This window comes from Monodelphis domestica, chromosome 3 (genome assembly GCF_027887165.1).
Source record: "Monodelphis domestica isolate mMonDom1 chromosome 3, mMonDom1.pri, whole genome shotgun sequence".
Classification (NCBI taxonomy): Eukaryota; Metazoa; Chordata; class Mammalia; order Didelphimorphia; family Didelphidae; genus Monodelphis; species Monodelphis domestica.
In genome coordinates this window covers 2,209,865-2,281,953 of record NC_077229.1, presented here as the reverse complement: position 1 = coordinate 2,281,953, position 72,089 = coordinate 2,209,865, and the positions used below count along the sequence as shown (strand labels likewise).

General features: G+C 42.4%; 2 protein-coding genes across 3 annotated transcripts in view; both read right to left on the bottom strand.

Annotated features, from left to right (window-relative positions):
• Window positions 1-17,546, bottom strand: part of VN2R514 (vomeronasal 2 receptor 514) — a 22,354-nt gene extending 4,808 nt beyond the window's left edge. The window contains exons 1-5 of one of the 2 annotated variants that reach the window (XM_007490070.3): window positions 17,108-17,546; window positions 11,384-11,675; window positions 3,398-4,201; window positions 1,985-2,212; window positions 11-134 (exon numbers count right to left, since the gene is read on the bottom strand). In XM_007490070.3, the coding sequence (XP_007490132.1) occupies window positions 11-134; window positions 1,985-2,212; window positions 3,398-4,201; window positions 11,384-11,675; window positions 17,108-17,508 (1,849 nt within the window). In that variant the 5' untranslated portion in view covers window positions 17,509-17,546. Of the gene's footprint in view, window positions 1-10; window positions 135-1,984; window positions 2,213-3,397; window positions 4,202-11,374; window positions 11,676-17,107 lie in introns of both variants that reach the window. The other variant, NM_001099545.1, reaches the window with a different exon arrangement.
• Window positions 17,547-38,780: 21,234 nt separating this feature from the next.
• Window positions 38,781-60,199, bottom strand: LOC130458153 (zinc finger protein 420-like). Its single transcript, XM_056821235.1, has 5 exons — window positions 60,116-60,199; window positions 59,341-59,461; window positions 48,521-48,647; window positions 44,031-44,126; window positions 38,781-43,131 (listed from the first exon to the last, which is right to left on the bottom strand). The coding sequence occupies exons 2-5, from the start codon at window positions 59,371-59,373 to the stop codon at window positions 41,120-41,122; spliced, it is 2,268 nt and encodes a 755-aa protein (XP_056677213.1). The 5' UTR covers window positions 59,374-59,461; window positions 60,116-60,199; the 3' UTR covers window positions 38,781-41,119.
• Between the last annotated feature and the right edge of the window lie 11,890 nt (window positions 60,200-72,089).

Genomic DNA, 72,089 nt, shown 5'->3' with positions numbered 1-72,089 from the left:
AGACACTTACCAGTTTGTTTGGATATCTCCCCCTCTGGGCACTGGGAACAGCTGAAGCAGCAGATCGGCTCTCCTTCTTTAGTTATCTTCCTGTATCCTGGGGCACAACTAGCACTGCACACAGAATGAGGGATCTAAGCCATTAATAGAAGAGTGGAAAGTACACCGTTACTTAGAGGGAGATTTCTGTTGGCTGGTGCAGGCCAAGAAAACCTGGCCTCTACCTCAGCTCTGGCCATTAGACCTGGTTCATGTGCCAATGGTCATCGTAATGGAATGTTCTGGGGATTCCATGTCTTGTCCTACCTCAGCCACCGAGCTGTAGGACTTCAAACCTGGCTACTTCTGGGGACTGAATTTTCTCATTTGTAACATGAGAGCTTTGGGCTGGACTGTCTGACTCTTACATTCTGAATTCCTCAACTTAACCAGGATCATTCTAATGGTCGTGACCCAAGTTGCTGAATGGAAGAGTGGTGACACTCCAAAATTAGATTTAATTTTTCTCTATTTATTATGCAAAGGCAGAAATTTGTACGGTGGGACAAAATTGGCTTTCAACAAATCAGCAAAACCCATTGCCCTGGAGGATAAGTACTGTCCTCTGCCTGTTGCCAGTGTGTGTGTTAAAGGATACTTGGTTCAGAAAGGGGTGATATGTAAGGAAAGGTCTTAATTCCCCATTACAGGCATCCCTTGACATTCTTACGGCTTACTGTCCTCTTCTTATGAGAAAAAGAGATGCTAATTGATTGGCTTCTGAACCAAAACTGAGAATGCCTTCAAAGGGCACTAAGTAGTCGAGGCTTTTTCAGATTTCTGTCTGAGTCAGGGGCATGCTGCAACCCTCTGGGTGGTTAAGTGCCACAGGCCCTCTCCATATCAGGTCAGTATGTGGTCAGTGCCAATAGGCCCTTGTCTCTGTATTTGTTCTGTCCTGTTTTGGGGTGGAATGGTCTTGGAAACTGAGCTTCACACGGTTAGGAAAGTAAGTCATCATAAGTCCAGAATTTGGAGTCAGGCATGGAGCCAGCATTGCCTTGTGCATCAAGACCCAAGTCCAGCAGTCGTCAAGGAAGTGATTTCTCCAGTAGTGATTCTGAATGTGGAAATCTACTTGGGGCCCCAAATGCTTTGGGGAATCATTTTAGGTTTGGAGTTCTTATCTCAGGTGGTACGAGGGAGTGTGTCCTCAAGAGCTGGATGGGAAGAAAGGTTTGTACTTTACGCTTCCTATATTTTCTCCTTTCTCAGTCTTTGGAAAAGTTCATTGATTTCAGTTGATCGTCAATATTGAGGCTCTGATCTCTTGCAATGTATATGAAGGAAAATATGCCCAGATCCTATCTTCAAGCAACTGTTGGTAGTGAAGACATTACTATGACCCCTCAAGGTTACTCCTGTAGTCCACAGGGGGAAATTGTAGCCTTGTACTAAAGACCCTGACATCAGTGTGAGAATGAGTTAGAATGAGAATCTTCAGAGATTTATGTGAGTTGGAGTTCTGTTGAGACACAATGTTGGCCATTTTGGGAAAATGTTGATCACATTAATTTCCCTTTCAATAGGGGGGAAACTTTGCCCAGGGGCTGAATGAAATTTTATTTTAACTCAATTGAACTGAGTGCAAGTTTCACCATTATAAATGAAGATGCATAGAAGTGGATAAGAACACTGGATTTTGGGTCAGTGAAAAGCTTTCTGGGCCTCAGTTTCCTTAACAGTCAACTAAAGAGTTAGAGAAGGTAATCTTTCAAGCTGCTTATTGTTCAGTTGTCTGTGATCTAAATATTACAGTGTTTTGAAATACCTACCCAATGCATTATTTCTCCACGTTTTCATCTAGTTGTTTCCTATAACAGCAAAAACCAGAAGGAACTAGGCAAGATTTTATCTTCATAAATAAGACATGTTTAGTGAGGTAAGTAGCATGAGACTTCCTCTCATGTGGGAGCATGAAAGTTGATATAAAATAATCTCTGACCTTTGTGTCTAACCATCCCCAGTTGATGTCTTCCTCATGCATGATGAAATCTTGACCAGGTTGAGTGTTGGGGAGAAATTGGCCCACTTTCACCAGGAATTCAGTATCATTAAGAGAGGTCACATAGTTCCTAATGTCATATTGAGCCTCAGACCTTCTTTTCTCATCCATGAACACCTGGTCACCAGCACTGTTGTGGAACTGAATGTCTTTCAGAAAGGAGTGCAGCTGAAAGGGAAGAGGAAGCTCTATAATTTTTTGATACACGAGGTCAAGATATTCCCAGAAGTCAGAACAATGGACAGTGCCAGAGATAGAGGCTGACACAGTGAACTGTGTGCCCCGATTTGGAGAAATGATACATGAGAGTTGGAATTCTGCCTTGCTCACTGATTAACTATGTATTTTTTTGTGGGTAAATCTGCATCCAGAGAAATAAGGTGCTTTTTGTCTTCCCATGCCCTTGGGCGTATCTGGCTCATGGCTAGCAAATGCCCTTGGGAAAATACTTTATTCAAAAGGAACAATGTACAGCATCTTTAATGTTTCCAATTATACATAATGAACTTGAACTGTAAGTTGTGCTACATTCTGATATCTTTGCCTGGTCTTCAGTGTCCACAGTACTTGAGATTTTAAAGCTCTGAACAGCAACTAATATAGTTTCCCATCATGCACTTTGGAAAGTCTACCCTGTAATTAAAATATTTCTTACCTCCTTAAACTTACTTCTCTCTCATTCATTTCATCTTCTAACCTTCATTGAAAAAAGCGCATCCCTCCTAAAAGCCCTGATTCTTTTGCTACCCTTTCCAGTACTCCCACATCTGATCTATTGGTTTGGAGAGTCAGAATCCTCTTTGTTCACCATTAGCACTTCCAGATCCTCCATCAACTACCTTCTCTATGTAACTTCTACTCTTACCTTTATGATATTCCCATTTATTATCCAATCCAAATTTTCCTTCTCACCTCTTGACCTAGGGAAAATCCTTCTTTCTTCCTAAGGAAGGGATTCAGTGCTGATAGACTTTCTCTCCTTTTCATCCCTTTTTTTCATAACAAGGGGATGTCAATATAGATATTAATAGCCACTTGAATCTTGTCATGTCCTTGTTCCTCAATCTAGTCAATTGCCATTGCCTCGTTCTCTGCTTTACCTTGGATATACATAGAGATGCATGATCATCAACTCCACCCTTCCTTTTCTAATTGTGTTGCACCCCTTTGGTTTTCATGAGTAATACGGTAATGTAATGATGATAATTAAGAATAATAGCTACCATTTTATAGCACATTTATAACTACAGTGTACTTTTATAGATGATTTTATGTTGCATTACTATCTCATTTACTCTGGTCAAAATATCAAGGATCAGCAATGGACAGTACCAATTCTTAAGAGAACCTTACTTGCCAAGGATGAGGCACCCCACTCTCTCCAGCTTCCTCAGGTGCTGTCTCTGATTTCCTCAGAAGCTCTTCATGAAGCGCCCAAGCCACAGCATACACAGCATTGTAGATGGTGTAACTCAGGCCAGACATGGTCGTGTCAAAAAGGTATATAGGCAAGGACTCCAAGGTTTCATTTGGAGTACATTGCTCTAGATCCAGATTTTTAGATTTACTCTGGCACTGGAAAGCTGAAAACCAGAAATCCCTAAGCACAGTGTCCTTTGGGTCTTTACTAGGGTGGACTGTCTTGAGAAAAGACTTAAAACCAGGAACTTCACTGGTCAGGTATGTAAATGTAAGAGCTCCATAGAAATTGTAATTATCAACATACTTGGGTCTCATGGTGATGTCCCAGTGAGATGTGGTGATCCATATCTTATACATTGGAATAAAGGGTATTTGTGAATGTCTCAGAACCATTAATGAATCTGTATCGCCATGAATCACAACTGCCCTGGCTGAAGACTCCATGATTCTGGGCATGAAATTCACCTTTGATTCTTCATGTATTCTCTCACTGACAGGGATCTTCTCTGTGAAGGCAGCACAGATGCCATACTTCTCCATCCTTCCTGTCATTTCACGGAGGAATTCCTCCCCCCTCAGATCATCTGTGGTCACCAGACCTACCCAAGTCCATTTAAAATATGCCAGTAATCTGGCCACACCTTGCTGCAAGGAGTAATCCTTAGGAGCCATCTGGTAGAGAGAAGGAAACTGGACTTTGTCAGTCAGGATGAGATCAAATGGGCCAAAGCTGAGCTGGATAACAGAGAAACATTGGAAAGTTACATTTAAGAGTGTGGTATTACTGATAACATTGTCGAAAATCCCAGCCTCTCATCAAGTAATCCTTTTTTGTGGGGCTAAATGCTTTGGATTTTAGAATAACCTCCATATTACAGGGGAAATTTAATCAACCCAAATCTCCATTTTTATCCTTCTTGTTTAGCCACTTGTTTGCCAAAGAAAATTCTCTCATTCTTCAGGGATCATTGTTTCATAGAGAAGGTCTTTTCCATCCTTCCCAAATACACCAGAGTCAGTTTGTTCTTAGCTCACAACTGGCTGTTTTACTAAAACTGTTATGTTTTGGTCACGGTAGTAGCAATATATTCATGAAAACACAAGCATTTGAATCTTTTGTGTGTGTCTGTATGTGGGTGTTAAACATGCTTATCAAGACCCCAGTGTGGCACCTATACATTTTGAAAAATATAAAATGTTTTGATAAAACCAATTATTCAAATAGTTTCCTCATTGACAATGGAATATGTCATTTTGCCTGTATGACGACACTTAGAAATAATAAATAGGTATTTTAAAGTTTTTGGTGTACAAAATGCTGTCATTTTTATGCTTCAAATATTATTTAATGGATTCCTATTCAGAATATGTATCTGTAAACATCAGACACTAAGCCAGCTGCTTGAGATATGTAGGACTTATGGTTCAATGATTTGACCATTTGCTACATGCTAGTGTTACTTTTATGGTTGGACTGAATATTTAATTGGTCACCAAGGATTTAATTTCTAAATCCCTAAAATGAATTACTAAAGTCAAATGGAATTTATGGTAGTTTATTTTACAATAGATGGAAGACATTAAGGAAGAGAGGAGAGAGAGAGAGAGAGAGAGAGAGAGAGAGAGAGAGAGAGAGAGAGAGAGAGAGAGAGAGAGAGAGAGAGAGAGGAGAGAGAGAGAGAGAGAGAGAGAGAGAGAGAGAGAGAGAGAGAGAGAGAGAGAGAGTTCAGGTTTCCTCTGAGGCAGCCAGGGGAAAGGAATCTCAAGACGATGGGCCTTTCCTGGAGGCTGACATCTCCAGAAGGCTAAGGAAGGGAAGCCATCCTTTACACTCATCAAGTGTCAGTTCAATCAGCAGATTCTGTATCAGCCTCAACTCCAGTAGAACTGCTTCTTACAGGAGTCTCCACTCCAATTGTGTCTCTTTCAGACTCCCAGAAGACCAACCACAACAACCAACCCCCAGAAGACCAACCTCGTTCAGGCCCTTGTCTTTTTCTTTTAAAGACCTTTTTTCTTGCATCACTTCCCCTAATTCCACATCTACCAATCACAGCTGATGCTCTGCTCTAGGACTGCCCAGAAGACAGTAAATTCTAATTTGCTACTCACTATCACACATGTGGATCATAGACCTCCCACTTCATGATTAAGTGGGATATTTATACCTTGGGTGATTAGATCTAACATGGGCAGATCTTCCCACTCAACTTTAAGTACTGTGCTTACAATTTTGGGGATTAAATCAACAAATAGTCAGGGGATTACAATTCAATCTTCCCAATAAAGGAAGAGCTAAGTACCTTCATTGTTACAGTCAGGGGAGAGCCAAATCCAATCTTCACACTAGCAAGATATATGCCAAATACTTTGTATCATAGAGAGCATGAGAAATGAAGTTATCACCATGGGAATATTGGTCATGCCAACCATTTTTCTGAACTGCCACTTACTACATTTTGACTATGGTGAATGATAAAAGGAGCAAGATCGAAATGTCATGTAACTAGGAGACCACATTTTGAATCATATATACATAGTATCCCCTCTGGGGCTGCTTCCCCAACTACCACTCACCTGTCAAATTGGTTCTCCAAAGAGTGGCTGCCACTACTCTTTCTCATCTCCTAAGAAGGATGGGCAGGGGATTAGGTGAGTTTGTAATACTTTGAGTTATAAACCCCAAATGGTGGGTTCCTCCTTGATTATCAGCTGGAATTAATTCATTTCCACTAAGGCATTTCCTAACCAGGTATAGCAAGGGCATTTGCCACAAAACCACTCCCCCTTAGCATGGGCATACTCCTTACTTACATAGTAAGGTCCCTGAGGAGCATTGACTCAAAGTTAGAGAAGCCATGGGGTCAAAAGGCAGACACATCTCCTTGTCCTGGAAGTCATTTTCTCCCTTTGTGGATTTTTCATAGAAGTGTGTAATAAATGGATACTGGTGTTGTCTGTTGATCACTACTAGAGATGGCTAATAGATACTTGGAGATAGAGATACTAAAGGGGATACTCTGGGGTTTCAGTTGATCACTACTAGAGATGACTAATTGATTAATATTTTTCTTATCCTCCTCCTACCTCAATCCCTCCCTTCACTTCCCACTTCTGAAGCCTTTAGCTTCACCCTTCCCCCCTTCTTCCAAGAGTGGACTATGAGGTTTAGAGAAATACTCTTTACTCTTCTTTTCTAAATCAAGGGGGTTTATTTGGGAAGACAGGACAAGGATGGAAGATGAGGTGAGAGGGATGGGGATTTCCCTAGTCTATAATGAGGATTAGGAGGATTTTGAGAAATGTCAGTCTTGTCACAGCTGTGACAAAAAAGTCTGTCAGGGAGATAGGAGTACAACTATTTAATCTTCTTTCTTCTTCCTTCAAACTCAATTCTCAGAGACACCAATATCTGCTTCACCACACTCAGCCACCAGCCAAAAGTTAGTTCACAAATTTCTTCCTCAGCTCCCAAAGCCACACTGGTCCCTCAGCCTAGGACAGAAGCTAACAGGGGTCCTGTTCAGAGTTTCTTCCCTGTTCAGCCTGGCTCAAAAGCAACTCTCCCCAACTTAGGACAGAAGCTAAGAGGGGTCCAGTCAGAAACCTCTCTGCCTAGCTCAGAAGCCACCAGGGTCTCTCAGTTTAGCTGCTGGTTTTTCTCCAACTGCCTCTCCTGGGAACATTTCAATGGAGTGTTACGTTTGATTGACAGCTCTTCTTTTCTCAGCTTTGTGTTGCATGCTTGACTCGCAAATTCTCTCTTATACAAGTGCCATATGACTTTTGGACTGAGTTCCAAGCATTAGTGCCTTTTTAGAGACTTCAAACTTCCTTTTTGTGTCTTTTATGTCGTTAGAGTGTTTTTTACATCTCTTTACAGAAGTTCAGTGACTGCAACTACTCAACAGAGACATTGCTTTTGTCGCCAATGGACAGTGCTTCACTAGGGATCATGGGAACTCCAGTTCTTTTGAACTTTTTAAGTGTATAAAGTCATTACATTAAAATGTAAGGGCAATTACATCTCCAGAGTTCTTTATGCCTGAATTCAAATACTACTTAACTCTCCTGTTGCTGGAATGCTCAATTCTGCATTGGCTTGTTATGTCACATGTTAACCTATAGATTTGTCATATTTTTAAAAGTCAAACACAATGTATTTTCTGAGCTGTCATCTAATGTTTCAAAGCCCTCATGGTCTTTCCCAATTGATTAATGTCTTATTTATATCTGCTTTACTATTGATTGACTTATACATCTAGCTATCTTTGGTGACTACATGTCTACTGAGTAGATAATCATTTGAACTGGCAGACAGTTTGAGAACATCACAAAATTAATATAATCAGGATATAAGATGGCTCAATAAAAATGCCTTGTCAATATAACCCTTGTACCAGACTACCACATAATGGTAAAACTGTTCTCATTATTTACTCATATTTGAGCATATCATTTGACAACATCTCACTGTGTATTCTCATAGACACAGAGCTGAGGGATCAGAGAGGACACAGTCCAATTGCCTTTTTAGATATGATGAAAAATAGAGTTCACAGAGACTGTGATTTGCCCAAATTCATACAAGTAGCAAGTGAAAGAGGTGAGATTTGAACCCAGTCCTCTGAATGAAGAGCAATGTTTTCCCCACTGCACTAAACTACTTCATACTATTCTTGTGGGGAAAATGGGAAAATGTAGGCTAGTCAATAGTACAATTAAGTCAATTTGGAAATGACTGAATGGCCAGACACAGAGCAAAGTCTTTAATAGGACAATGTCACTTTGGAAGGAAGTCTCCAGTAGAATGCTCCACGAAGCTGTTTTTGTCCTAGGTGTTTTAGCTCCATTATCAATAGTTTAGGGAAAATCAAATGATAGTGCACTTATTAAATTTGCTAATAATGGAAATTGGGAATGCTTGCTCAAAAATGGATGTGAGAGTGAGTAAAGCTCAAAAAAACCTTAATTAGCTTGAGCCTTGCATTAAGTATAATATATAAAATGTAACAGACAAATAGAAATTCTTACATGGGTTTCAAAAAAAATAGCTTCCTAAGTATACCAAGCATAGGAATGAGTCTAAGAGGAATCATTTATATCGAAAACAATATGGGAATTTTAGTGGAATATAAACTAAGTGTGCATCATCAGCGCATTAGAGCAGCTACAAATGTTGCTGAAATCTCAATCTTTAAGGAGAAGCAGTGTATGCAGGATTAGAGAAAACTATTACTGCATGTACTAGACCAACAACATTTGGAGTGGCATGTTCAGTACTGAAAAGGGCAATGACTATCCTAAGGAAGAAACTGATGATCTCAATATTTTCATTCCCAGGACATCTACTCCACTTTGGTTACTCTCTCCTCTGCTCTATTGCATTTCCATGGCAAATGATTCATTTGTACAGTTTCCTCTATGCTCCATCTCCCATGCTCTATGTCCCATCAAAGGTTTTTCCTCAAAAAATCCTCATCTTTGATTACTCCTTCCATTCCCCACTTTTGTTTCTATTTGCAGGCTCTAGAATATAGTTGGGGAAACTGGGAAATTGTGCTGATGGGGATCACTATAGGCTCTTCTTAAACAGTTTAAGGGGGGCCCTCATTCCAGTAAGACAATTCTTTTTGACTTCTAATTGATTCCCTATCCCACTTAGTATAGAAACTATTCCCAAAATTGTCATCTAATGGCCACTACATAACACATTGAATAGAGCACTGATCCAGAAGTCCAAATATCTGAAAGGAAATCCTGGTAAGTCACTCATTCTTTGTATGCCTTGGTTTCCTCATCTTGAAACCCATCCAGATGTGTTGTAAGGATCAAAAGAAGTAACATGTGCAATAAAAAGACCTGCCAGCCCTCATATTGCACTCAATCTGTGCCTGGCACTTTGTACCTTTATAGCACAACAGAAACCTTAAACGGCTATCTAAACACTAGTCACTATATTAGATGGGTTATAAAGAAAGTGGCCCAGAAGAAGCACTATATGTGTTACTTAATCTTTTTTATTGCATCTCAAAACTATTTTTAACATTCATTTTAAAAAAATTTTGAGTTCCAAGTTTTTCTCTTTGTCTCCCTTCTTTGAGAAGGCAAACAATTTGATACATTACATATGTGCAATCATTAACACATAGTTCTGGGGAGGTCAGCTGAGTGGCGTAGTGGATGGAGAGCCAGGCCTAGAAACAGGAGCTCCTGGGTTCAAATCTGGCCTCAGACACTTCTCAGCTGTGTGATGCTGGAAAAGTCACTTTACCACCACTGCTTTGCCCTTCCCACTCTTCTGCCTTGGAATACGCAGTATTAATTCTAAGATGGAAGGAGAGGGTTATACACACACACACACACACACATCTATATATGTATGTATGTATGTATGTATAGTTCCATACCATCCATGTTTTTTTCCATTTCTTGTAAACCCTCTGCAATATGGCACCCAAATTCCTTTTTTTTAACCTGAGAAAATTTCACACTAGCCTGTCAAGACAACTTCGGGTTTGAAGTCTTGGTTCTGCACCTCCGAACCATATTGCTCTGAGGTAATGGGTGCAGTCCTCCTTCCAGCCTTGGGAGATTCCATACTGGGGCTGTGCAGCTCTTCTAAGGACTGCTTGGTGACTCCTGACTTCTGCAAGGTTTCCTTATGATCTGGACTGAGCTTGGAGTCCACCAAATTAGAGGAGCTCAAAAAATGCCATCTCAAGGAACATAAAGTTGGACTGGGGATAGGAAGTGGGTCTCTTTTGCCTCCGACCCATAGAGAGAGGAGGTGGCTAGGCAAGTGCTGTGTCTATGCAGCTAGACTAGGGAGAGGTGGCTAGGAGAGTGTCAGCTTTGCTGAGGGATCCTCAATGTGCACCCACAGTTAGGCTCAAGGCTGCCTTGTTGTACCTGAGGTCTGCCTGGGAAGCTGGCACAGTGAGCTGGGAGAAGCTTGAGAAGGGAACAACTGGCCATATGTGGCTGGTACCTTTTCTTTCTCTGGCCCACTTTTTATTACTCAATAAATTATTATAAATTAAGATATATTCGCCAGAGAATTTTAATCTTAACAAACGCTTCCCTTCTGTCATAGAATCACTACGGCTCTAAGGCAGAAGAGCACTGAGGGCTAGGCAACAGGGGTTAAGTGACTAGGAAGTGTCTGAGGTCAGATTTGAACCCAGGACCTCTCATCTCTAGTCTGGCTCTCTATCCACTGAGTCACCCAGATGTCTCCATTACCTAAAGTCTCCCATTGAAATTCCTCACTCTAACATCACTGATAATCTCAGAACTGTCCAATTGAATGGCCTTTTCTACACCCTCTTCCTCATCGACTTCTCTGAAGCTTTTCATATTGTTGATCCTGCTCTTCTCTTCTCCTCCCTATCTTGTCTTCTCTCCACTTTTGTGAGGTTATTTTCATCTGGTTCTCTTGCTACCTGCACCTGCACAACTGATTCTTCTTATCTACATTTGCTGCCTATGAAGCAGGGATACTTGCTAGCTGTTGCTGTATTCCAAGAGTCTGTCCTGGGTCCTCATTGGGAGGATGCATGCAGTGAATAGAGCATCGAGTCTGGAATTAGGATGATGTGAGTTCAAATTTGTCCTTAGAAGTTTAGTGGGTATGTGACCATGGGCAAGTCAGTGGGAAATAACAGCACTCATCTCCAAAGGTGGTGGTGAACATCAAGTGAGATGATATCTGTAAGAGCGCTTAGCCCGGAGCCTGGAACACAGTAGGCACTTTCTAAATGCTTATTCCTCCCCCACCTCAGCTCTCCGCGGGGTTAGGTGACTGTAGTTTGGGGAGTACCATCTAGTTAATGCCCAATAGGAAGTTCATTCACTCTCTCCCAAGCTGGAGTGGACTGATAAAGGTTTACACGTACCAGGCTCAACGTCACCCACCTGTGGGAAGTTGTAGAGCTCCAGTAGGGTCCCCATCTGGACAGACAGAGCCGATGTGGCTCCTCCAATGATAGCTACAATCTTGTCCTGCTCTCTGCAGCTGTAGTTAGGGACTGGCTGACTCTCTCCTGTCAACCACTGCAGGGAGCTCTCCAAGGTCCTCTCATCACTGTGGTAGGCGTTGTAGACCTGGAATCCCAGGGAAACGTTGGGCAACAGAACGGGGTCTCTGTTGATCTCCTCCACAGCAAACCTTATGGTCATGGCCTGCTGGAAGTTTTTGTGGAGCCACCTGAGGGAGAAGAAATCCGAAACCATTAACTAAGCCTATAAAGTGAATCCATCTCAGAAGGAAGGATTTCTGTTACATGAGGGTGGAATCTGAGGACTCGGGCTCATTTTGTGTTAGTAACAACAATGACAATAGCATCAACAATAAGAACTCACATTTATTTAGCATCAGACACTCTTCTCAGCTTTTCCCATTATTTTCTCATTTAATTCTCACAACAACGTGTTATTATTATCCCCATTTCAGAAATGGAAAACTGAGGGAAACAGAGTTTTAGTGATTGGTGCAGGGTCACATGGCCAGTTAGTGTCTGAGGTAGGACTTGAACACGACTCTTCCTAAATTGGGGCCTGGCCTTCAATCCACACAAACACCTTGCTGTTCCAACAGGATGATTAACAATAGGCATCCTCATTCCTGTACTGCTTCCCTTATGGAATTCCTTCAATATTTGGAATTCTTCACTCACTTTGAGTTTCTAATCTAACTGTGCTTTCCAGCCTCAGCCATCTATTCAACTAATAACGATTGAGCAAACATGATGTGCTAGATACTGTTGTGATCCATGTGGTGCTTGCTCCCAGAGGGTCCTGGGAAGCCCTGTACAGGAGGGAAGAAGTGCCTCCATGCCTTTAATACAAGGAAGTGGATGGATATGTGCATCGGCATGGTGCAGAAAGATGTAGGAAGGATGGCTAGGTGGGAGCTCACTTCCAAATGAAGCCATCAGAAAGGGCCTCCTGGATTTTGTTCTATCTCTTCAAGGATGGTCATTATTGAATCAACAAGCATTTGCTAAACAACTAGCATTTACCAAAGATGGTGCCATGCCCTTGGAAGGCACAGTAAGGCCTGAAACAGATTGTGGCAACCATCTGAATGGATAGATGACTAGGCTTAGACTGCTGAGTTCAAATCCAGACAGACCATGACCATCTATGGTATGCTTCAGTTTACAAATCAAAAAATGGGGATAATAATTGCATCTTGATCCCAGGATTATTGTAGGAATAGAATAAGTTAATATTTGGAAGTTGTAGAACCTACAGTGTAGGGGTGGTGAGGTGGTACAATGAGTAGAGTGCCAGCCCTGGAGTCAGAAGTACCTGAATTTAATTCTGGTCCCAGATACTAACTCTATGGCCCTGGGAAAGTCACTTGACTTTTTTGCCTTAGTTTCCTATAGTGTAAAATGAATTAGGGATTGAAATGGCAAACTATTCCATTATCTTTGCCAAGAAAGCCCTCAAAGGGGTCACAAAGTTGAAGAAGAGTCATTCAACAAACAACAACATAGTTCAGAGCCTGGTACACAGTATACATACATAAATTCTTGTTTTCTTCTCTCCTGACTTCAAAGAACTCATGGAGATTGGTAGATAGGAATAGGCAGATTTGTAGAACAAGGGACACAGTTACAGGCTGGGAGTCAGGCAGACCTGAGTTCAAATCCAGCCTCAAACTATTACTAGCTGTTTGACAATGGGTAGATCAATTAACTTCTGTTTTGGTTTGCTTGTCTGTAAGATGGAGACAATAAAAACACTTCTCTTGAAGGATTATTGTGAGGTTCAGATGAGATAGTATTTTAAAATTACTTATTGGAGCACCTGTCACAAAGTATTAATATCATTATTGCCATCTTTTCTGGCCAGAGCGAATTGCATGTCTAAGAATCAGAGGCCTGCCAAATGTTATACATACAGCATTTGCAAATTCAGAGCAACTTCCTTTCAAGACCATGGTCTTATCTAGGCTTCTGTTTGAGTCTACAAATTTATTTCTGTTCTGTGTTCAGGATGGAGATGAGTAGAAAGCCGGAGCCACCTAAAAACCTGCTATTTATAAGCAAGACTTGAGCCAGGTAGGGTGTGTGAATTATTCAGGGAAGACTAGGACCTCTGGTCTGAGGGATTGCCATGCCATTTTCAGGGCCACTCACCCTCCTTTACTGTCCACTTGCCACCCCGCTCTCACTTGTGGCTCCAAGAAGCTGTAGCATGCCCAGCAACCACCCTGGCAAACCATCTTAGCAGGCAGGCTAAGCCAGGTGGAAAGGAGTCATTGAGCCTGAGTTAGGGGGTGGATCCCCCAGGATGTGAAGACTTCCCCTGGTGGAAGGGGTGAATGAGAACCATTTATTCCCATGACCATGAAGATGGGAAGCAAATTCTATGGAGCACTCAGAGCTTGGTCAGATATTGAAGATGCCAAGGTCTTCCCCTCCCTCCTGAGTCATCACCAGTCATCCTGACTTTTGTCTTGCCATTGGACTTGGATGACTCTGGAAGGGAGAGTGAAGCCAACAATTAGCTTTGCCTCACTTCAGTTCAATTCAGTCACAGCTCAAGCCATCACCACCCCATGCTGTAATTTGTCCTCTTTGAAAATCAAGGATGAACAGCAGAGAACTCATGTCAAAGAGCTCTCCAAAGAACTCTTATTCCTGCCCATATTCTCTAACAGGGTTAGGATCTGGGAATTTTTCTCTGATAGCTCTCCCTTTTAAAGAAATCCAGAGAAGTTTTCTCAGAGGCAGTTGCTGAGGACAAGAATCCCTCAGTCTGCCCCTGCCCTCTTGTTCACATCCAAATGGGCTTGTGGGGAGCAACTCTCTTTTCCTGCCAGAGAACTTGTCTGAGAGATCTTTGGGAATCTGAAGGCATGTTTTTTCATCAACATTCTCCATGACAAAAGCCCTCCCCCTCACAAAACCTTTGCTGGTCCTCTCAGCTGCTGGTGCCTACATCCCATAAACACCAGGAATTCAACTAGGCTAGATTCTGTTCCTATTTATACGGGCTCATATTCCTTCCTGCATCTGAATGTCAGGTCCTTGAGTGCAGGAGTTATCACATTTTTATCCTCATTTCAGCAGTGTGTAACACAGGACCTTAACTATAGCAGGTGCTTAAAGTTTGTGTATTTGCTATAGAGGATTGCACAGGCAAAATCTGTATAGATGGCTTACCATCTCAACACTGATGGGGGAAGGGAGGAAGAGAAAGAATGTGTGACTCAATATTCTTGGAAAAATATCAGAAACTTTTATTACATGTATTTGGGGAAAATAGTATTTAACTTAATTGAAGCTTGTTGAAGTGACTGATTTCTTCCTAAGTCACTCGTGTTCTCAGCAGTTAGAATAAGGCCCTGTGGAATGAGGTCTTTTGTCTCCATTGGGGATCACTGTTCTCAAAGAAAGTCACTCGGAGGACAAAGAGACCAAAAGGATATTTGGTTCACAGAAGCACCTTTGGTTGAAGGCACAGATAGGTCTAAATCTCCTCTAAACCCATCACCATCCCTGTCAGGTGGAGAATAGTGAAGGGGGGAGAAAAGGATAGCGAATACCTCAAAGCATTTGAGAAATAGAACTAATTAAGAATCTAATAGCAGACATTCCCATAGTGCTTTAGGTCTGCAAAGTGCTTTCCATGTAAAATCTCATTTGATCTTCACCACAACCTGAAAAGGGGGTGGTTTTATTATCCACATTTTACAAATGAAGAAACGGAGCCAGAGAGAAGCTGAGTGCTTTTCTAAGGGCCACAAAGGGGTTTGAAATGAGGGCTTTCTGGCTCAAAGTAAGAGAATTTGTCTCCTTATTTTGGACAACTAATAGAGACCTAAGTAGGGAAAAGGGGATGGAGGGACACAAAGTGAAATGGGGAAATGCAGAGGGACCTCAATAGTGAAAGAAAGATAGTAAGATGGAAGAGACATGCAGACAGAAAAGAAGAGAGAGACATAGGAAGATGCCACATCTTCCTTATCACATGCCAGTGTGATAAGGACTGGCTTCCTTTTGCATAAACCATTCCCTCCCCCAACACCTGGCCAAATCTTTAATTCATCAGACTCCTTAGATTGAAGTTCCTTGTAAAGGAAGACTCCAAAGATGAGAAGGTGGGGGGAAGGAGGGAGGGGAAGAAAGAGAGAGAGAGAGAGAGAGAGAGAGAGAGACAGAGAGAGAGAGACAGACAGAGAGAGAGAGAGAGAGAGACAGAGAGAGAGACACAGAGAGAGAGAGAGAGAGACAGAGAGAGAGACACAGAGAGAGAGAGAAACAGAGAGAGAGAGAGGGAGAGAGAGAGAGAGAGAATAAGTTGGAAACACTCCTTGATTCTTTCCCTCCATCACTGTCTTAAATGTAGTCTCACACAGTCTTGCATTTGAGGCTGTATTGCTACACAAAGGGTTCCTGCTGTATTTACTCTTTAGTATGTATGCAACAAGAGCAGAACCCATAAAAGTGATATAAGCCTGGCCATGAGCCCCTTGCCCTTATAGTGGAATAAAATTTTGGTGGAAAAGTCAAAGTCTAATTCTCTCTGCTGCTTTGAGCTCAGCAGAAGCTTCCTTGAGAAATAAGCACCAAACCCTTGCACATCACTCAAGGGGAAAACAGAGCTCTTCATATATCTCTAAGAATAACAGGAATTTATTTCATCATCAGTTTTTGTATGTCCTTAGAGATTCATGTTTACTCTAGTTCATGCCTCAACATATTTCTGTGCTCCTAAGAAATCCCCCATTTCCTGGCCATAGACCAGCCAACCCAGATAGCCAGATAGACTTCTCTAATCTGGAATGAAAAGGCTTGAATGCTTTGTGTCAGTGTGGACACTGACTTTTAGGACATGGGAGGTAGAGAAATAAATGACAGAGAATTCTAGTAACTCTCATCTCTGGACATTCTCAGGGGAATGGCCCCTGGAGAAGGAAAGAGATGTGAAGGAGAGAAGGAAAGAGAGATGGAGATAGAGAGACAAAGATAAAGAGAGAAGAGATACCAACATAGAGTCAGAGACAGAAACAGATACAGAGAGTGATACAGACAGAGAGAAAAAAGAAAGATAAAAATAGAGACAGGCTCAGAAAGAGAGAGAGAGAGAGAGAGAGAGAGAGAGAGAGAGAGAGAGAGAGAGAGAGAGAGAGAGAGAGAGAGGATATGGAGGTAGAGACAGAGACAAAAGACAGAAACAGAGTCAAAGAGAGTGATACAGAGAGAGAGAAAAGGAGAGAGAAAGATAAAAATAGAGACAGGTTTGGAGAGACAGATGGAGAAGGAATTCAGAGATAGAGAAGAAATGGAGAGGTAGAGACAAGGAGAGCCAGAAACAAATATACAGTGATACAGACCACGAGCCAGAAAATGACAGAGACAATGATAGACAAAGATAGGGATAAAGAGCCAGAGAGAAGAGATAGAAAAAGATATCGACTAAGACAGAAATGGAAAGATGAAAACAGAAAAAGTGAACTAGGAAGATCCAGAGAGTCAGAGCCTGCTAGAGACAGAGAGACAGAGCCAGAGCCAGAAGAGAGGAAGCTGACTTTCAGGAACAGGGGTTGGAGGGACCCTAAAAAGAGGATGCTTTAGAAAATCAGTTCAATGAACATGAGCGCTAATGCAGAGAGGCACTTACTGGTAACTCCTACAGTCCTCGTTAGGACGCCTCATAAAGTCTGCTGCTCTTGTGACCTTGTTCACTCTCAGCGCATAGAGAGGGAGGAAGCCCCCAATCACCAGGTCCCCGTCTCTGGAGAGGCTGGGGCTCATTCTGGACAGGCAGGGGGCTTTCTTGGTCCTGCACACAGAAACAGGAAGCTGCAGGAGCAGCGTCAGGAGCAAGGTGGAAAGAAGCCCAAAGGTCTCTCTTGGAGCGTGAAGCAGCATCTCCCGGAACAGCAGCCAAAGCCCCAAGCCTGGGAGGAGCCAAAGAGCTGCAGGAACCACGCTCGGGCAGGGAGCTGTCCAGCAGCTGAACTGTTGTGGATTTTCAGGCTCGAGTCCTCCATCTATGTCTGAGGAAGCACAAAGAAGCATGCATGAGTCAGGCCCTTGTGTAGGACAAGGACAAAGATGTCAGCTCGAGGGCTGAATTTATGAGGTCTCTCTGGTTGTTTGGCCCCTCTTTGTCTCTCGGCACCCTGCCATTAGACGCAGAGAGAGGCGTCTCCCCCGCGCCCTTCCCTCCAAAAAGACATCTGTGTCCCCCAACGCCTCTGGGGACTGGCCTGGCCTGGGGCCTCCCCAGCTGCGGCTCTAACCAAAGTGCAATAACATGTTTTGGTTCCTCCCCACCTATTTCCAGCAGAGCTCACAGGATGGGGGAAACGGGCGCCTTGGCGCTCCCCTCTCTTCTGCGGATACTTGTGTGCTCCTGGCTCAGAAGAAGATCCAATTAAGCAAAGGGAGCAGCTATGGAGGCCAAGTAAGGCCACCAGACTTTACCATTGTTGTCTACTTGCAAGGCTAGAAAATTATCAGAATTCCTTCCACAGACCAAGGCATTTGTTTTGTCAAATTCAGTCAAAACATTTTTACTCTCTATTGAATTTCCAGAAGAACAGTTTCAAGAGATTTGCACCATTCTTTTAGCAGCTGAGTCTAAGCCAAGAAAATGCATATTTTAAAAAAATTGGTCACTTTATGAATATTTCTAATAAGATCATTATTAAATTAGTGTTGGACTCTCTCATCATTCACATAATGGATCAATAATCTGAGGTCACGTGTTTGAACAAATTTTAATTATGTTAAATAAACAATTTTTAGTTATTATTGATTTTATTTTGAAATTTATTAATTTAATAAATAACAACAAATTTTCCCAATGCATACATTTTCCTGATACTTAGTCTTTTTTTTTCTTTTTATAAAAATCCTCACCTTCCATCTTGGAATCAATCCTGTGTATTGGCTCCAAGGCAGAAGAGTGGTAAGGGCTGGGCAATGGGAATCAAGTAATTTGCCCAGGGTCACACAGCTGGAAAGTGTCTGAGGTCAGATTTGAACCCAGGACTTCCTGTCTCTAGGCCTGGCTCTCACTGAGCTACCCAGCTGTCCCCCCCTCCCTGACACTTAGTCTTAATGCCAAGAAGTAGAATAAATTCTGGCTTATTATAAGAATCTTATTAGGAGAGACACTGTTCACTTAACTGGGACCAGAATAAATTCAATTCACCTGGGATCTATTTTTCAAGTGATATCACACAGAATCTCAATTTATAACTTTGATTACTTAGTATTATACTTTTCCCAAGGACCTTTTATTCTAAACATTTCATATTACAGGGTCCACTCTTTCCAAATGAAGCTGAATTTTTTTATTACTGTAATTCCCAATAAAATAAACAAATGAAGCTACACACAACCTTCCTACTTAAATAAAGCCCAAAGTTCCCCCAAACTTTTCTTTCAACCTTTTATTCCCTTAAATCCCTCTGGTCATCCGAAAACCAACATCTTTCTTGTTGCCTTCATATTCTTCCCTTAAACTTTCTTTTATTTTTTCCCTCTCTAAGCTCTCCTTATTTCAGTACTCCCTCAGCCCAACTACCATTCCCTAATCTTTGCTTTATTGAGCTTTTTCTTTACAATTTCAATATATATTGCCAAAAAAAGCAATGATTTACTGATGGCTTTGTCAGTACTTTATTTATAATAATTAAACTCTGTTGAATTATCACCAATTCTGTCATTCCCTAAAACATAACAGCACTTAATTTTCCCTCCATTTTATGGAATGGGAGGTGTAAACCTTAAATTTTCTTAGACTTATGAATGTTGGAAATTTCCCCCATTGGGAAATTTCATACTTGAAAAAAAATTTCCTACTGATAGTAAGAACTCTATTGGAATATGAAACTCCTTGGCATGGGAGGATCCTTCTCCTCCCTACTTAAGACTACTTTAGGACAGAAACCTCTTGCTAAACAATGGAAAGGGCTTTGACCTATGCTTAAGCATAGAACAGGAAGTTCTTTGAGTCATGATTGATTTTAGAATTGATACAATAGAGATACTTGGAATGACAGAACCAGGTCTTGGAAACTACAATCTCCACCCTACTCAAGGTAACAGGATTTAGGAAGGGCTGCAGCAAAGATCAAGATTTAATTATTTGAGAATATGACCTTCAACAGACATGTGCAAAGGAAACAGACCTCTGGGTGGTCCTGGGTTAAGTGAGAGCCACCATTGGCACAGGGGAGACATCGACAGTGATTGGTAGATGTGAGAACTGAAGGGAGGGGACTTAGATTGTTTGCTTAAAGATAGCGGGGTCTGAGGACAGAGTGGAGGAGGCTTGCTCTGAAGGAGGAGGTGGCTCTGAAGGAGGACTGAGGAAGGTTTTGCTCTGGGAGGAGGTCTGGAGAGGAGAGAGGTCCTGAAGGGAGAGCTCCTGGAGAGGTCTTGAAGGAGGCTGTGGAAGGAGAACTCAGGAGGAGTCAGGAGGAGAATTCTCGGGAAACTTTTCTTGAAAGGAGGCTCTCTTGAAGGTGGAGCCTGAGGTTGGCATGAGAAGCCTTACCTAGAGAGATCCTGGGTGAGTGATAAAACCAACTGACTGATTTATTCATTCTTATTCCTTCCTTACTTTCTCTCTTTTTCTATTGATTAATCAGTGTATTATAAATTAAATTTCTCTATAAAACCCAGTTGACTTGGGCATATTCATAAATTGGGAATATATTCCCTGGCGACCATCTTATATTTATATAAAACCAAGACACAGTAGAAAACATATTTCAGCGGTCATAATTGTTATATATTTCCCTTGCTCCCAAACATTTTAATTATCACAGTTTATGGCTCCCACTCTCTTATCTACAACAATTTAAACCCCAAACTTATTTTAAATCTAACAGAGGAAGGTTAATAAAATGTTTCTCACAAGTCTAGCCCTAATTCTGAATGATGGTTTCAAAAATCCCTTTAGATGTTCTTCAGTACTTATAAAAATCTTCCAACAGCTTCAGAAACTTGATCTATTCAAATGATAATTCAGTTCTGGAATATTATTAATGGAAGAAACACAAAAGATTTATCCAAATATATTTCATGTATATTTCAAATTTCTTAAATCACCTTCTCTCACAAGAAGCAGAAGAGTTGGGGAGATTCACATGCATAATCTATTATAAAATTGAGTAGGAATCTTTTCATTTGCATCAAAATTTCTAAGTTCAAAATAAACATTGATTTAATTGTGCTCTGTATTCTCAGTTGTAGACACACAGGTTCTGAGAAATACCCAAATACAAGTATAGAAAAATACTCAAAGAATTCAACACCTGTGAGATAGTGAGCCCAATATTCATTCTTCTATTAGAGAAGTTTTCAGTTAGTAACTTTTTGTACAAACATCTTTCTATTCTTAGTTTGGTCCTTACTACACACTGAAGAAATTATTCCCCATTTTTGCCTTCCCCAAAAGTAAGCCAGGGACTCTTCTTTTTTTTTTTTTTTAAGCCCTTACCTTCCATCTTGGATTCAATACTGTATATTGGCTCCAAGGCAGAAGAGTGGTAAGGGCTAGGCAATGGGGGTCAAGTGACTTGCCCAGGGTCACACAGCTAGGAAGTGTCTGAGATCATATTTGAACCTAGGACCTCCCATCTCTAGGTCTGGCTTTCAATCCACTGGGCTACCCAGCTGCCCCCAAACAATGAATCTTCTTAAGGAAAGACAACCTTCTCCTGGAAATGACCCACTGGCTATCCTTGGAGTATGGAGATCCTCTAAGACTTTCAAACACAATCTAAGACCTTCCACTGGGTAAACCTGGGGGCTCTCCCTGTGGAACAAAGAAGTTCTTCAAGGAAGTACTTAAAGTAACTCATCACTAATTAGCAGTTTTCCGAGGTTACATATGTAAATCTTTAGTATTAAATCTGAGAGAATAGCCAAATTATGGGATAAAATTCCCCTTTGTGTGATCTAAATCAATCTTTCCCCTCTTTTCCTGAATGGGCCCTTTTTAAAAAAAAAAGGGAGAAGATTTATGGAACAGTCTGTCAAGATTAGAGAGCCAAAATAAATTACCTCTTTTCAGCGAAGGAACTTGAAGCATTTTTTGTAAATGGCCAATTAGAAAAACATAGAGATAAGACCTGCAACGTGGACACACATAGAGACGCACAAAACAAACATTAAACACAGACTGAAGGAAGCATGCTTATAAAAATTAAGGTGTTTACTCAAGATCTTGAGGAAGAGGAAAAAAGGAAGAAGAAATGAAAAAATCCATCTTGCCTTTTCCAAGGTGCTGTCTCTTTAGAAACTGTGAGCAGAGAAGAGAAACTTTTGCTTCAGGAGCCTTCAGCATAAATATTTGAAGAGGTGGGTGACCAAGGATTGAAAGGGGCTCCTCCCTGCTAGAACTGAGGATCTGGGTGTCGTGAAGGTGGAAAAGGAGGAGATTCTATTTCATTCCAGTCCATTTATTCCTCCCTCCCCTAAGTGGAGGGAAATTCTTAGGAGGAGGAGGAGGGGCTGTTGGTGGCTGCCTAACCCCCCCAACAGGAAAGCCCCAATGGGGATTGTTGTACCCAGCTGCCTTGCCTTCTAACACAGCCTCTTCTCCAGGAGGAAGTCTCTCCTCCTCAGGACACTGAAATCTTAAAGACTTCAGCCTTAGGATTTTGTTTGGACAACGAAGGTGTCATTTTTGTTGCAGACAGGCTAGAAACAGTCATCAGGAAACTATGGACTATACCAGGGGTCCCCAAACTATGACCTGTGGGCCACATGTGGCCCCCGGAGGCCATGTATCCGGCCCCCACCGCACTTCCGGAAGGGGCACCTCTTTCATTGGTGGTCAGTGAGAGGAGCACGGTATGTTGTGGTGCTGCAAAGAGCAGTGTCACTCACATACAGCACTACTTCCTGTTACAGCATCCTTTGCGTGGAGCCTTGTTCTGAGAGTAACTGAAGGAGAAGGAAGCACTGAGCAAAGGATTATGTGGCTGCACAGCAGAAGACATCAGCAGGGTGAGCGGCCATCTGCGGAAGGGGATTCCGCACTGTGTCTACTGCTGCCGGGTATAGTGGTGGCGGTGATGGACCTGCGAAAGGTGTGACTGGCCCATCCCAGCCAGTGCTGCAGCCTCTGCTATCCCAGACAGCAATATACAGTTTTTTTTTATAGTCCGGCCCTCCATCGGTCTGAGGGTCAGTGAACTGCCCCCCCCTGTGTAAAACGTTTGGGGACCCCTGGACTACAGATTTGAATAAGATCCAAGAAGTTAGCCAAATGTGGCTTGCCTGCTTTTCTTACTTTTGCTCCCCTTTTCTGAAGAGTGTGCTTAAATTTTCCAGTAAATAGCTTTCAATTCCTTGTCCAGGCGTCAGGATTTCACAAGCCAACCTGCAGATTGCAAAGCCCAGGGTTCCTCCTGACTGAGTGTGGCTACTTAGGTGAAATAATAACGAATAGGAGACAGCTTTTGTATTCAACCTGCAGCACAGGGTTTCACTGAGAAACTGCCCTGCCTTGGCTGAGGCTTGGCTTTATTTTATACCCTCATGATCACACATCTACTTGGCACACAGTTTCATTTTCAACATACATGTTTCCATAGCTTCTAACAACAGACACAAAGTCTAAGGAGATAGGCAACAGAAACACTGCTGCTCCCCTTGATTGCTCTCCCCAGCTTTGTGGGCAGGGAGTTAAGAGGATGGAAATTTGGCCCCAGGTGAAAGCCCTGAGGCATCTAATTGTTGAAAGTGGGTTTTATACTTCACCAGTTTCTTAAGAACCCTAGCTTCTGTGTTGTGAGAGAGAGAGAGGGAGGGAAGGAAGGAGGGAAAGGGAGAGAGAGTGCAGTTACAGGAACTTTTATACAACAGTATGGACATAATGTGGGGATGAAGGAAAAGGGATGCTGGGAAATGTAGTTCAAGGGCACAAAATTCTCGTTATACCCTATAGAAAATTAGTAATAGTTAGGTGCCTTTCATAATCTCTCCTTATGAAGAGTAGTGAAATCTCCCACCCAAAGAAGCTTTTTATATGTACATGATTATATAATCTTAATTCACTCTTTTCTAATGTAGCCAAGATCTCCCTTTCTCTCCCCCTTTTTATTGTTATTATTATGAATGAATAAAATCAATGGATTAATGAAAGCCTAGAGAACCTGCAGTCCACCAGTCTGGCTTATGGGATGCAAGACTTGTAGTTCAAGTCCAGATAGCCCCATTACTAGGATCTTACTGTAATAAACTTGTGGCCTGATGAGCAGAATCTTCTAGGGCCCAGGTGCATGGCTTTGGGTGTGAGGATACTGGGTGACCATATGGCTTTTATCTTTCCACCCTGCTCTCTATCTGGGGATTTATCAGCCTTGAGTTCTAGGCCCCAAGCACAACCTCATCTGTGGTGTGGTCTCAGGTCCATGATCAGAGTCAAGGTTTAGTGGATCACCTGGCTTTGGCCCAGAGCATGGCTGGAGATGAGGGAATCTTGGCTCCCTCCCAGCACGTCCTCCAGAATTGAGCATCTGTGGCCCTGTTTGGGGGCCAGAGGGTTGGGCGAAGCTCAGTCTAGTGTCAGTAGGATGATGGTAACCCAATGGTGGCTCCCTGGACTACAGATCATTAACCAGAGCACAGCTGACCAGGGCACATTCTTGGTTCTGTGAGAGGGCAATGGGCCACCTCAATCTGATGATCATGCCATAGTGATCCCACTGGGGAAATTCTTGGGACCTATCAGGCAAGCCAGCCAGAGGCTGAAGGATACTAGGCTAGGGGTTTGGGGGGCCCCCAAGGCTAGCTTGGCCTGTTTGCCAGTGTTCTGAGCAGGGCTGAGTCCTAGGACTTATTGATTTGTAACCTGAGCCTAGTTCCCTTACATTGGGGCATGTAGGGTCTGGGGGTTCACAGTAGGAGTTACAGGATCTGATGAGTCTCCAAATGCCATTCTGCTTATTGAGTTTGTGGTGCCCAGGGTAAGGTGACCCCAGATTCTTTCCTCTATTTTGGACTGGTTCACATAAACAGGTGTATCTTTTCCACCTTTAGAATGGACCCCGAGTGCATTCCATGCCAGTGACTAACATCACTTAATTCCACAGAGAAGCCTTCCACTCCATACAAGAAGGTTGGGGGACAGGTCAGCCCTGGCCTTGAGGTGGGCACATGGGAACACTTAAGTTATTCAAGAGGCCCCTGCAGCCAGTAGTGTTCTCTCATGGCAGCTGTACTACTGGGAATCAAAAGGAACCAAAGTTTTGACAGGTACTTGAGAGAGAGGGAACAGATAAAGAGTAACACCAATGCTCCCTCTTCCCAAGGCAGAGCTGTTTGAACAATGGAGTCAGATCTGACTAGAGCTGAAGAGTAAGAGGAAATCCCCTTCAGTATCTTTCTTCTTTAGTTGTTGTATTTGTAATTCCCCTTCTAGTACATTTAAGATGTCTGAGTCTTCAATAAAGTAAAAATAAGTATTTATTGGATAAGGGGTTAGGGTATAAATGAGGAAAGAGGAAACAGGAAGTCCCTATCTCCCTCCTATAGATGTTTTCAGGGAGTTTGAATCACAAGTCTGGGACTAAGTCTTTTTAATGTCTTTGTAGGTTCAAGATGATGGTATTTCTTGTCCCAAAGGATAGACTATTTCCTTCCCTGAAGGGAAAAAGTCTCTATTTCACCACTGTAACACAGATGAACGGCCTGGATCTTTTCCTGCTCAACAAGGGATTTGTAGCTAAGTAGGATCACTGAGGATTTTGCTCCTTCCCTCTTCAAATCAAAGAGAGAAAAGACCCAGCAGTCCCCAACTGCTCTTCCTTTTCTTAGCTGGAATGTTCCATTCCTATCCCCGTTGACAGTGTTCTATCTCATTTTTTCATGAGATAGCCTTGCAAAATCCAATCCTTGCATTCATTTTAGCATTTCTCTCTTCCCCACAGCCTAGCTGTGACACTAATCCAGGGAGCAATCATGGGATGGGGGCAGCTAAGTCCTTCATGCCTGACTTGGGCTCTCTCTTCACAGAATTGGGACTTGTACCTTTTCTGGGGCCCCAGGAACAGAGTCTGTGTAATAATTAAAGGGAATTATAGAGAATTGAAGAGGGACCGGGGATAAGGAAGGCTTTGTAACAGGAAATGGAGGAGTTAAAAGGAGAGAGGGAATATGGCTGCTGGTGAGATAAAAGGAGAGAGATGTCCCCTGTCAAGAGGCTATCTTTGAAAAATGGGGTTCCCTATGATAGCCTGAGGGGATACCTTCTCTATTGATTGATGTTGCAGATATCCCAGAGCAGGTAAGCATGGACCCTCCTGAGGGACAAGCCTCCCCCAGACCAAGGTCGCCCAGCAGGGGTCCGATAAGGACTGTTTATGGTTGAATGGCTGTCCTTGAGTTCAGCTCCCTCTATGTCCCTTGAAATGATAGTCCTCTTATCTGATTGCAGGTTACTTAAATAAAGATAAATTTAATAACAAGTTTGGATTGGGAGGTTTCAGGGAAGAGGGAATCGGGATTTCCCTAGATTGGGTTTGAGTCTCTCTCAGCTTTCGAGCTGAGGCCAGGCCTTGCAGCCTGGTGGAGGGTTTCTTTTATTCCTGTCTATGCTAATCTGTGCTAGTTTTGTTAAGTTCAAAGTCTTTAGCAGAAGACAGCAAGAGGAAGAAAAGGTTATGACTTTCAGAGCTGGTTGGACCTGTCTCTTCGGGCTGATGCCCCTAAAGACAGGCCTTACAGTTCAAGCCACTCCCCTTCAATACTTTTGTTTGATGATATGATCACAGGAATCCAGGTAGAGCACACAGTTGGGGAAATCCAGGAATAGAGGTACTTCTATCCAGAGACAGGGAGAGAGCTCTCCTTCCAGTCCCAGGGCCAGGAAAAAGAGTGCCCCACGACCAATTGTCACTCTCCAAGTTCCCCTCCCCCCAACAAATGTCATTCTTGTCAATATCTTCTCTCTAACATTCCAACTGCTGTTTGTTCCACCTAAGTGGCATAAAGTCCAAAACTTGCTTCAGTTTTCCTTTTCATACCTGGTGACAGTAGGTTGATGGTATTCTGGCTGAAGCCTTGCCCGTTGACCAGACCCTGCAGCATTCCTACTTATGTGTCATCTCCCCATCTAGAATGTGAGTTCCCTGAGAGCTGCACATATCCCCAATGCCTAGCACAGTGCCTGGCACACAGGGAAGCAGTTAATAAATGTTTGTTGACTGATTGAATGTTCTTCCAGACCCATGGTGGGATAGATACAGCCTTGCTGAATATGGGACCCGTGTTGGGCTGCCCGTGCATCTAGTGTGTTTGGATGGTGGACATGCCTCCAGCAGGCCTAGAGGGATCAGGGTACAACAAGGCTTGGAGGTTCCTGAGTGTTCTTAGGCTCATGTCCCAGACTGAGCAAGGACTGACCAAGGCATAGAAGCAGGGTGGAATGCCACAGCAGGCATGGGAGCTAAGCATAAGCTTCTGCCTTCTGGCCCCCAGGATCAGTGTCCAAATGGTAGTGAACAGGGTGAGGTGCTGGTGACACCCTGGTTCCATTTTGCTCCTGTGAGCCCTATTCAGAGAAGATCAAGCTGGTCATCACATCCTTGGCCTGAGAAAGCCTTGTTCCTTCCTCTGGTTTCCCAAGAAGACTCGTGGTTGCCCAGCTTGCACCCCTACCCCAGATAGAACAAGGGCAAGAAAGGTAGGATTCCACTCAGCCTTCCATGACCCAGGAGTGGCAGGAGAGGAAGGTCTGCCAGAGCCAAGGGGCACCAGCTCAGGTGAGGCATGCCTTGACTCGAACCCAAAGTAGCTTCTGCTTTTTGGTCATTGTCTGGTGGAATGCTGGCTCCTTGGTCTAGGCCCAAGCCACATTGGGGACTGGCAGGGTGGCAGAGAAGCTCAGGCTAAGAGGTGAGAGCGGAGGCTGGTTGGGGCTCTTTGTTGGCCTTCTTGCAGAGAACTGAGCCACCAGAAGGTGGGATGGAGCCAGAGACCAGAACCATAGCTTGGGCCAGAGTCTAGGTGTTTGGCCCATCAATAACACAGTCGCAACCCAATTTCCCCAGGATTCAAAGCCCAGCCATGGTTTTGGGTCCCCAAGAGGCTGATTTTCTGGCTTGGCAGAGTCTGGGGCCTTTTATTCATAGACTCTTGACATCTCTCATCCTTCTGCACCCACTGTAATTAGACTAGGGTGCTCTTGGTCTGAGAGAACCAGGGATGTGGGGATTGAGTAAGAGGAAAATGACAAAAGGAATGGAAAAGACTGGATTTGAAAAACTGTCTCAGGAAGAGATGAGATGGAACCCAGCTGTCATCAGGGGATGGGATGGAACATTCCAGCCAAGCTAAAAGGAGGAGCAGTTGGGGGAAACTGGAGGTTCTTGCTCTCCTTGGTTTGAAGAGAGAGGGGAACGAATTCTTTTCTGTGAAGACTGTGAACTTTAAAACTGCTTCACCGGGACTTTAGAAGATTTGATTTAGCTATTTCCTGATTTGTAACAATGGAGATACTTGGTCTAACAGAATCAGGAATGTCTTGAGAACTCTACATTGCTCCACCCTACTTAGTCTAACAAGGTCAGGAATGTCTGCACCCATACTTAAGGATTAAGTATCTAGGAGAATGGCCTTCAACAGACATGTGCAGAAATAGCTGACAGACCCCTCTGGGATGTCCTAAGTCAAGCTAAGCTACCATTGGTACAGATGAGACACAGGAAAATGACGTAAAACTGTCTATATAGGGCACGTCACTTCCTCTCTTTGGGTTCTTTCCCAGAGAGGTGGATCTGGCTGATCACTTCCTGTGAGCAGCCTGGGTGCCATTTCGATCCTGGAACTCAGCCTGGAGGAGCTCCCTCAGACAGCTTCCTTGAGACGGTCTCATGGTGAGTGATAAGACTGACTCCCTTTTCCCTTGGGCTTAGGGGCAGACCCCTTGGCCAAGGCCTTTAACTCCTACCAGGCTCAGCCTGAGCAATTTAAATTAACTCTTTCCTCTTCCTCTCTCTTCTCCTTAATTCATTCTCTCTATATTAATTAAAATTACCATAAATTTCCAGACTGATTTGGGTATTTTATTTTGGATTTTCCCCTGGTGACAAATTAATTTAGATTTTAAGTCACAAACCCTAAATTATCTTTAACAAGACAACATAACATCCCTTAATCCTTTTGCTTAAGAAACAGACGATCCTGTCTATTCATCAGTAACATTATTAGGATAGACACTCTTCCCTTAGGGGAAAGCCAGAGCCTATTCTGAAAGAAGACTCCCTGATTCCAACCCCTTCAACCATCTGTAGAAGGGAATAGTTAGGGACTTCCTGTTTTCCTCTACCCTTGTCATACCTCAATCCTTTTACTTAAATAGTTTTTTCCCCTAAAGACTCAATCACATTCAATGTGTTAGGAGGGGAACTATAAAATACATCATCTAAAGAAGAAGGAGACTGAAGGGGGTTTTCACTTACCCTTTCAGCTCTACTCTGACCTGACTCCATAGTCAACAGTTTGCCTAGGGAAAAGGAAGGAGGAAGTGGTGCTACCTTATATCTGTTCCCTCTTTCCCTAGTGTCTGTCAGCACTTTGGTTCCTTTTTTATTTTCCCCACTAATACTGAAGTGCCCGATGAATCAATCCCAAGTATGAAACAATGACCAACAATGTAAAGCATACGAGGGAGTTTATTAAACGAATTGAAGCGTGGGCTTGGCACTCTAAAATGGCTCGAGCCCCGACTCTGGGGTTATTGGTTCCTGGCATATGTCAGGGTGTGATAACTTCCCTGCAGGGTTTCTATGGGTGAGGGAGACAGGGAAAGGGAAAAATAGGTTCAGGAGCTGGTTCTTCGATACAGGATCTGGGCCTGGTACCGGCAGCCCCTTTTCTCAGATGGCTGGAACCCTGGGGGAGTGGGGAGGAGCAGACAGCAATGGGCTTTGATGTATCCCCAAGGTGTACGTCCTGATCCACATGGATCTCAACCTTCAGGTTCCTCAGCATCTCCCTCTAGGGCTCCGGCTATGACAGCCTCTAGATGACACCCCATTCCAGGCCACTAGTCAGTGCTCATTGGAGGTGAGGTTTAGTGGCCAGAGTAAGCAGCCATCTGGGACCTAAAGGCAGGGAGTCCACCAAGTCCACCAAGACCTTAGGCTCCTGACTTTGTCTGAAATCCAGTTAGCCCCTTTATCTGGGCCTGAAGCTGGGTCTCCCTTTTGGTTCCTCTCTGGATGCTGCCCATGTAATGATGACAATTTTGGCCCCAAAGAATCACAGATTAGCAGGAACTCTCCCCATCAGCTGGGCACATACCTGGCGCTGGAGTCTCTTGCCTCTAGCTATGGCCCCATCACCAGGGAGTGTGCTTGGGCTCCTCTCCGGGGATCATTGGAAGCCAAGTATGGTGAGGGTAGGATGATGGTGTTACAGGTGTGGCCTTGGCCCCATCATTAGCCAGAGCATGGAGAACCCACCACTCCCAAGGCAGGTGCACCCACAGGGCCCACCCATTATCCCTCCTCAGTACAGGGGCCCAGTCTGTGGCATTCCAGAAGCCTGTGAAGCCTTGGTTCCTGGGCCACAACCCAAGCAGTTCTTAAAAGGCCAGAATTCAGGCATTGATCATTCCAGATTGGGATTAAGAGAGTCACATAGGAGCGTAGTCTTTCCTTTGGCCGCTGTCTCCCTGTCACTATGCCAACATGAAAAAAGAGCAGGGATGGAGTGAGGAGGGCTTCTTCTGGCTTAGTGTGGCTCAGAGTATGGCACTTCCTATAATTCTGCTCTTTTCTGGCTTCTTTGAGATTCATAAGGCTCGTGTGCGTGACAGGGTGCCCTCACCCTGCTGCTTGAGACCCTGCCTTGCCTCTTCTAGAGCCTGCAGACCCAGAATCTCTGAGCTCCCATGGGTGCCCCATTGGGTGTCACTGCTGCAAACTCAAGGGAATGGCAGACCTGGGGAACAGTGATCAAGGGGATATCCTCCAGACTCCTTCCTCACCTCTAGGGCACCATTGATGTTGGGCACTAGCGCAAGTCTTGCTCCCCTTTGGCCTTGGAGCCTGGCACCCTATGAGCAGCCTCATTCTTGGAACTGAAGTACAATGAAGTTATGCCCTGTCAGATCCTTGGACTCCTTGAGCCTGGGCAGCCAGCCTCACTGTCCCCCTGCTGCTGCTGTGTGGTGACAGCATAACTCTGGTCTGATGGCAGTATCCATGGCCTGGCAGGTCCCTCGTTGGCTTGGGCCCTGGCTCTGGGTCTTTGCCTTCTACTGGATCAGAAGCCAAGCCCTTGGGATGGTCCCTGTAGCTCCAGGAAGTCAGGAAAGAGGAGGAAGAAGAAGAGAAGGACACCAGGGGAGTGGAAGCTCTTCGAGGGCAGGGACCGTTTAATTTTTGTCTTTGTACCCCCAGCATGTGGCACAGAGTTTGGTACAGGATAGGGGCTTAATAAAAGCTTGTTGAACTGAATTGAATTGATGTGGATTGTTCCTAAGACAGAAAATGGGAGTTTTAAAAAAGAGCATGGAGGTAGAAAATGGACACTCAGGTGGAGCACATAAAGGAAGAACAGTTTGGCTGGAAAAAAACAGAATCAGCTAAAAAGGGGGGGGGGGGAGCCAGGCAGGAGGAAGAGGAAACCTTCCCTTCTCCCAAGAAGCTGCCATTGGAATGAAGGCACTAAGGAACTCTCCAATTCCAAAGATGAATTCCAAAGAGAATGTGAATACACTCAGAGAAACAAAAGCAGACACATACCATGGAGTCGAAGGCTGGAGATACCTCAGTGAGAAAGTCTTCCCAGAGAGGCAATAGGGAGCCTTGTACTTGGGCAAGGGGATTGGTCAGAATCACAAATACACCTGGTGGCAACCTCCGAGGAAAATGATTGAATGCCAGCGTCTTGTTTCCATGAAAGGAGACCAGCCTGTGTTGGAGCAGAAACATTTTAGGTCTTCTGCAGGATATGGTGCTTGGCACACAGTAGGCACCTAATAAATGATTGTTGACCCTTTGGTACCAACACTGACTCTCTTTCCTTTCTTTCCCTGACCCTGCCTCTCTGTCCCCAGATTCAATAGGTATCTCTTAGTGTTTGTGACATAAATCCAACAGGAATGAACAGGTGTTAGATTCTATCTTTTTTGTTTGGGGGTTTTTTTTGGTAGCAAGTAGGAAGTACCAAAGGGTCCCAGTGCAAGTTTCTTTTGACTGGTTGTCCCCAAAGAAAATGGAATACACTTCCTCAGTTCCAAGAGTCATGGAGTCTGGCTACCAATCTATACATCTGGCATATGTTCCCAACATGTTCTTATCCAAAGGTTTTAACACACACCTTGAACCCTCTCTGTTAGGATAATCAAGCCAGCACTGAACTAGGTACCAGTCACTGCATACTGAACATTCTAAGACAAAAGGGAAGTAGTCCCTGACCTCAAGAAGCTTTTATTCTAGTAGTAGAAACAACCGATATACCTCCAGATGTATACAGGATAGAAAACCACCGTAAGGTGGTAGTAGCAGAAAGATCCAGGAATGACTTTATGGAGAAGGTGCTATTTGAACTGAGTCTTAAAGGAAACTAGAGATACCAAGAGATGGAAATAAGGAGGGAGAGCATTCCAGGGGAGGGGCCAGACAGCACAAGGTTATGCTAGGAGGTCATTGTGGCTAGACCATGCTCTTTGAGGATGGTAGAAAAATGGAAGAAGAGAGGAATGGGAAATTGTCCATGTCCTCCTAAAATATAATGATGAGATCTGTCTAGAAGGTCCTGTTGCACAGAAGATTGTGTTTGTGCACTATCTTGAACCATCCTGTCCTCATCTATGAAGTCACTCGTTCAGCTCCTCTTTGATCATTCTCTACCCCTGAAAGCATGACCATTAAATGGTCCTTTAAAAAAGAGTTTAAGAAGTTATTCAGAACATCCAAAATACAATAAAAACCCAGCCTTCACTTTCACTAATGGATGGCAACAGAAGAAGAAATCCTGGAATCTACTGTTCTCAACCAGGCACAGCTTAATGAAGATTGTCCTTGTCATCAGCTTTAACCCTCTCATCCACCCATCTACCCACTTTCATTCCTGTAAGCTCATCACATTGGAGGATAATTTGGTTTATACTTTAGACTTCTGCCCTAGTGGTGTCACAGGGGGACCTTTACCTACCTAAATTACTTCCTGGATCTTCAATGCCTAAGAACCTGGGAATAGGGACTCAGGCAGGGATTGGGATACAAAAACCTCCATATGCAAAACTTCAAATAAGAATGGGAATTGGTCTCAGGTGCTGGAAGAGTTCAAAAAGGAATTAAAAAATCAAATGAGAGAAGTGGAAGAAAAATGGGGGAAAGAAATGAATGTAATGCAAAAAGCAAATAAGAGCTAAAAAAGCAAAACTAGTCAAGTGGCAAAAAAAAAGCACAAAAAATCCAATGAAGAAAAGAGTTTTTTAGTAAGTAGAGTTGACCAAGTGGAAAAAGAGGTTAAAAAATCCAATGTAGAAAAAGAGAGTTCCAGGAAAAGTAAAATGGACTAGATGGAAAGGTAGGATCAAAAGGTCATGGAAAATCATTCTTTCAAAATTAGAATTGGGCATACAGAAGCTAATGACTTCATGAGACATCAAGAAACAATAAAACAAAATAAAAAGAACCTAAAAATAGAAGAAAATATTAAATATATGACTGCAAAAAAAACAACTGACCAGGAAAGCATATCCAGGAAAGACAATCTAAGATTTATTAGATACCCCCCCCCCCAAAAAAAGCCTAGATGTCCTATTATAAGAATTTATCAAAGAAAACTACCTTGATATTCTAATAGGTTAAAAAAGAAATGGAAAGAATCCACAGATTACCTCTGATAATAAATCTCCAAATGATAACTCTCAGGAATATTATAGTCAAACTAAAGTAATCTCTGCAAAGTAGAAATTACTCAACTAAGTCACTAAGAAACAATTCAAATATCATTGAGCCTCAGGGTTGGCCTGGGAGTTTCTACATTAAGGGACTGAAATGCTTGGAATATGATATTCTGGAAGGCAATGAAACTGGGTTCATAACCATGAATCACCCACCCATCAAGATTAACTATATTCTTTCGGGGACAAAAATAGTTATTTAATTTAAAAGGGGGGGGGGTGTCCAAGAATTCGTGATGAAAAGAACAGAGCAAAACAGAAAAGTTGATGTCCCAGTACAAAACTCAAGAGAAGCATAAAATGGTGAATAAGAGAGAAAATGTACAGGATTCAATGAGGTCAAATTGATTATATGCCTAATGGAAAGATATTTGTAAATCTTAAAATTGTTCTCCCTATCATAGTAGTTACTTGCAATATGCTTAGTCAGATGGTGTGGTACTAAAGTGTTTAGGAAGATATGCAAAAAAAATGGTATGAAAAAGATGGTAGCACTGAGAGAAAAAAGAATAGGGAAGTAACAGGGTAAATTATATCAAATAAAGAGGCATGGAAAGAAAAACTATTAGTGGAAGAGACAATGAGGGTGGTGACAGGCAGTCAGTAACAGACAGGCTCATTGGGGGTACAGAATCTTATCTGTCCTCTAAAGAGGAATAGAAAGAGAATAAGAAAGGTGGTGGAGGGAAGGGAATGCTATAAGGGAGATAGAATAGGGGGAAAGATTAAAAGGCTCTATAGAGAAGTAGAAGGAGAATAAGAAGGGTGATGGTAAGGAGGGGAAATAGGGGAAATGATTAAAAGGGAAAGATGTAGACAGTGAAAGGAGAAAGCGTAGGATTAAAAGAAGAAAACAAGATGAAGGGGAATACAGAGATGGTAATCATAACTGCAATTGTAAATGACATTAACTCACCCATAAAATGGAAGCAGATATTAGAGTAAATTAAAAACCAGAACCCGATGATATGTTGTTAACAGGAAATACATTTGACATAGAACAAGTAGACATATAAAATTAAGGGGACTGTTATTTCCAAATGAGGCCCAGGCCTCAACCAAGGAGCCAGCACTACACCAGACAGTGACCAAAAAGGAGAAACTACTTTGGGTTCGAGTCAAGGTGTGCCTCACCTGAGCTGGTGGTCCTTGGCGCTGGTAGACCTTCCATTCCTGCCACAACTGAGTCATGGAAGGCTGTTTGGAACCCTGCCCTTCCTGCCACAACTTGCATCTGGGGTGGGGGTACAGGCTGGCCAATCTTCTCTCTCTATCCCTCTCTCTTTCCTGCTTGCAGTTAAGATGTGAAAGAATTCTTTACTCTATTGTCTATCCTGAGTTAACATTAACTTAAGTACCTCACTAGATTGTGAAGACAGGATTAACTCTCCTTTGCCTACCTTTTGATTCAATCAACATAAGCTTGAACTAGGTAGAGGAGCTGCAAACCACTTATTAAATTCACACCCTCAGTAACTCAATCAACCAAGATGAGTATTCACCTCTCCAGAATATGAATTTTAGAGAATTCACACCCTTAGAAGAGAATTTAACCTTCAGAAAGAAATAGATCCCACAGATACTGCCCCCCCCCCCGGGCAGTGCTAGACAATTTGGAAACTTTGATTGGCCCCTGGGAAGGGGGGGAAGGGTCAAGGAGCTACCATAAAAGCCACAAAATTCTTTGGCTTGAGGAAGATGTCTTTGAGAAGATAGTCTGAAGAGATTGCCTTTTGGAGATAGTCTTCTGACTGGGGAGTCTTCGAGGGAGCTTCCCTGGAAATTGCAGCTTGGATCATGGGCTTGAAGATCAGCTTCAACTTAAATTCTGATTCCTGGACTACTTCCTTGGGTGAATGAAAAGGGCTGACTCCTTTCCTAGTTTCTGGAGAGACTAGTTTCCATCTTGGAAGAGGCTGAGGTGGTGACTCACCACCAGCCCTCCTGGCTAAGGACTAGTATAGGTCATTTTCTCTTTCACATTTCTCTACTGTTTCCTCTCTATTTTGTAAATACATTTCTGACCTGAGATATAATAAATATTGGGGACCACATAATTTCATAAAATTATCATCCAACCATTAATTTTCACCTTTACAGGGATCCTCCTCTTTACTACTCTCCTCTGCTTCATGATTAGTAATACATTTTATGAAACATAATACTTGGAGTTTTGGACATTAATTTTTAATCTTACATTTCTGACGAGTGTAATTGCAAAAAGAATTCTCAATTTTTGCTTTTAAGAAGCCTTTGAGTAAAGAATAGGGAGTAGATAAATTTTGCAAAGCCATATTCCTGCAGCTTCTGCTGGTTTGTGTTTTCCACCAGTCACCCAGTCCAACTACCTGTTTTCATTTGAGTGGCTTTTCTTTGCCAGAGGGCTCTTGTCCAAGAGGGATAAGCCACTTCTCATAACCATCTGCTTGTGCTCATCTATTTGAGTCAGTGTTCCTCGATGCTGCCCCAGAGACCTCTCTGGAAGCTAAGCTACTGCTGCTGCCTGCCTTGCTTACTGCGCTGACAATTACTGCCACCAACCAATTCAACCTCCTCTTCCCAGCAACCAGACCCCCTGCTGTAAGCATGCAAAGGGTTTTTTCAACACACAAGCTGGGAGTTCTTAAGAAGCTGATGAAGTATAAAACCCACTTTCAACAATTAGATGCCTCAGGACTTTAACTTGGGGCCAAGTTTCCACCCCCTTAACTCCTTGCCCACAAAGCTAGGGAGAGCAATCAAGGGGAGTAGCAGTCCCCTGCCCACATGACAATGGAAGTAAGCAACTCCCTGGCATTTTTACTTAAAGGGGGAGGGTAAGGAAGGTTACTCTTCCAAACTCCTAGGCAGTGCATACCAGGATAGCGCCACCTACAGACAAGTAGAGATTGAAAGCATGACCCAGTTTCCCGCCTATCTCAAAAAGCTTGTTTCTGGAGAGCCTTGCTCAGTTCACAGCTTTAGGATGTCTTTTCTTCTGTTCATGGAGGTTCTTGTATTAACTGGATACCTTGCAGTTGGTAGCTTGTGTAATCTTGCATTTCAAGGGGGAGATTCATCTCCCTACAGCCCCTTGCCATTTTGGCCTGCCTAATCTCTGCAACACACCCAATATGGGATTCTTCCATGCTATGCCCAGTGCATGTATGGGGAACCCCAGAGGTGCAACCAAAGGAATCTAAACAGATAATGATACTGGGGAGGGAAAGGAACCTTAATGAGATCTGGAGGTCGTATAGGGGAAAAGGGGTAATTTTAAAAGGGTTGGACTGGGTCATTTAAAGGTGTGGCCACCAGGAATTTAATTAATTCCAAGAGATTTATTTACAATTTTATTTACAAAATGTAGAGTGAAGTAAATCAGAGTATTAAGGTAAGATATCTAGCCTAAACACTAAGTAATTTACTCCCAGCCCCTGGGCAGGGGTAGTTCTTAGCCAGAGGGGCCTCTGCCCTTGTAGCTGAGGCCCTGGGGATATAGGGAGCCTCTCCCAAGAGGATAGGTCTTTCCTGAGGCCAGTCTCTTCAGAGAAAAACCAGCGGTTAAGAGTGAACTTTTCACTCACCACATATCAGTCCAGTCAGGAACAGTGTCTCAGATCTGGCCAGCAGATCAAAGAATTAAGAATTGTCTCCTTCAGGAAGTTGTCACTCCCTTTTAAAAAATATTTTCTCTTGCATCACTTCCTATGTCTTTCCCTAATTTTTCAGAGTTGACGCTTTGTTTTAGGACTGCCCAGGGGACAGTCAATTCTGAGTCATCACCAACTATCACACATGTAGGTAACAGACCTCCCCCACTCAAGTGTAAATGGGGTGTTTACACCTTTGGTAATTAAATCTAAAATGGGCAGATCTTCATACTCAACTTTAAGTAGGGTGTTCTAGAGATAGAAAGGGGTTATAATTTAATCTTCACAATCAGGGGAGAGTTAAGTATTTTCATTTTTAAAATCAGGAGAGAGTTAAATTTAATTTTCACAAGATTAATTTTAAGCCTTTTCAGACTCCATTTTCTTACTGATGTTGATTCTTTCAGTTTTGTTCCCCTCCAAACAGTGAATACGTTTTTTTATTGGAATTGGAGAAAAGGACTCTTGAATTCAATGCCTCTATCCTGCCACATATATTGTATTTGCTGATTTGAGATTTAATTTTGTTTGTTAAGTTTACATATCAATCTAATCTATAATGTTCCATTTCACTAAGTCATTTTCAGCTACTGTATTTTGGCCATCAGCTTGTTTTGTTATGTTGTCTTTATTTGTACCTCCCCTATGACTGTAATAGTGAAAATACCACTGTAAAAGCCCAGTCTACTTGCACAAACCCCTTTCAGTGGCAAAACCATAGGTCCTTATGGATGCTGGATTTGTCACCAGATCCACTGAGGTCACATGTTGCCTTAATGGCCTTTTGTTCCTTTCTACCTTTGTTAATTACCACATACATGCTGATGAATGGACTCCATCAAACTAGTTATAACCTGTATAAAACCGTTGGAGAATTTAATGAGCTAAATATCTCAAATTGATTTTAAGGGGTCTTCAGAGTGATTTTCAGATATCTAGAAGCATCCCTACCTTTGACTAATCATTTGTCTGCCTTCCAGTTGTTTGTAACAAGAGTAAGTGTAATGGCACTGTTGTGTTCCCCCACCTCTGCTTTTATTAAAACTGTAATGAATGAAACATCTGAAGTGATTTTCACTATTTTAGTCCTCACTTCCACTGCAATGGATAGGACATATAAATACATATCTTTTACGCTGTTACAATTTCATGTCCGAGGAGGGAGGTTTCCCAAGGGACTTAGCTACCCTTGTAATGGATTATGATCTTATCTGGGAGGTGGGATTTTCCTGGGAAGTGTAGTAGCTTCTGATTGTTTTTTTATACTTGTAACTCTTCAGCTTACTCGATCCTTCCACCAGAATGAACTGATTCTTGGTGACATTTTAGACCCAAAAGGTTTTTTATCAACAGAACAGAGGTTTGTGTCTTTCTGGGCTCCTCTCCCAAATTTTGGAATGACAGTAATAGACTTTGTTAAAAATATCTCAGCCAAGGTTGAAAGATTGTCTCGATCTATAAAACTTGTGACAAGTATCCATAACTTCACAGGTATTTAAAATGTCACATAGGAAGTGGCTCTGCATAGCAACTCATGTGAATCCTATACGATAGCAGATTTGTTTGCTATTTGTCATTTAAATGTGCTAATGTGATTTTGGTACTTCTTTGAATGTGCATTACCTACTGTACTACAGCTTTATAAAGCTGTTACTTGGTAAAAATAATTTGTACTCCACTGTGGATCATGGCCAAGTTAAAAATGTCCCTTAGCCTTAATGTCAATGCATACCCAAAACATTTAGACTATCAGAATCTGCCATGAATTGATATGTTAAGGGACTGTGTTTAATGAGTGTGTGTGATTCCAAGAAAGAGACACTGCACAGTACCGAAGAAGCACAAAGTTAACCTGCATAATTCTAACTGAGCACACAAAGAGACAAAACCAATCCCAGTGGGATTGCTGACATTCTACACCAAGACAGGACTTGGAACTTGTTTGAGATTGAGGTTGTTTGACATATGTTAGAGATAGGAGTTTCCCAAGCCACGTGTCTATCAAGCACCTCATTTTGGCTTCCTCCTGGCTCCCCTATTCCTGTGAGAAAAGGTAAAGTCAGAGTAGGGAATGCTATTTCCCATTTGCTGCAAAAATCTAGTCCCTTTTCTTTCATAGTGTGGCAACTTTCTGTAGTCCTGGCTGTTGATTCAGTAAGTGCATCATTGCTGCTACAGGCTTATGGGACATAAATCACTTCTAATCAGCCCCTGATTCAAGTACCTGTTATAGGTTTATTTTTCCTTAACTTAGAATTTTTACACATAAGACTGATATTTTATATTCCATCCACAATTTATTTTTTCCCTTTTATTTGGATTTTATGGTTTTTATTTTCTTTTGACAATTGATTCATATAACTCATAACTCAAGCACATATCCCTGAGTGATCCCTGTATTTGTCAACATCCTCCTCAGGGGGGATGTATTATTATCCTATAATGCAAAGTTTAAATTCTTTTGAGAGTAATTTTAGGATAAGAACTTGCTACCTCCCAGAATTCAGAAAATGACCTGTTTGGACAAGACGCCATGAAGATACCTGCAGAGACCATACACTGTACCAAAAGATCCAGAGTGAACTTTGGGATGTGGCAATTTGAACTGTTGGGGAGTTGAATGCATTTAATTTGAATGTACACTCTTTATGCCAAGGGGGCTGCCCCCAAATTGGCTTTTTTGTCAATATAGCAATCATTGATTTTGTTCTTTTTCTCTTTTATTTCCCATTTATACCCAAATTCTTGTAATTTTCCTTTAGAAACTGCAACATTGTATATACCTTTAGTTAAAAATAATTAATTTTAAGTTTATGTTAAAGTGATTCCTGGGGGCAACTAGCCTCCCAAAGGATCACAGGGAGAATGTGTAAATAGAATTTTGTACTCTTGAACTACATTTCCCAGCATCCCTTTCCCTTCATCCCCACATTATGTCCTTAGTGTTGTACATAAAAGTTTCTGTAACTCCACTCTCTCTCCTGCTCATGCAATCAGGATCCTCCTCTTTACTAAGGCTATTGCTTTCCTCTGCTTCAAGTTATTATTAATAAACCTTGTAAAAAACAATATGTGGAGTTTGGGGTATTAATTTTTAATCTTATAATAGTAAGTTGTTAATTAAAGATCATTAATACTAATTAATGTATGGTGGAGAATAATGCATGACTGTATCCCATGCAATAAGGTTTCTCTCTAGTGTGGACTCTCTTATGTGTAGCGAGAGTCACCCTGTGTGAAAGCCTTTCCACACTGTTTACATTCATGAGGTCTCTCTCCAGTGTGGATTCCCTGATGTGTATCAAGATTGCTCATTTGTGTGACAGCCTTTCCACAGTTTATGTTAATAAGGTTTCTCTCCAGTGTGGATTCTTTGTACAAGAATATTCATAGCTGCACTCTTTGTGGCAGCAAAAAATTGGAAAATGAGGGGATGCCCTCCGATTGGGGAATGGCTGAACAAATTGTGGTATATTTTGGTGATGGAATACTATTGTGCTCAAAGGAATAATGAACTGGAGGAATTCCAAACGAACTGAAACGACCTCCAGGAATTGATGCACAGTGAAAGGAACAGACCCAGGAAAACATTGTACACAGAGACTGATACACTGTGGTACAAGACTTCTCTACTAGCAGTATTGCAATGATCTAGGACAATTCTGTGGGGCTTATGAGAAATAATGCTATCCACATTCAGAGGAAGAACTGTGGGAATATAAACACAAAAAACAACTGCTTGATCACATGGATCGATAGGGATATAGACTAAATGATCACCCTAGTGCAAATAACAATATGGAAATAGGTCTTGATCAATGACACATACAAAACCCTGTAGAATTGCACATCAGCTATGGGAGGGGATTCAGGGGAAGGGAGGGAAAGAACATGAATCTCGTAACTATGAAAAAATATTCTAAATTAACTAATTAAATACAAATTTCCAAAAATCCAGTAAGGATTCTCTGATGTGTATCAAGAGAGCCCCTCAGTGTGAAAGCCTTTCCAGTGTTTACATTCATAAGGTTTCTCTCTAATGTGGATTCTCTCATGTTTAACAGGAGAGTCCATCCGTGTGAAGGCCTTTCCAAACTGTTTACATTCATAAGGTCTCTCCAGTGTGGATTCTCTCATGTGCAGCAAGAGAGACCTTCCATCTAAAAGCCTTTCCACAGTGCTGACATTCATAAGGTCTCTCTCCATTGTGTATTCTCTTGTGGTTAACAAGAGAGTCAGTTGTTGTGAAAGCCTTTCCACACTGTTTACATTCATATGGTTTCTCTCCAGTATGGATTCTCTCATGTTTAACAAGAGTGTACCTCTTTGTGAAAGCTTTTCCACACTGTTTACATTCATAAGGTTTCTCTCCAGTGTGGGTTCTCTCATGTGTAGAGAGATGGTTTCCCTTAGTGAAAGCCTTTCCACACTGTTTACATTCATACGGTTTCTCTCCAGTGTGAATTCTCTCATGTGCATCAAGATTGCTCCCCTGTGTAAAAGCCTTTCCACAGTGTTGACATTCATAAGGTTTCTCACCAGTGTGGATTCTCTGATGTGCAGCAAGATTGCCCCTCTGTGTGAAAGCCTTTCCACAATGTTTACATAAATAAGGTTTCTCTCCAGTGTGGATTCTCTCATGTGCATCAAGAGAGCTCCTCAGTGTGAAAGCCTTTCCACAATGTTTACATTCATAAGGTTTATCTCCAGTGTGGATTCTCTGATGTGAATCAAGAGAGCTCCTCAGTGTGAAAGCCTTTCCACAGTGTTTACATTCATAAGGTTTCTCTCTAGTGTGGATTCTCTCATGTTTAACAAGATTGCCCCTCTGTGTGAAAGCCTTTCCAAACTGTTTATATTCATAAGGTCTCTCTCCAGTGTGGATTCTCTCATGTTTAGCAAGAGAGTACATTGTTGTTAAAGTCTTTCCACATTGTTTACATTCATAAGATTTCTCTCCAGGGTGGATTCTCTGATGTGCAGCAAGGTTGCCCCTCTGTGTGAAAGCCTTTCCACACTGTTTACATTCATAAGGTTTCTCTCCAGTGTGGGTTCTCTCATGTGTAGTGAGATTGTTTCTCTTAGTGAAAGTCTTTCCACAGTGTTGACATTCATAAGGTTTCTCTCCAGTGTGGATTCTCTCATGTGCAGTAAGAGAGACCTTCCATCTAAAAGCCTTTCCACAGTGTTGACATTCATAAGGTTTTTCTCCAGTGTGAATTCTTTCATGTGCAGTAAGAGAGACCTTCCCTGCAAAAGTCTTTCCACAGTGTTGACATTCATAAGGTTTCTCTCCAGTGTGGATTCTTTCATGTGCAGCAAGAGAGATCTTCCTTGTAAAAGCCTTTTCACAATGTTGACATTCATAAGGTTTCTCTCCAGTGTGGACTCTCTCATGTGCATCAAGATTGCTCCTCTGTGTGAAAGCTTTTTCACAATGTTGACATTCATAAGGTTTCTCTCCAGTATGGATTCTCTGATGTGCAGCAAGATTGCCCCTCTGTGTGAAAGCCTTTCCACAATGTTTACATAAATAAGGTTTCTCTCCAGTGTGGATTCTCTGATGTGCAGCAAGAGAGCTCCTCAGTGTAAAAGCCTTTCCACAGTGTTTACACTCATAAGGTTTCTCTCCATGGTGGATTCTCTGATGTGCAGTAAGCTCAGAATTCTGACTGAAAAGTCCCTCACCTTTATCACTCACAAAAACCATCTTGACACGTTTACTTTTTTTATGTCTAAGGAGTTCTAAACTCGAGTCAAAAACCAATCCTTCTAGGTTACCTTGATACATGGGAATTTCAGGAGGTTTCTCAGGTGAATGAACATGTCCTACTTCATCAGGAAAGCATTTGTTATATTTACTATCCTGACAACAGTCATTTTCTGAGGTCATTTTCATATGCTGATTTAGGACAGAATATTGACTGAATTTCTCTGAAGTTTTATCAAATTCATAGTCACTCTTTGGATTTTTATTTACCTTGACATTAGAGTCATAGTTTCCTCTCAAAATAAGATCATGGGGACCCTCATTCACGCATCTTTGGGGGCAAGATACTTTCACCAAACAGCTCAACTTTGTAGACATCTCCTTCACTTCTAAATTAGCCTCTGCCTCTGAAGAAAACAAATAATGTTATAAACAGAGAAAGAAGGTGGAGATACACACACACACACACACACACACACACACACACACACAAAGAGTAATATAAGTTCTTTCATCTGATAGCAGAAAGCAAACTGATTTTTATTCTATTTCCCAAAGCAAAAAGGATTTTTCAAACTTAAACTGGCAGAACCAGTCTTTGACGACCCCATTTGGTCAAATCTGCAAGATGGGCAATTTTAGAAACACTTTCACATACAATAACAATGAAACCACATAATAGACATGTGACAAAGGCAGCTTCAAGATTCTCATCATACTTTGCGCAACTCATGTCATAAGTAAAGAAAGAATGGAGGAAAGAACTGACCAAATTCCTGGCAACTAGACTACAACTCAAACCATGAGCCTGAGCATGTTTTGTTTGCAGTATTGCACAGTCTTTCTCCATTGCCCTTTCTATCTTTCCTAAAATGTCACTTCTCCATTATTCTTATAATTTTGTGAATCTCAGGTAACCTTCCAAATATTCTGTTCTCATCATTTTGGATGCACTATCACATGGTCATTCCTTGTAAATTTTGTATGCTAAACCAAAAAATAACTTCAGTCTTTTTAACTCTCATGTAATAAGTTTCAAAGTAGAACAGAAGTTTTCTTCTTTTCTCCACAGATGCAAATATATTATGCCATTAAGTCTAGACATACTAAATATTCACCTTATTTTACAATCTACCATAAAGTATGTCTCATACCCTATGCTGAGTTTAACATGCATTTCTCAAGAAATGAACAGCATAATTCAGCACTAGCCCACCAGCCCCCAAGTCTAGCACTCCCTTCACCATAACAGATAAAAAGTCTTTTGAGATAATAGCCCTTATACACCTACTTTCAAGTCACTCACCTGGACAGGAGCTCCATAGGCCTTTTTGCTCTAGCAGCCATGATGATTCCCCTTGCTGAAAAAAGGAGATAAAATTTTCTCTAGGAACTGGAAGCCCTGGGCATAAGAAGGGAGAGATCAGAAGAGAAAAAATATAATCTTCTTAAAAGAAAGGGGACATGCAATTAAGAATGACTTGTGTTGTATTCATTGTTGGGAGATTTGCAGGAGGGGCAGAGATTACAGAAACCATTTGCAATCAGAAAAGTCCATTTTTATCTACCTCTTGTAATAGAAGCATAGGCATACTCCACAAACTAGATCATCTAGAACTTAAAGGCAGCTAGTAACAAAGGGATCAGAGACAAGAACTTGGAGTCAGAAAAGCAAATTTAATCCAGCCTCAGGGAGCCCCAGGTATGTTATTTAAACTAGTTGCCTCAACTATGAATTAAAGGAAATGAGACTATCAAACTCACAGGGATGTTGTAAAATACATGATAATTATGAACTCCTTTATCCAGTAGAGGACACAGAGCAGTATTTTAAAATACTTATTCCCTTCCTTTCCACTCATAGCTTCTGGCCTGGGATTTGAGGGAATGCTGGGAGACATCAGGCCACAATGTCTTGACAAGGTCACATGTGGTGGATAAGAGATCACAGAGTAGCCCCTCGGCAAGATGTAATTGCCCACTTAGTCCCCTCTGCATGACTTCTCTCATTAACATCCCTTACTAATGGAATTGACATGATTATTATCCCCTCCCTAGCCTTAGAAGGAATAATATAAGAACAAAATACTTGCACTCTATTTCCCTAAAATATCACCAAAAAATCAGACTCCAAAATCCAAGCTTGAAAAGACTATCATGGGTTAACTTTTACTTAGGTACATCATTTCCAGCAAAACCATAACCACGAGCTATGTTCAGAATTTCCTATTCTCCCAGTCAGCATATAAATCAATCATAAAGGTCCACACAAAATGTGCAGGTACACCAAGCTTCACCATGCCTCAGTGACTCAATTTCACTAACCAGAAACTCCCTGTTAACTCTGAAAAACGATCATCCTGAATTGTGTTCCCCATACTCCTCTAACCCCCCAGGCTTAGTACTGTGATTGTTGAATTGTCTTTTAAGAGTCTCTGATTGATCATCTCTTTTTATTAAAAGTAATAAGTAAATTTCCTTGATTGTTTATAAACTCAAATTCCTCACAGGTTAATGAGAAAATCAGTCACCTGTGACAAAATCATTTATCTTTGGCAAAACCCTTATTCTGTCAAGAATCAATAGTTTCAATACAAGAATATGGGGCTGGACCCCACCTGTGGCAAGGGAAGAATGAAGGAGGAATAAGGATAAACTTGCTAGACTAGGGAGAATCAGGAGCTGTGAGCTACAGTTTTATTACTTCTTTTTTTTTTTTTTAATTTTATTCCCTTATTGTTATGAATGTCTACTCATGCATGTTAAATGTGTTTCTTATGAACAGCATATCATAGGATTCAGGTTTTTAATCCACTCTGTTATCTGTTTACATTTTATGGGTGAGTTCATCTCATTTAGAATCATAGTTATGATTAACATATATGCATTCCCCTTAATCTCATTTTCCTCTTTTAATCCTACACTTTCTCCTTCACTGTCTGTCCACATGGTTCTCTTTTAATCACTTCCCCCATTTCTCCTCCCTTATAATATTCACTTCCCTCCTACTACCTTTCCTATTCTCCTTCTATTCTTATAAAGAATTCTATACCCCAATGAGTCTGGCTGTTATTCCCAATGAGAATTAGTTTTACTGCTTGTCACCACCCTCACTATCCCCTCCACTCTAATAATTTTTCTTCCCAGGCCTCTTTATTTGATATAATTTGCCTCAAGTTACTTCTCTCTTCTTTTTCTCTCAGTGCTATCTTCTTTTTCATCCCTTAATCTTTTTTTCTCATATCTTCCTAAACACTTTAGTACCACATCCTCTAAGTATACTTCAAATAACTACTATAAGGAGAGCAATTTTAGGAGTTACAAATATCACCTTTCCATTAAGCATATAAACAAAACAATTTGACCTTAATACGTTCTGTAAATTTTCTCTCTTATTTGCCTTTTTATACTTCTCTTGATTTTTGTATTGGGACATCCAACTTTTCCATTTGCCTCTCTTCTTTTCATCAGGAATGCTTGGACATTCCTATTTTTTTTAATTAAATAACTATTTTTGTCCCTGAAAGAATATAGTCAGTCTTGATGGGTGGGTGGTTCATGGTTATAAACTCAGTTTCCTTCCCTTCCAGAATATCATATTCAAAGCATTTCAGTCCTTTAATGTAGAAGCTCCCAGATCCTGTGTAATCAATACTGGAGCTACATGATATGTGAATTGTTTCTTATTGGCTTAATTGAGTAATTTCTCCTTAGCATGGGATTTCTTCAATTTGGCTATAACATTCATGGGAGTTATCATTTGGGGATTTATTGCAGGAGGTGATCTGCGGAATCTTTCAATTGCCCTTTTAACTTATGATTCAAAAATAACAAAGCAGTGTTCTTTGATACTTTCTTGTAATAAGACATCTAGCTTTTTTTATATTCTGTAGTCTAATAAATCTTTAGATTGTCTTTCCTGGATCTGCTTTCCAGGTCAGTGACTTTTTCAGTCAGATATTTCATATTTTCTTTTGACTTTATTTTATTGTTTCTTCATGTCTCAGGAAGTCATTGGCTTCTATTTGCCCAATTCTAATTTTAAAAGATTATTTTCCGTGACCTTTTGATCCTCCTTTTCCATTTGGTCCATTTTACTTTTCCTGGAACTCTCTTCTATATGGAATTTTTTTTACCTTCTTTTTCCACTTGGTCAACTCTACTTTTTAAAAAGCCATTTCTTCATTGGATTTATGTGCTTCTTTTGCCATTTGACTAATTTGGCTTTTTCAGGTCTTATTTTCTTTGTCTGTTACTTTCATTTCTTTTCCCCATTTTTCTTCCACTTCTCTCATTTGATTTTTTAATTCCTTTTTTAACTATTCCAGCACCTGAGACCAATTCCCATATTATTTAAATAAAAACCCTTACCTTTTGTCTTGGAACCAATTGGTTCCAAGGCAGAAGAGTGGTAAGGGCTAGGCAATGAAGGTTAAGTGACTTGCCCAGGGTCACACAGCTGGGAAGTGTCTGAGGCCAGATTTGAACCTTCCCATCTCAAGGCCTGGTTCTTAATGCACTGAACTACCTAGTTTCCCCCTCCCATTCTTATTTGAAGTTTTGCATATGGAGGCTTTTGTATCCCAATCCCCGCCAAAGTCTGTGCCTTCTTCTTTGCCTCCTTAGATATTTTCAATGGTTAGACTTTTTTTTTTTTGCTATTTGCTCATTTTCCCAGCCTTCCCACCCACCCACACCACCCTACACACACTTTTGACTTCTATTCTGAGGGTACAGGGGGCATTCTTTTAAACTTCAGTTTTTCTTTGTGGCTCCCCTCAGCTATAGTTCTGGTTTTCTGAAGCTTTCATTTCATTGAAGGTGGTACCATGCCCTGTGGGCTGGTCTCTCTGAAAGCTACTTATTTAGTCTCCTCTAGACCCTATTGATGGCTTGCAGGGCTCAGAGAGCTGGGAGCTACTTTGTCCTGGGGTTAAGGGCTTCACAACAGATCTGAACTGGCCAAGTGACTTTGGGACCTCACTACAGCCTTGTGTCAGCCCTTTGTATTCCAAGAGGTGGCATGGGATGTGCTAATAATGTAGGCTTAAGAAGGGTCCCTGGGTCTTGAAGTTGGCTTGTGCCCAGGATGGGAACTTAGAGCACTAGGTTTAGGGTAGATTGCACTCCTCTATTTACTTCCATTTCCCTCTTTATGCCCTAAAATAGACCCTTTCTGCCTAACTTTCAAGTTGTTTTCCTTAGGAGAGCCACCTCCCTCTTACTCATGTTAATTCTTTGACTATTTGTTTAAAAGTACATTTTAAGGTTGCTTTGAGATTCTCAGGGTGGTTCCAGCTTTTGCTTCTGCTTTGCCCCCTTCTTGGCTTAGTCTCTCCCATTAATACATAATAAAAAGAAATCTGTCTGGTCTTTAGAAAGCCAAAAGGGGAAGGGGCTGCCTATTCTCTTTGATGCCCATCTTCAAGGAAAAGCTGCCTAGGTAGGAACAGAGAATTTGCATACAAATTTCAAGTAGAATTAGAGGCTGGACTAGATGCCTTCTGAGATTAGCTTTACAAATGTAAATCTAGAACACTGGTTTCAGTTTTTACCTGAAGCTGTCTAAAACAGAGGAGAAACAATTTCAGGGGCAAGAAAGGAAAATCTCAGCTTCCCATCACATAATTCAAAGACTTTTTTTCATGACAAGCAGGAAGGTGGGGAACCCTAGGCAGAGATTGGCACTTTTCCTTTTTTAATCTTTGACAAAGGCTCAAAATCTGTACATATGGCCTGGAATTAAGGCATTCCTTTAATGGCAGATTCAGAGTTAACACAGGAAATGGTCCTTACCCACAGAGAATAGATTCTGCACATTCTCCAGCATGACCTCCAGGTACAACTCTTTCTGAGAATGGTCCAATAGGCACCACTCCTCCTGGGTGAAGTCCACAGCCACATCCTTGAAGGTTATTGACCCCTAAAACAACAAAAGTCACAGGATTTAGAGCCGAACCTCCAAATTTCATCTAGCACAACCCTCATTCACTGATTGGAGGAAAGTGAAGCACACAAGGGATTTACCCAAACTCCTAACCTTGAAGGGTGTCAGAGCCAGAAGCACTATAGACCTGTCATTCAGACACCAATGGAATACTGACAAAGACATTTTGTGTCTGAAGACAGAATCATGTTATGAAGAGTAAAACCTGGAGAAGTGTCTTACTCTGAAATGCTTTTTCCTTTGGAATGAGGGAGATGGGACGTGCTCTCTGAGTGAAGTATGAGATTCTGTGGAGGAGAAAGAGGCAAGGTAATCTGAAATTTCTCATCACAAGTGTCAGAGTTGATCTGGTAAGAACATTTTTTTGAAGAGTTTCTGAGAAGGTAGCATATTCTATGTATTCCAAGGGGAAAATATAGTAGTGATTAATGAGGAGAAAACAAAGAAAAAGAATTCTGAATTCTCTACTTAATTTGATGATAAGCACTGACAAATCCTGAGATGAAAAATATGGTCAAAACTGATCCTGATGGCAATGGTTGTAAGGGGGGTAAATCTAAGTTGTTTTTTTTTTCTTTACTAATATGTTATACTAATGGTCGCCAGTGATTTAATTCAATCCCAGTAAAAATACTCAAGTCAGTTTTGGAATTTTATGGTGGTTTAATTAATATAGAGGGAAGGAATTAAGAAGAGAGAGAGAGAGAAAGGGGTATACGATTTCTCCAGCCTAGTCTAAGCCAAGGGAAGTTCAGAGAACTCAGACACAAGGCCTCCTCAGAAGATTAAAAAATTAGCTTGGCTTCCTAATAGAATAGTGTTTTTGGAAAGGTAAAGGAAAAAAAAGGAATCAGCCTAAATTCCGAGAGAGCTCAGGGAAGACGCCTCACCTGACCCACACTACTGAGCTGCTCCCAGTCACCTCACCAAGGATGCTCACCGCCAAACCCGGACAAGAGCTGCAGGCACACCAAGATGCCAAAACACCAAAACGCCACCCAGCAAAAGAGCCAGAGCCACATCCCCACTAAAAACCCAGAGCTCAACACCTCCACTATCAAAGAGAGCGGCAAGAGGAAGTGCTGTGAATATATAGACTTTTTTTTAACATCACTTCCTGTGTCTCACATGTACCAATGGCAGCTTAAGCTTGACTTAGGACAGCCCAGGGGTCTGTCAGTTGTTTTCTTATTTGTCACTTGTTAGCACATGTCTGTCATGGGCCATCCTCCTCAACACTTAATCCTTAAGTATGAGTGTAGACATTCCTGTTTGTTAGGATTTTTAAAACTAATCAGGATGTAGAAAATCTAAAAGTCACATGGTCAAGGGACAGTTAAAGCAAGGTATCATTGCAAAGGCAATTTTCTTGTTGTGGCCATATTAGGAATCCACAGGATTAATAAGTTCTAAAACCTTCAATAAATGAAATGACTGGGGGTGGTAGAAGCAGCCTTAATCTGGCTTTCTCAAAAGGGTCCCTCTCCCAGCTCTCCTAATCCACACTGCAAGCGGCCTCCTAATCAACACATCACACAGCTTTTACAGCGGGGCAGGGACACTAGAAATAAAACATTTTACTTGGAGCTCAGTGAGGCTCATATAACATCCCAGTTTCTAAGAATCATCTCTATCCCTTACGCCATATTTCTATGATCCTAAGAATCCCGGCTGAACGCCCTGTATCAAAAGCACTGATTGTAACCTAGATGTCAACCATAGTGCTGCTTATCATCAATGTTGGTAAGATAATGGATTGACTTACAACTAAAAGCTGACGCTGGAAGTCCCCAAAACGAGGAGGCTGGAAGCTTTTCCCAAACCTATCTTTAGTTTGGTGTTTTCTTTTGCTCCCTCTCCCATTCCATATTTAGCGTCTGAGGCCTCCCCACAGGTTAGGAACCTAGGTGGTGCCTTTTGTGTTGTGCTGGCTGCAGTAATAATCCTCAAAGGCTGAAATCAGTCTGTGATGTTAGCTAAATGAACAAGCACAGTCTCATGTTAAATGGAGTTTCAGGATCCACTGAGTATGATCTGGCATAGCCAAAACATTGTCTTTGCTTTATGATGAATGCTATTTGTTACTGGAATAAATTCAGTCATTTTACATTAAGTTACACAGAAAAAAAGAGTAACTATGATGAGGAAAAGAAGGGGTTTGGGGGCAACTGGGTTGCTTAGTGGATTGAGAGCCACACCTAGAGATGGGAGGTCCTGGGTTCAAATCTGGACTCAGACACTTTCTGGCTGTGTGACCCTGGACAAGTCACTTAACCCCCATTGCCTAGGCCTTGCCACTCTTCTGCCTTGGAACCAATACTCCATATATTGATTCTAAGACAGAAGGTAAGGTTGGGTTTTTTAAAAGAGCGGTGTGTCTAATATTTTGTCAATTGAGTTAATTCAAAAGAAAGACACTGACAGTGGAATGATTAGAATTCTCAAGAGGCAAAATGTTTTCGTTTTAAAAATTGATTAACTGCCTGGTCATTTAATGTGGTCAGCTGACACTCTCCAAAATCAAAAAGAAAGGAAGCGCTACTATAACAAAAATGACAACCCTACCTAAATTCATTTGCTATTTGGGGCCATACTTCTCACACTACCAAAAACCAAAACACTTTTTTAAAGAATTGGAAAAATGTAGAACCAAGTTCATCTGGAAGCAGGAAAAGATCAAGAATATCAAAGGAACTAATGAAAAAAATGTGCAGGGTGGGGCCCAGCAGTCCCAGATCTTAAACTGCACTATAAAGCAGTGGTCATCAAAACAGTACAGTGCTGGCTAAGATATAAATGTTTACATCTACATCGATATCAATGGACTAGACTAGGGGTAAATGACCTAAAAGAAAGAAAAACAGTTCTCTCCCCTAGCTAGCACAGCGGGTCTTTGGTCTTTCTCTCTCTCTCACGTCACACCCAGACACACACACACACACACAGAGACATAAATAACCACTGAGGAGGGGGACTTGGGAGACCCGAACTCCTCCCTCATTACTTCATCACAGGAGAAGCAGGTCCGTGTCCATACAAGGAAGGTGTCAGTCCAAGCTTTCCCCAAATGTGTGGCTGGCCCAGCCCACTCACAGAATGTGTCACGGTTTTCTAGTCCTTTTAGCTTAACATAGTTTTATTACCTGGGAAGAAGGGGACAGCAAGTCTGGAGCTTTGACCTCGGTCAGGCTAAAGGGAAATTTATTCTACAAAAATAGCACAATTTAACCGTAATTTTCAAAAAGAGTTTATGAAAAACAAAGGATCTAAGCCTAGCCTTGAAACTATAAAGACCTGGGGATCGAGGGTCAAGAGAAGTACTTAAGAAGTCGACGGAGGAATAGCTGCCAAGGCAGTGGCCAGATCTGACAATATCATACTTCTTGGCAGGGCTCTTCCACTTTTCCAACCTGCTCCATGGAAAACACAGGGTAGACGTGGAATCGACTACTCTTCCATTTCACCCCTTCCTGACTTATTCTCTATTTTTCAGCTTGAAATGCCCCTGGCACATCCGGGGATAGGAATAGTCTGAGGAAAGTTAAGAGTTTCCAAGCATGGGAAGGCACAATTCTCCAGATCCTCAACACAATCTGGAAAACTGAAACCCTGCAGGGCCATTCCAGTGTCCACTACAACCATCCAGGGGCTACTCCACGCCTTATAATGACTTGTGTGTATCACCATGGCGACACTGCACCTAACATCCTTCAATAGAAATCTTCATGCCTTGGGAAGAATGTGTCTGAGATGCAATTCTTTGGGCCAGAACCAGCATTCCCTCTCCCACAACAACACTCACTGTCTCCTAACAGTAGCAGGGGCAGAGAGCAGCCCCTGGAGCCAGGTGTGGGAGGGAGAATTGCTCCTGATAGATCTGAAGGACATTCTAAAATGTCACTGAAAAAAAGGTACTTCATTATAACACTACCTGGAAAGTGAAAATCTTTATATGGGACGAAATTTCAAAGACTTTACCTTTCACATACCTTTTTCTCCAACCTTCAAAGTTACAGACTTAATCTCTTCTCTAACAGGTGTTTCATTCACAATGCAGATTCTACCATAGGAAGAAACAATCCTTTCAATCTCTTTTTGGATGAGACTCACATATATTTTTCTCTACCGTTGCCATTATTGATGTTTGAAAGAAGAGTAAATAGGAGCATGATGTAATTATGGTCAAGCATATAGAAAACGTGCGACAGTTAGAGTGATTTTATAACACTTCCAAAGACAATTACAGAAAAACGTATCCCTAAATTTCGTTAAAACAGAAATTTGAACATAGTACTGACTCAAGAAGGATGATCAGAAATCTAAAATTTAAGCACATAATCATCACACTTAGGGATAGTTATTGATAAAGAAGGTAATGAATGAACTTATTTAAAAATACAATCTTAAGGAACTCTTGATGATACAAAATTAAAATTCTGCAGATGAAAATTCAATCTTAAATCAAAAATCCTTTTCTAATCTGGAAAGACTTAATAAAATTGTCTGGCAAGAGCTTGTCACAATTTGCAAGCAGGAGCTGACATGGTCTTACACTCATGCATTTTAAAGAAGTTCTTAAGGAGTTTCAGAGTGTATTAAGGGGACACACTACTTTTTCAATGCAAGAATAACAAGGAAATAATGAGGAGCTTTCAGAGCTGTGTAATTAAAATTTTGTACCCCAGGACTATGTTTCCCAGAACCCCACTTCTGTCCTTACTTTTTGGAGTTTAAGTTTCTGTAACCCCTCCCTCTCTTCTCTCTTCTCCCACTACAGCAGTTGGGAAAAAACTGTTCTTTAGTCAGGTCTTACTTTTCCTCTACTTCAAGTGATTATTAATAAATCTTATAAAATATAATATTTGGGGAGTTATTGGATATTAACTTTAATCTAACAGAGCAATGATTTCTAATAACTGATCCTTATGCCAGGATGAGTTGTAACTAAAAGAAAATCAAATAAAACTTGAGGGATGAAATATATTCTCTACATGTCAATCCTGGAAAAATTTAATTCTGATTGGTAAGATTTGCCATTTGAGGTAAGAGCTTTTGGGGCTGCCACTAACATTATTTTGAGTCTTAAGTTCACTTATACTTGTCTGGTGGGTTCTTGATCATGAAATTGGTAATCCACCATTCCAGAGAAAAGCCACAAATTACTGAGAAGGAATGTGATCTGGAACAGTCACAGGTAGAGATCTTTTATCTGGCAGAAGTTGAGGATATGATTCTCAGCATAACACATCTGAAGGTAGAATCCCCTTTTGGCTCAGTATCCCCACTCTGCCATTTCCTTTTGAAAAGGAATGTTTCCCACATTACTCCTGAGTCTGGCTGTAAAGTAGAAAATAGAAGCATAATTCACATTTTAAGATGTAAGTGTTTTCAGACTAATGTGGTCAATCCATCTCCCAAACCACCAAGTGAATTGTTCATTGAATTATATGTCCATGCTAATTATATATAAGATGATGTAGAAATCATATATAAGATGAAGTCCCTGGAATATCTCGTTCCTAAATATTAGTGTGGAATATTTGTGTAATTTCTTCTCCATTTCAACGTGGTCAATGACTAAATATGTTCTACAACAGGCAATTCAATGGATAACCACTGTTGTCTATCTACAATGGGGAATTACTGAAATATATCTTCACCCCACCCCCATTTTTGTTTTAACTGAAGCACAGTTAGTCTCTTATAAATTAATTCATTTGTGGAATCACTCAAGCTGGGGGATAGAGAATCTATGAGCCAAAAAAGATTGTTGTTTATCTTAAATTTTAAATGAGGTTAGAATCTCAATTGCATCTCATCCTCCTACAGGAACTAAAATGAAAAATACTGAGAAAGCAACAGTTTAGATACCCCCTGTTATGTTCAATGGAAATGATGCTAATGGGACATGGAAACATCTAAAGTTTCTGAATTTTAACTGCACTCTAAGTTGCTAATAGTTTAATAACATTTAAAAAGCTGTACAAATCTCTCTTGAGACCACTTTGTAAAAGATTTTAGTGGCAACAGCTAAAGCATCTTTACAAACAACAGGCTTTTTAGAGTAGCAACTCTACTAAATAGAAGACCTGTCTCTGTCTGAGAAAAGATGGTTTTGGAACCTCAAACAACTACATGGGACATTTGAGATGTGAGATGGAGTTTCTTTTATATTTTTTTTAAAAACCCTTATGTTGGGGGGCGGGGGGGGGGGGGCAGCTGAGTAGTCCAGTGGATTGAAAACCAGGCCTAGAGACGGGAGGTCCTAGGTTCAAATCTGGCCTCAGATACTTCCCAGCTGTGTGACCCTGGGCAAGTCACTTAACCCCTAGGCAATGGGGTCAATCCATTGACTTGCCCAGAGTCACACAGCTAGGAAGTATCTAAGGCCAGATTTGAATCTAGGACACCCCTCCCCCCTCCCCCCCCCCCCCCCCCCCCCCCCCCCCCGTCTCTAGGCCTGGCTCTCAATCCAATGGGCTACCCGGCTACCCCCTGAGATGGAGTTTCTTGACACTGAGGATGGACGATGACACTGCAAAGAAGCCTGATGTTAGTTAACGTCAACTGCTATTGTATGACCTTTGCTTTCTGGATTATTCTTTTGAAACATTCATTTCTTCTGTTTACAAGATGAGAGGTGAAATAGGAGATTTAAGACCATCATAGAGATACCTTAGGCCAAACCACCTCAACTGGCCTGCTATTTTATCTTTATTCCTCTAAGAAAAAGGAACTTGTGTGATGAAACTTTCTGGTTTTCTTTTTCCGATGGTTTTTTTTTAATTGTATTTAATTCGTCAATTTAGAACATTATTCCTTGGTTACAATACTCATATTCTTTCCCTCCCCTCCCCATAGCTGATGCTCAATTCCATTGGGTTTTACATGTGTCCTTGATCAGAGCCCATTTCCATGTTGTTGGTGTTTGCATTAGGATGTTCATTTAGAGTCTACATCCCCAGCCATGTCCCCTCGACCCATGTAGTCAAGCAGTTGTTTTTCTTCTGTGTTTCTACTCCCACAGTGTTTACTCTCAATGTGGATAGTGGTTTTTCTCGTAGATTCCTCACTTCACCCCAATGCCTGGCCCTTAGTGCTCTTCTGCCTTGGAACCAATACACAGTATTGATTCTTTTTTTTAAATCATTTTATTGTTTTTAATGAACTGCTTGACATTTTACAAATCTTTAGTGTTATCATTTTATCAATACCATATTGTTGATCATAAATATACTGAAATGTGAAAAGACACCTCTGATAAAAATACAAAAGATAGAAACACTTAGAAAGGAGGATGCATAACATCAATACAGGTCTGAAATGGAAGGACAGTGAGAACTTTTTTATAACATTGGTGTGAATGAATAGAAATAACTGTAAACCAAACCATGTTATTTTAGGTTTTTCACAGTATTGATTCTAAAAAAGACGATAAAGGTTTAAAAAAAAATGAACTCCAACCTGTTGTGCCACAATTAAGTTCTTCACTAAAAAAAAAAACAAAAAAAACTCATGTTTTCTCTTTTACTGTCCTGCCCATGGCAAAATATGCTGCTCTAATAACTTTGGACATTTTTCAGAAGAGATCTCTGCTCTCCACACCTGCTGTCCCAGACAGATGCAAGTCACTCCATCGAAGGACCTAAGCAGGAGGCTGCTGAGCCCTGAACCTCTCTAGCCTCCTCTGGGCCACCAACAGCCACAGCATCCCTGCCAGACCCAGCCCAAGTGGCTGCTGGTGTCCCATAGCTGCTGCTGCCCATTGACAGGGAGCCCAACATCCTCCTCCACACTGTCTGTGCCCTGTAAGAATGCAGGCCAGAGTTCAATTCATTTATGTAAAGCTGATCATCGGGTGTGCTTATCTCGCATTCGTGATCCTACACTGTAAACTGATACCTCCAACACTGAGCCACAGCAGGTTCCTCGTGTTCGGAAATCTGGTCACTGTCCTGGCAGGTTTCTGTCCACCCTAACCAGCTCCTGTAATGGCTGCCTGAAGTCAGTGAAAAGCTTGTTTTACAGATTCCCGTCACTAGAGAAGTCGCTGAGGAAGTTGTCTGGCAGGAACAGGAACGGCGGGCTGGGACACTGGATTCCGGTCCACGTAAGGTCTCGGTCCAGAGTGGCGTTTCCAACAGGCGACTCTGGGTGCTACCCAGCCTGTGTGTCACACAAGACCTCAGCCTGGAAGGCATTTCCTGATTGGCGGGAAGAATTCTCTTCTCTGAGTCCGTCCAGTTCCAGCTGCCAGATGTGACCAAACACAGGCATGAACCATATCCGATAGAGACCTCGCCTGTGTGTCATATTACCACATTGGAATTTCCTAGCACTGACGTGGTGCCTAATAATCCAGCAATGTCTGGGCCTCGTCATTTCTTTGGGGGGCGTCTGCTATTCAGATCTGTGGGACATTTGTTTGTATATGATGGAGAATAGTCTTTTAGAAAGGAATTCCACAAAACAATATTCTTTCCCATATAATAAATGGGAGGAGTGTCCTATATTACTTCCCAATAGCAGGAAATGTATAGCTTGTTGTCTTAAGAAATGTATTCAATTAGGAATGTCCTGGGTTCCAGAGCCTCTGGGATGTGTTATTGATAAACAGGGCCCTGAAGCCACTTTCAATGCTTTAAAAAGTTTGAAACAATTAAAAGGAAACCTAAGACTCTCTACAAAACACTTGGGCATCAGCCAAAGGCAGCTCAATCATTTCATCCAGTCACGAACCAAAACATGACACTGACAGAAGAGAAGGTGGATTCGACTCCAAAGTAATGTAAGGAGACATCACTATTGATCGTGTATTTGTGTTCTGGATCCTGGTAAGAGAACGCCTGTCCTGGATTGCACCTATTTCACACAGACATCCCTCTGGGTAAGGAAATTCTCATTGAGGCTCTTCTGAAGGTCTTCTCAACAGGCTGGTCAAGGGGGAATCATTCATCGCCTCCAAATCACTGATCCTGAACCATGTGATCACGTAGGATCCTTTAGAGAAGTCACCGTGAGGGCCATTTTAGGGAGAGTGAGGCCCAGGGAGGCCACTAACTGTGCCATAGACATCCATTATGATAGTAGAACATGGGCTGCAGTACTGGAAGGGATGGAGTCTGGGGTATCAGAATATTAAAGCAATTCAGGACATCAAAGACTTCTATGGGATGAATCACAGCTCAGGTGTGTGTCCTCTTCTGAGGAAGCTGAAGGCCCTGCAGGAGGAGCCGGGCTCCCTGGGAATGGTGGGGGACTCACTGGCCTGAAGAGATCCAGGAAACAAGCTCGGCCCGTCCAGGGGCCCTTTGAGCCTGGGAAGATTCATGCCAACTCCGGGCTCCCCGAGGACTGTGGCCCAGAGAGGCTCCTGTGACCTCGGGAGTCAGAGAGCTCTGGAGGATTCATTCCATTTTCTTCTCTTAACCTCCTGCTGAACTCAGGACCTGGGATCAAAGGTTCCAACCCTCTGACCAAACCCCAATGCCTGTTTGCTGCGTCCTCTGTGCCTTCCAGCCTGGTAATGACTCTGCTAAGGGTCTGTCAGACACCCAGGAAACACCTGCCCCACGTCTGGGGGATCTTGGCTCTAGGAGGGCTGGGGGCACCTGCAGCTTCCTCTGATCACAACTAGTTTGGATCTTCAGCCCAGAGACGGCTCTGATCCCCACAATATTTTCCATGGAGGGAACAACATGGATGAACTGCAGGATCCCACCAGGCCGGGCAGAGCCAGGGGTCTCCCGGGTCAGATGGCCCCCCTGGCGCTGACGGGCCTTCAGGAACCAGAAGTGCTCTCTGATGCCACCTTCCTGCCAGGCTCCTGCCTCACTGGCTCCCCAGCTCCCACCAGGGCCTGCTCTCCTCAGCCAGCCCAGCCCACTCCCCTGGCACCCCTCTGCCCATCCTGATGCCAGCCCTGCCAGGCTCTTTCCTCCTGGGGCTGGGGGAGCCCAATGCTGTCGGTCACCCCCCCATTCCCCAGCTCCTACCACTGAGGCCCTCCTGTGGCCAGGGGGGACGGGCTGTCAGCAGGGCATGTGGGGGAGAAGCTCAGGGCCTGCCTTGGAGGCTGCCTTTGCTGTGAGAACAGAACAAGGTGCTGGATGTGCTCAGCAGTGCCCGCCCCTCCCCCACATCTTACTGCCTAATAAGGCCCAAAGGCCCAGCGAAGGCCTGACCCAGGAGGCAGTCCATGGCGTGTCCTCTGGCCTGGAGGCGGGAGCCTGGCTGGAGCCCCTCTCAGCACACCCTCCAGCCCTGCCCGCCGTGCCCAGCCCTTTCCTTGGGCTACAAACGCTCCTTGATCTCCCCCAAACTCCTTCCGAAGCCCCCCTGGCAGGCCTGACTGACCCCCCCAAGCCCAGGCCTGGAGGGCAGGAGCAGAGCCTGGAGCTGGGGGACCCCCGGCCATCCTGAGGGAGGGGGTCACACTGGGGGGGAGAGAAGGACTGGCAGCGCCTGGGCCTGGGTGGAGGGACCTGGATGGCTCCTCCAGGCAGGGGATACCGAGGCCGGGAAAGCCCAGAACAGGGTGGATGCAGCCAGGGCGGCCCCTGGAGCTCCCCCTGAGCACCAGCAGTGACGGCGCCCCTGGAGGCCTGGCACAGACCCAGCTCGGAGTTCTGGGGGATCCCAGCCTGGCCCGGGGAGGGGCTGCACTCACCTGGGAGGGGGGCCTCGGGGTCCCGGGGGCCATTCCTCTGGCTGCGGGCTCTCTGCGGGGCCACCCTGGGGTGCTTCGGGGGGTGGCAGCCCCGAGGGGGGGAGACTTCCTCTGGGTGCGCCTGGGGGGGAAGGAGAGAGGGGGAGGGTCAGAGGGGCTCCCAGGCCTTTCCTGGCCTCAGGGGGTTACAGGCAGCCTCAGGCTGGGAAGGGCCTAGGACTGGCCGGGAAAAAGCCCCGCCCCCTCTGCCGCCATCTTTGGCTTCATCCCATTCATAGCTGCACCTGGTGGAGGGAGGGAGGGGGGCACCAGGTGGGGGCGGGGAGAGCGGGCTGGCATTTCCTCAGTGCCCGAGATCGGGGCTCCCCCCCTGGCATGTGGGCACGGGCACCCCCCCTGCTGCCCCCTGACGGGGCTCACGTGGGCTGCTTCTCCCCTGGATGTCCCCCGGGGGGGGGGGGAGGGCAGGACCAGCCCCTCCCCCATCCTGTGACTGCGCCCCTCCCCAGCTGCCTCCCTTCTCCCGGGCTGGCGGTCCCTTCTCTCTCCTGGGGGAGGGCAAAGCCCCGCTGTGGCTCGGGGTCCAGACGGAGCCGCCCCGGCCTGAGCCCGGCACTTCCGTGTTTGTCCCTTTTCTGGGGTCCTTTAAAGTGACGGACAGACACTAAGGCAGCCCCTGCACCACCGCCAGCATTCCACTGCCTCCTCCCCCAACCCCACCCCCGGGCTGCAACTACGCACTGACTGCCACTGCCCTCCCCTCTCCTCTCCTCACCCAGAAAAGGTCCTAGAATCACAACTGCGAGCCTCCCAGGAGCTGAGACTGCTCAGGTGAGATTCCCAGAATGCCTCGGGGTGCCACAGGGGGAGGGGCCAAGATTTGTGTGATGTCCGAATCTCAGCATTCTGGGAAATGGAGTCTTCCACAGGGAAAGGCCATGGCTAACGGGAAGTCATGACACAGGCATTCTGGGAAATGGAGTCCTCCCGCCTGGGCCCCTGGGGGTAGAGGCCTGGAGGGGGAGGGGTACATAGGAATTGTTCCCCACCCCGGGGGGCGGCAGCCTTCTCCCCCCACCCCCATTTCCCCTTCCCGCCCTGCCAGCTACTTCTTCCTTAGACTGGGAGTTGGCTCAGGATGTGGCCTGGCCCACAGCAGGTGCCTAATAAGAGTCTGTTGATTTGATTGACTGACTGACTGATCAGTCCTTGGATCTCTGCTCTGCAGGGCCTGGGGAGGTGGCTCTAGGATCCCCCTTCTGACAGAGAAGGAAACTGAGGCAGAGGGCAGCAGCTGACAGCCCAGGCCCAGGCCCCCCCCCCTCCCAGGTTCCCCTTCTCCAGGGCTCTCTCTGAACATCATGCTGCTCCTTTTGATTTGGGGAGACCCCTGCGCTCCCCAAAGGAGGGGCCAACCCTCTCCCCAGAGGAGGATTCAGGTGACACGGGCTGCCCTCCTAGGCCTGAAACCCCCAAGATCTGGGCTCAAATGTGGCCTCAGACACTGCCCAGCAGGGGGGAGCTTGGCCAAGGCCCTCCCTAGCCTTTGCCTCAGTTTCCCCCACTGTGGAATCCAGACAATAAGAGCCTGGCCTGGGGCTGTGGTGAAGCTGGTCCAAAGAGAATCTGAGGGGAAACAGCTGCTTCCTAGGGGCCTCCTGGGACTCTGGGCAGTCTAAGAAGAGTCTCCTTCAGCATCACCCCAAGCCCACAAGGCCCAGAGACCCTTCTGAGGCCTGGAGGAGGCCCAGGAATCCCCGCTTGCCTTTTGGGAGGCAAGAGAAAATAAAACTAGATCAAAATAATTGAAAAACATTAAATGCTTATGAGTAGGTTGAATTAATATAATAAAAATGACACTGCTACCTAAATTAATTTATTTATACAGTGCCATAACTATCAAACTACCCAGAAACTTTTTTATAGAATTAGAAATAATTATGACAAAGATAATTTGGAAGAACAAAAGATCACAAATATCAGGAGAACTAATGAAAAAAATACGAAGGAAGGGGGCCTTGCAGTCCCAGAACTTAATAGTAGTAGTCATCTCTCGGTAACCGAGGATGATGATTGTCTTTGTGCCCTTTCATCTGTGATGTAGATGAGTGTGCACAAAGACACATGTGCTTGAAGATTTAAATGGAAAAGTCGAAGCACAGAGACAGTCCCACTCTCTTGGCGTTGGAAGCCTGGGTCCTTACACCCGGAGACTTCCTCAGCTGCATTGGATGGCCGTGCTGTCTTTTGTGCTCCAACATGCCCTGAGCACTCCACAGTGCCTTGCTGTGTCGCCATCTCAGCCGTGGAACCTTCTTATTGGTTTCTTCCACCTGTTCCGCTGAAGCAGTCTTCACATGCTGGGTGAGCAAAGCCCTGGTTCACCAGGGGTCGACGACCCGATGGCTACCCTCACAAGGTTTGGCCGGCCTGTCGAAGCCATTGCCCGGGGTATGGCCACTGCTGCATGCTAGCAGCTACTGGGAGCCACCAGTGAGAGCTGGGTGTCAGGTGGGGGTCCGAGGCTGGAGAGCTGCCCTAGGAGGGCACAACAAGCCCTCCATACCAGAGATACCACCCCTCCCTGAGCAGCAGTGGTCATCAGAACAATTTGGTACTGGCTAAGAGATAGAAAGGAGGATCAGTGGAATAGACTTGGGGTAAGCAAACTCAGCAAGACAGTCTATGATAAGCCCAAAGATCCCAGCTTTTGGGACAAAAATCTACTATTTGATAAAAACTGCTGGGAAAACTGGAAGACAGTGTGGGAGAAATTAGGTTTAAATCAACACCTCACACCCTACACCAAGATAAATGCAAAATGGGTGAATGACTTGAATACGTAAAATTATAAGTAAATTAGGTGAACATAGATTAGAATACCTGTCAGATCTATGGGAAAGTAAAGAATTTAAGACCAAGGAAAAGATAGAGAACATTACAAGATGTAAAATGAATAATTTTGATTACATTAAATTAAAAAGATTTTGTACAAAGAAAACCAATGCAACCAAAATTAGAAGGGAAGCAACAAACTGGGGGGACAGTTTTATAACAAAAATCTCTGGGACTTCCGGTTAAGATGGCGGCTTAGAGAAAGCTAAAGCTCAGATCTCCTGAAAACCCTTCCCGACCGATCTCAAACGATAAGCTCCTAAGGCGCCGAAATTCAAAACGATCAACAGCACAGACCCTGGGAACCCTCCTCCTGGACCTGGACCCGGTTCAAAAGGTACGGCTCCCCTCAAAAGCCAGAACCCGAGATCACTCGGACCTCAGGGGTAGGAGCGCAGAGTCCAAGGCTCCCGGAAGCCGCAGCCCAGCCGGGCTCAGAGAGCAGAACCCTCAGGGCCTTCTACAGTCCCGGTGAAAGTTACTGCCTGGGGCTTCCGCTGCAGAGAGCTGGTCGAAACAACAGCAACCCTCAGGGCGGGCAAGACAGCCTCACGGGCTGGATCCTGCTATCCAAGTCTCAGTGAAAGTCCTTGCCCGGAGCTTGGGAAAGCTGCAGCCCATCCCCCCGCAGGCCAACGAAACAGCCTCACGGCCAGCGATTCTGAAGGCAACTTCCGGAAAGCGAGCCGGGGGAGAGTGTGGCCTCGTGGTCCGACCCTTCCATTCCAGTTCCAGTGAGGCATATTCAGTTTAACCCAGGGAAAGCTCATAGAACTATCTGCCCAGGACTAAAGCCCCTGAACACCAGAAAGAGACAAGAAAAACTAATCCTCCACATTCAGAAATGGCAAACTCCACAGAACCACAGAAGCCCCAAAATACCAAGAAAAATAAGAAGAAAGGGGCGACTTTGGACACATTCTATGGAGCCAAAATACAAAATACAGAGCAGACAGAAGATAATATAAAAGAAAATGCTCCAAAACCTTCCAAAGGAAATGGAAACTCTCCACAAACCTATGAAGAATTTGAATCAGAAAGGACCAAAAAGATGGAAGCCTTCTGGGAGGAAAAGTTGGAAATAATGCAAAAGAAATTCACGCATCTACAAAACCAGTTTGACCAAACTGTAAAAGAAAACCAGGCTTTAAAGGCCAGAATCAGGCAGCTGGAAGACAACGATCGTGTAAAAGAGCAAGAATCAATAAAGCAAAGCCAAAATACCAAGAAATTAGAAGAGAACATAAAATATCTCACCGACAAGGTGATAGATCTGGAAAATAGGGGGAGAAGGGATAATTTAAGAATAATTGGACTCCCAGATAAGCCAGAAATAAACACCAAACTGGACATGGTGATACAAGATATAATCAAAGAAAATTGCCCAGAGATTCTAGAACAAGGGGGCAATACAGCCACTGACAGAGCTCACAGAACACCTTCTACACTAAACCCCCAAAAGACAACTCCCAGGAATGTAATTGCCAAATTCCAAAGCTATCAAACAAAAGAAAAAATCCTACAGGAAGCCAGAAAAAGACAATTTAGATATAAAGGAATGCCAATCAGGGTCACCCAAGACCTTGCAAGTTCTACTCTGAATGATCGTAAGGCATGGAACATGATCTTCAGAAAGGCAAGAGAGCTGGGTCTCCAACCAAGAATCAGCTACCCAGCAAAACTGACTATATACTTCCAAGGGAAAGTATGGGCATTCAACAAAATAGAAGACTTCCAACTTTTTGCAAAGAAAAGACCAGAGCTCTGTGGAAAGTTTGATACCGAAAATCAAAGAGCAAGGAATACCTGAAAAGGTAAATATTAAGGAAAGGGGAAAATGTTATCTTCTTCTTTTACTCAAACTCTCTTCTATAAGGACTACATTTATATCAACCTATGTATACTAATATGTGGGGAAAATGTAATGTATAAATAGGGGGTAAAGAAAGACCAAATAGAATAATCATTCTCACACAAAGATTCACATGGGAAGGGGAGGGGAAGAAAACTCCTATAAGAAGGAGAGGAAGAGAGGGGGGGGGTTACTTAAACCTCAATCTCAGGGAAATCAGCTCTGAGAGGGAAAAACATCCAGATCCATTGGGATCTTGAATTCTATCTTACCCAACAAGGGTAAGGAGAAGGGAAAACCAAGGGGGGAGGGGGAGAGGGAGAACAAAAAGGGAGGGAAAGAGAGGGGGGAGGGGGAGGGAACAAAAAGGGAGGGACTAAAAAGGGAAACATCAAGGGAGGGGACAAGGGGGACTGTTTCAAAGTAAATCACTGGACTAAAAAGTAGAGCCGAAGAAGAAAAGGTTAGAATTAGGGAAGGCAATCAAAATGCCAGGGAGTCCACAAATGACAATCATAACTTTGAACGTGAATGGGATGAACTCACCCATAAAACGTAGACGAATAGCAGAATGGATTAGAATCCAAAACCCTACCATATGTTGTCTTCAAGAAACACACATGAGGCGGGTTGACACCCACAAGGTCAGAATTAAAGGATGGAGTAAGACCTTCTGGGCTTCAACTGATAGAAAGAAGGCAGGAGTGGTAATCATGATATCTGATAAAGCCAATGCAAAAATAGACCTGATCAAAAGGGATAGGGAAGGTAATTATATTTTGTTAAAAGGGACTATAGACAATGAGGAAATATCATTAATCAATATGTATGCACCAAATAATATAGCACCCAAATTTCTAATGGAGAAACCAGGAGAATTGAAGGAAGAAATAGACAATAAAACCATACTAGTGGGAGACTTAAACCAACCATTATCAAATTTAGATAAATCAAATCAAAAAATAAATAAGAAAGAGGTAAAAGAAGTGAATGAAATCTTAGAAAAATTAGAATTAATAGACATATGGAGAAAAATAAATAGGGATAAAAAGGAATACACCTTCTTCTCAGCACCACATGGCACATTCACAAAAATTGACCATACATTAGGTCACAGAAACATAGCACACAAATGCAGAAAAGCAGAAATAATGAATGCAGCCTTCTCAGATCACAAGGCAATAAAAATAATGATTAGTAATGGTACATGGAAAACCAAATCTAAAACCAATTGGAAATTAAACAATATGATACTCCAAAACCGTTTAGTTAAAGAAGAAATCATAGAAACAATTAATAATTTCATCGAGGAAAATGACAATGGCGAAACATCCTTCCAAACCTTTTGGGATGCAGCCAAAGCGGTAATCAGAGGTAAATTCATATCCCTGAATGCTTATATTAACAAACAAGGGAGAGCAGAGATCAATCAATTGGAAATGCAAATGAAAAAACTGGAAAGCGATCAAATTAAAAACCCCCAGCAGAAAACCAAATTAGAAATCCTAAAAATTAAGGGAGAAATTAATAAAATCGAAAGTGATAGAACTATTGATTTAATAAATGAGACAAGAAGCTGGTACTTTGAAAAAACAAACAAAATAGACAAGGTACTGGTCAATCTAGTTAAAAAAAGGAAGGAAGAAAAGCAAATTCACAGCATTAAAGATGAAAAGGGGGACAGCACCTCCAATGAGGAGGAAATTAAGGCAATCATTAGAAATTACTTTGCCCAATTATATGGCAATAAATACACCAATTTAGGAGAAATGGATGAATATATACAAAAATACAAACTGCCTAGACTAACAGAAGAGGAAATAGAATTCCTAAATAATCCCATATCAGAAATTGAAATCCAACAAGCCATCAAAGAACTTCCTAAGAAAAAGTCCCCAGGGCCTGATGGATTCACCTGTGAATTCTATCAAACATTCAGAGAACAGTTAATCCCAATACTATACAAACTATTTGACATAATAAGCAAAGAGGGAGTTCTACCAAACTCCTTTTACGACACAAACATGGTACTGATTCCAAAACCAGGCAGGTCAAAAACAGAGAAAGAAAACTATAGGCCAATCTCCCTAATGAATATAGATGCAAAAATCTTAAATAGGATACTAGCAAAAAGACTCCAGCAAGTGATTAGAAGGATCATTCACCATGATCAAGTAGGATTCATACCAGGGATGCAGGGCTGGTTCAACATTAGGAAAACCATCCACATAATTGACCACATCAACAAGCAAACTAGCAAGAATCACATGATTATTTCAATAGATGCAGAAAAAGCCTTTGATAAAATACAACACCCATTCCTATTAAAAACACTAGAAAGCATAGGAATAGAAGGGTCATTCCTAAAAATAATAAACAGTATATATCTAAAACCAACAGCTAATATCATCTGCAATGGGGATAAACTAGATGCATTCCCAATAAGATCAGGAGTGAAACAAGGATGCCCATTATCACCTCTACTATTTGACATTGTACTAGAAACACTAGCAGTAGCAATTAGAGAAGATAAAGGAATTGAAGGCATCAAAATAGGCAAGGAGGAGACCAAGTTATCACTCTTTGCGGATGACATGATGGTCTACTTAAAGAATCCTAGAGATTCAACCAAAAAGCTAATTGAAATAATCAACAACTTTAGCAAAGTTGCAGGATACAAAATAAACCCACATAAATCATCAGCTTTTCTATATATCTCCAACACAGCTCAGCAGCAAGAACTAGAAAGAGAAATCCCATTCAAAATCACCTTAGACAAAATAAAATACCTAGGAATCTACCTCCCAAGACAAACACAGGAACTATATGAACACAACTACAAAACACTCGCCACACAACTAAAACTAGACTTGAACAAATGGAAAAACATTAACTGCTCATGGATAGGACGAGCCAATATAATAAAAATGACCATCCTACCCAAACTTATTTATCTATTTAGTGCCATACCCATTGAACTACCAAAATACTTCTTCACTGATTTAGAAAAAACCATAACAAAGTTCATTTGGAAGAACAAAAGATCAAGGATATCCAGGGAAATAATGAAAAAAAACACATATGATGGGGGCCTTGCAGTCCCTGACCAAAACTATATTACAAAGCAGCAGTCATCAAAACAATTTGGTACTGGCTAAGAAACAGAAAGGAAGATCAGTGGAATAGACTGGGGGAAAGCGACCTCAGCAAGACAGTATACGATAAACCCAAAGATCCCAGCTTTTGGGACAAAAATCCACTATTCGATAAAAACTGCTGGGAAAATTGGAAGACAGTGTGGGAGAGACTAGGAATAGATCAACACCTCACACCCTACACCAAGATAAATTCAAAATGGGTGAGTGACTTAAACATAAAGAAGGAAACCATAAGTAAATTGGGTAAACACAGAATAGTATACATGTCAGACCTTTGGGAGGGGAAAGGCTTTAAAACCAAGCAAGATATAGAAAGAATCACAAAATGTAAAATAAATAATTTTGACTACATCAAACTAAAAAGCTTTTGTACAAACAAAACCAATATAACTAAAATCAGAAGGGAAACAACAAATTGGGAAAAAAATCTTCATAGAAACCTCTGACAAAGGTTTAATTACTCATATTTATAAAGAGCTAAATCAATTGTACACAAAATCAAGCCATTCTCCAATTTATAAATGGGCAAGGGAAATGGATAGGCAGTTCTCAGATAAAGAAATCAAAACTATTAACAAGCACATGAAGAAGTGTTCTACATCTCTTATAATCAGAGAGATGCAAATCAAAACAACTCTGAGGTATCACCTCACACCTAGCAGATTGGCTAACATAACAGCAAAGGAAAGTAATGAATGCTGGAGGGGATGTGGCAAAGTAGGGACATTAATTCATTGCTGGTGGAGCTGTGAACTGATCCAACCATTCTGGAGGGCAATTTGGAACTATGCCCAAAGGGCGACAAAAGAATATCTACCCTTTGACCCAGCCATAGCACTGCTGGGTCTGTACCCCAAAGAGATAATGGACACAAAGACTTGTACAAAAATATTCATAGCTGCGCTCTTTGTGGTGGCCCAAAACTGGAAAATGAGGGGATGCCCATCAATTGGGGAATGGCTGAACAAACTGTGGTATATGTTGGTGATGGAGTACTATTGTGCTAAAAGGAATAATAAAGTGGAGAAGTTCCATGGAGACTGGAACAACCTCCAGGAAGTGATGCAGAGCGAGAGGAGCAGAACCAGGAGAACATTGTACACAGAGACAAACACACTGTGGTATCATCGAACGTAATGGACTTCTCCATTAGTGGTGGTGTAATGTCCCTGAACAACTTGCAGGGACCCAGGAGAAAAAAACACCATTCATAAGCAAAGGATAAACTATGGGAGTGGAAACACCGAGAAAAAGCAACTGCCTGAATACAGAGGTTGAGGGGACATGACAGAGGATAGACTCTAAATGAACACTCTAATGCAAATACTATCAACAAAGCAATGGGTTCAAATCAAGAAAACATCTAATGCCCAGTGGACTTACGCGTCGGCTATGGGGGGTGGGGGGGGGGGGAGGAAAAGAAAATGATCTATGTCTTTAACGAATAATGCTTGGAAATGACCAAATAAAATATATTTAAAAAAAAAATCTCTGACAAAGGTCTATTTTCTCAAATATATAACTAATTAAGTCAAATGTACAAGAAATCAAGCTATTCAACAATTGACAAATGGTCAAGAGACATGAATAGACAATTTTCAGATGAAGAAATAAAAACTATCACATGAAAAAGTGTTCTAAACTCTTCCTGATTAGAAAAATGCAAATGAAAACAACTCTGAAGTGCCATCTTATACCTAGCAGATTGGCCAATGTGACAGTAAAGGAAAATAATAAATATAGGAGGGGACATGGCAAAATTGGGATACACATATGTTGCTGGTAGAGTTGTGAATTGATCCATTCTGGAAGGCATTTTGCAATTATGCCCAAAAGGCTTTAAAAGAATGCTTGCCCTATGATACAGCCATACCACTACTGAGTTTGTACCCCAAAGAGATAAAAAAGAATGTTTGCACAAAAATATTTATAGCTACACTTTTTGTAGTAGCAAAAAATTGGAAAATGAGGGGGATATCCTTCGATTTAGGAATGGCTAAACAAATTGTGGTATATGTTGGTGATGGACTACTATTATGTTATAAGGAATGATAAGCTTGGTTTTTATAAAAATAGGGAAGACCTCTGTGAATCTTAAAAATTCTCAGACCCTACTTCATAAGATTTGGTTAAGACCATTCCCCATTTTAAACAATGAAGGAACTTAGATCAGGAATTTGAGACCTCTACTCCACCCCTACTTAAGCATGCTTTAGGGGAAGAAACTCCTTGCTGAACAATGAAAAATACTTAAACCCATACTTATAGTAAGGCAAAAGTTCTTAAGCTGTGCCTATTTTTAGATCTAATACAAAAGGATGCTAAGTACCTATAAAGGTCAGGCAACTTGTGATTTTACAAGGAGCAAAGAGGTAAGAACTTACTCAGAGGTTTTTTCAGGTGTGAATTTAATCAAAAGTTTAAGCCTACTTAGGTGTGAATTAAGAATGGTCTCTCCTTTAGAAAACATCTACTGTGATTGGTAGATGTGAGAACTTAGCGGAGGTAACATAGGAGATGTCCTTTTAAAGGAGATGAAAAGCTGAGAGAGGGACTCTCTCTCTCAGGACTCTCTCAGGGACTGTCTCAGAAGTACTCTCTCTGGAGATGGAGCTGGCAAAGTTGAACTGGTGTCTCTCTGAACACTAGAATTTTGCTTGAGACAAATCTTGTGGTGAGTGGATTGAAGACTGACTGATCTCTCTCTTAAGACTGGCCTAGCCTTTTTTTCTCATTATATCCTTTCTCTCTCTCTCTCTCTCTCTCTCTCTCTCTCTCTCTCTCTCTCTCTCTCTCTCTCTCTAATTCCTCATTTTGTAGTAATTAAAATTTCAATAAAACCCAGCTGACTTGGGTATATTTCATCTTTGGGAATTTTTCCCTGGCGACCACTTTATATTTTGATTTAAAACAAGACACTATCTTGAAACCATATTTCTGCGGCCACAATTTAAGCCAAACACTCTTTTATCTGCCACAGTTTATAACTCCCACTATTTTAATCACTACACCTCAATGAACTGATACAGAGTGAAATGAGCAGAATCAAGAAAACATCATACATAGAAATTGATACTTTGTGGGATGATCAAATAGACTTTGCTACTAGTAGTAGCAATGCAATGATCCAGGACAACCACAAGAGGTTTATGGGAAAGCTGCTATCCACATTGAGAGAAAGAACTGTGGGAATAGAAAGGCAGAAGGAAAACATGATTTATCACATGGTTCTGTGGGTATATGATTGGGGGCTTTGGTTTTAAAGTATGACTTTATTACAAAAATGAATAATATGGATGGACTTCCAGGTAAACATGGCGGCAGTCTAGACAGGACTATTCCTCTCCTCACCACCTACCGATACAGACTACTTCAAAAAGCGGGAAAAAAAAACAACCCAAATTCATTTGAACAAAGGGACTCTACAAGTAGGGTGAAGCACTGAAGGTACTTGGGATTTGGGCATTTCCACACCATAAGGGAGTGAAAAAGCTTTCACCAAAACTCGAGCTGATCCACCCTACCCCACCCCACCTACAGAGCCAGAGTCAGAGCCAGGACACCCTAGAATCAGTGAGTCAGCAAGGGGCACCTAATGTGAGGGGCACCGTATGGGAGAGATTAGGTTTGGATCAACACCTCACATCCTACACCAAGATAAACTCAGAATGGGAGAATGACTTGAACATAAAGAAGGAAACTATAAGCAAATTAGGTGAACACAGAATAGTATACATGTCAGATATTTGGCAAAGGAAATATTTTAAAACCAAGCAAGAGCTAGAAAAAAATCACAAAATATAAAATCAATAATCTTGACTACATCAAATTAAAAAGTTTTTGTACAAACAAAACCAATGTAACCAAAATTAGAAGGGAAGCAACAAATAGGGAAACAATCTTTATGACAAAAACCTCTGGCACAGGTCTAATTACTCAAATTTATAAAGAGCTAAATCAATTGTACAAAAAATCAAGCCATTCTCCAACCTATAAATGGGCATGGGACATGAATAGCCAATTTTCAGTCAAAGAAATCAAAACTATTAATAAGCACATGAAAAAGTGTTCTAAATCTCTTATAATCAGAGAAATGCAAATCAAAACAACTCTGAGGTATCACCTCACACCTAGCAGATTGACTAACATGACAGCAAAGGCAAGTAATGAATGCTGGAGGGGATATGGCAAAGTAAGGACATTAATGCATTGCTGGTGGGGTTGTGAATTGACCCAACCATTCTGAAGGGCAATCTGGAACTATGCCCAAAGGGAGATAAAAGACTGTCTGCCCTTTGATCCAGCCATAGCACTGCTGGGTTTGTACCCCAAAGAGTTAATAAGGAAAAAGACATGTACAAGAATAGGTGCGCTCTTTGTGGTGGCCACAAATTGGAAAATGAAGGGATGCCCTTCAATTGGGGAATGACTGAACAAATTGTGGTACATGTTGGTGATGGAATACTATTGTGCTAAAAGGAATAATAAAGTGGAGGAATTCCATGTGAACTGGAACAACCTCCAGAAATTGATGCATAGTGAGAGGAGCAGAACCAGGAGAACATTGTACAGAGACTGATACACTGTGGTACAATCGAATGTAATGGACTTCCCCATTAGTGGCAATGCAGTGATCCTGAACAACCTAGAGGGATCTACAAGAAGGAACACTATCATCATTCAGAGGAAAAACAGTGGGAGTAGAAACACAGAAGAAAAACAACTGCTTGATTACATGGGTCAAGGGGATATGTCGGGGGATAGAGACTCTAAATGAACATCCTAGAGCAAACATCAACAACATGGAGATAAGTTCTGGTCAAGGACACAAGTAATACCCAGTG

What these genes read in the sequence shown, in the direction of transcription:
- LOC130458153 (XM_056821235.1), bottom strand. Translation starts at nt 59,373, where the DNA reads ATGGCCCCCGGGACCCCGAGGCCCCCCTCCCAG. An exon ending in GCAGAATCTATTCTCTGTGG is followed by an intron (nt 44,127 to 48,520) that starts GTAAGGACCATT and finishes TCTTATGCCCAG; the next exon opens with GGCTTCCAGTTCCTAGAGAA. An exon ending in CCTATGGAGCTCCTGTCCAG is followed by an intron (nt 43,132 to 44,030) that starts GTGAGTGACTTG and finishes TGTTTTCTTCAG; the next exon opens with AGGCAGAGGCTAATTTAGAA.